General features: G+C 40.2%; 3 protein-coding genes and 2 long non-coding RNA genes across 5 annotated transcripts; 3 read left to right on the forward strand and 2 right to left on the reverse strand.

The window, feature by feature from the left end:
* Nucleotides 1-10,120: 10,120 nt before the first annotated feature.
* LOC128376792 (gamma-aminobutyric acid receptor subunit rho-1-like) lies at nt 10,121-17,935 on the forward strand. Its single transcript, XM_053336645.1, has 8 exons — nt 10,121-10,217; nt 12,003-12,070; nt 12,159-12,382; nt 15,130-15,212; nt 15,324-15,464; nt 15,557-15,709; nt 16,779-16,979; nt 17,613-17,935. Exons 1-8 carry the CDS (start codon nt 10,199-10,201, stop codon nt 17,933-17,935), a joined length of 1,212 nt encoding a protein of 403 aa, XP_053192620.1. The 5' UTR covers nt 10,121-10,198.
* A 2,744-nt stretch (nt 17,936-20,679) lies between these two features.
* Nucleotides 20,680-25,827, reverse strand: LOC128377093 (xaa-Arg dipeptidase-like). Its single transcript, XM_053336984.1, has 7 exons — nt 25,292-25,827; nt 23,485-23,633; nt 22,476-22,618; nt 22,233-22,387; nt 22,013-22,148; nt 21,827-21,934; nt 20,680-20,905 (listed from the first exon to the last, which is right to left on the reverse strand). The coding sequence occupies exons 1-7, from the start codon at nt 25,715-25,717 to the stop codon at nt 20,724-20,726; spliced, it is 1,299 nt and encodes a 432-aa protein (XP_053192959.1). The 5' UTR covers nt 25,718-25,827; the 3' UTR covers nt 20,680-20,723.
* A 1,299-nt stretch (nt 25,828-27,126) lies between these two features.
* LOC128377430 (uncharacterized) lies at nt 27,127-27,737 on the forward strand. The gene is made up of 3 exons (XR_008323318.1): nt 27,127-27,234; nt 27,317-27,350; nt 27,629-27,737. It is a non-coding gene; the product is annotated as an uncharacterized LOC128377430 (long non-coding RNA).
* A 4,115-nt stretch (nt 27,738-31,852) lies between these two features.
* On the forward strand, nt 31,853-39,925 carry LOC128377281 (NLR family CARD domain-containing protein 3-like). Its single transcript, XM_053337207.1, has 10 exons — nt 31,853-31,946; nt 33,296-33,397; nt 34,147-34,225; nt 34,336-34,564; nt 34,614-34,620; nt 34,711-36,501; nt 36,610-36,783; nt 37,961-38,134; nt 38,798-38,844; nt 38,931-39,925. The coding sequence occupies exons 1-10, from the start codon at nt 31,900-31,902 to the stop codon at nt 39,470-39,472; spliced, it is 3,192 nt and encodes a 1,063-aa protein (XP_053193182.1). The 5' UTR covers nt 31,853-31,899; the 3' UTR covers nt 39,473-39,925.
* An 11,922-nt stretch (nt 39,926-51,847) lies between these two features.
* Nucleotides 51,848-68,938, reverse strand: LOC128377244 (uncharacterized). Its single transcript, XR_008323303.1, has 3 exons — nt 68,927-68,938; nt 68,587-68,730; nt 51,848-51,966 (listed from the first exon to the last, which is right to left on the reverse strand). It is a non-coding gene; the product is annotated as an uncharacterized LOC128377244 (long non-coding RNA).
* Between the last annotated feature and the right edge of the window lie 3,151 nt (nt 68,939-72,089).

Genomic DNA, 72,089 nt, shown 5'->3' on the forward strand with positions numbered 1-72,089 from the left:
TGCTACAACACTACTGAGTTTGTCTTTGGTCCAATAAAAGCTAATAAAAGTTATATGAAGTTGTACCAAAATGTTTTCCATTATTTAGAAGCATTGTTAGAAAAAAAGGCCCAGCTTTGAGAACAGCTGACAAAAACACCAGAACTGTAGAAGGAAAACACACACACTAATTGTAACATATTGTATTTTATTTGTTGAGTCTGTACACAAAGAGAAATGTAACAATGACTTAGTGTGTCTGACCAGCTTCAGAAAAGCAATTACAGCTCTTTCTTTATTTTTATTTTTAGTAGTGGGATCTCCTGTGCAGTTGTGTCTGGATGGATGATAGATAGAACTCCAGCTGTTCCTGTCATTTATCTTCTTTATTGTTACATTATTGGATGTACTGATACCGTTGGTGTAAACATTATTCTATTCATTATTAGATTTAGTGTTGTGCTGATGTGGACACAGACACAGTATAGGTCTCATAGATTGTCATAATAGTACTGATATATAGTATTAGAAGTATGCCATTGTGCAAAAACATCCAGGTTATATGAATTAATGGCATGGGCCACATCACAGCTTATTCTAGTATAAGGATTTAAATATGATGAATGGACTGATTTAATGGCATAAATGAAGACAGTGAATGGACTGCTTCCTGTATGTGGCTCATAGAGATATTCACTGTTATTCTGACACGTTTCATGAGGAAGCCAGAGCCAATGCTATATTGATGCAGATGATCTGTCCCACAAACACAAAACTTTCAGAACAGAAACCCTTCAACATAATAACATTATGAAACACACACACTACTCAAAGTACACAACTGAAACCTGTAGATCATTATTTGTGTAACATGACTGAATAACATTATATATGTGTGTATGTATGTATGTATAGGTATACATATGTACCTTATACCTTCTTTTTTCCTTTTACTTTGTTATGTTGTATTTTTATATCATATTATGCTAATGGTCTGACCCTAGGAAGAATAGCTTCAGCAAGGCTGCAGGTAAGAGGCATCTTAATAAAAACTAAATACAAGCATTGGACTGGAACACACACACACACACACACACACACACACACACACACACACACACACTTCCTCCAGCACCACTCTCAGGACAAAATGTGAACTCTGCACACAAGAAATTTTGTTTCTCACATCAAACCACCGTGAAATTCACTGCTCAGATTCATACTACAATGGGGCAAAAACACTGAACTTTTCTGGCCCCATGACCTTTTCTATAACGCCACCCTCAGGACAAACTTTACAGTTTCAGCCTCATTACTGATAAGACCCGGCACTACTGCAACACCTCTCAAAACTTTCATTTTCAAATAGAGATGAACATTAGAGGCTCTAGGTTCTGGTAGAAGGTTTTTGTCATTTACACTGCTTAAATAAACAGACCCAGGCTTTGCTGTGTTGCTACACACGCAGGCAGAAGCTACCTTTCAAACTATGACTACACGTATTGTCTGCAGACACATGAGAGCCCTGCTGCCATTCATTTACCGTCACCACGTCATATATGAAAACAATATAAAAGGATCAAAAATAATCTTATGCTGCAAAGGCAAATGAAAGCTTGTATAATCCTATAGACAGCAGATCTGACAACAAAGCAGAACTCATCAACTCCTACTGTACTGACGTTAATGCTGCACAGGCTCCAGAACAACACCATACTCACAGGTTTACTGAAGAGGATGACATGTGAGCTTTGGAAGGCTGTATATGGAGCAGAATTGAGCACAGGACTCATGGGAGTACAGAGTGAGAGGAACACATCAAGAGTTAGTCTAGCTCATCATAAAGACCAGAGGCAATGAGGAAAAGCTAGTCTAGTTAAGCCCAAAGGGGAAAAGTTTATTTTCAAGTTGTATCTAACTTTTTTAACCTGTACATTGTGTAAATGTAAAAGTATTGAGTTTCGTGCTGAAGAAGAATAAACTATTATTCATTAAAAGTAGTGATAAAGGTATGGATGGTGAGCACGGTCAATTCATGTTGTCTTCAATGGAGTTAATGGTGACTGAACATGGACCGAGACAGATTGATGTCTTGTGGCAAACATCACCATAAACTCCACAGAAAACAACCGGGATTGGCCGCCCTCTTTATCACTTCCACATCACTTCCGGTATTTGGTATACATTCCCTTTCCGTAGGATTGTGTCATTTGTAAATGTGTCTCAGGTGAAAGTGTTCTGCCGTTTGCAGATTTGTCTCAGCACTCATAAAAGTGTTTCACATCTTGTGCGTTTGTTTCCTGAAGTGTTTTTCTCATGTCATTTTGTTGTATGATATGTACAAATCTTTTCCAGAATGTGAATTTGTCTCAAGAGTTTCACACTTTGTAATATTGTTTGGCACTTCCCAGCCACCGTATGTAACAGCCACAATGACAATAATCTTTATAAACAAAGTGAACAGAGGGAAGTCCCAAAATGTTGATCTATTCTATTAATCTGTCTCATGAGCCCACACACTTTAGAGACTTACTACAGTATCTAAATACTAAATGTGGCTTAAACACTGAAAGTCTGTCACATATTGAAAGTTTATTATTATACTAGTAAAATAAAATGTCATCAACGGCCTGATTTATACAATCCATCTATCTATCTATCTATCTATCTATCTATCTATCTATCTAGTCACATGTCTGCACTCAGGCACAAACAAGCAGCCATGGTCTGTACTGTACATGTACATGGACGCTCACCCTGGATTAACAGAGGGTTACACACAGCACATACATATTGGTAATTGGAAATGTGCTTTAAAAATCTACTGTATATCCTATATTGCATGATTCAGATGGAAAAAATCAATACTTCAAATTCATTAAGAAAATATGAAAGGGATACAATTATTAATAGTCTGCATATTGTTCAGATTGACAGTGATGCATCAGATTGATACACCTGTGAAAAAAGGATCTTAACTCATCCAATGTAGTTTTCTTTTAACATTCTGTACACAGATATAAAAGTGGACATGCAGACTCCCTGTGACCTGCAGCCTGCTTTATACCACCTTGAACCTGTGCAAGTGGGAGTGAATTTCGTGGGGGGAAAAAACGTGCTCTGCTCTGTGTTCCTACTCACACTCCACCGAGCGTACGGAGAGCAAATCCGAGCCATCTGACGCGGAGGATTTGTAGGTTAAGGCTAAATTGCTTCCGCCTCCTCTGTCAGATTAAATACCGTGGGATTCATGTATACAATCTCACTATGTTTACGGCGTGCGTGGAATGCGGTCCCTGTGAGCCAAAACTTTTGGCAGCAACCTGCAGTTTGGAGACTTTTGGAGAGGCCCGGGACTCAGCTGGACACCATGCACACAGATGTTGCGCTGCTACACCTGCTGGTTTGGATGGTGGGGGTGTCAGGGCAGACCCATATGAGAGGACAAATGCTGCAGCCATACAGACACTTCAGGTCAGTTTATAATGATCCAAATGCAGCAGCAGCTTGGTTGGCTTCCAATTTTGCCGTGCGTAAATAAGAGAGTTGAACATTTGTCATTTAAAACAACTTGAAATCCTGTTTTTTTTAAAAGAGAGAGAAAAAAAAGTGTAATATCTTCTTTCAGTTGTATTAAAACATGGGAAATGTCATATCTTAAGACTGTAGCCATGTATTTCCAATGTTCTTACACTGATTATACAAACTTTGAATATTTTGGAAGGCAGCTTTCTTGCAGCTTCAAGAAAATTCGCCCTGTCATTCAAGAATGTTCTTAAAGCAAGTTGATCTCCGTTTGGACAAAATAAATATAGCTAATAGAGTCTAATACAACATTAAAGCATTGATTTTGTCAGTTCCTTCTTGGCCTTGCAAGCTGCAGTTGACAATCTCAACTCAAAGTCCGGTTTCAAGCTTTTTCAGGGGATTTTCTTCACAGTCATTTTCTTTCTTGCAGTTCAAAAGTTCAAACCTCTCATGATGAGTTGTTAAAATTAATATTCCCCTTCTTGTACTAATGATTTTGCACTTAGAGTAATCTACTCGTGATTGCTTTCATGCATTAGCCCTTGAGTTTAGAGTTAAGATGATTTTCTCGAATGTTGTTTCTAGTTTTCCAGGAGTGTGTGCTTGTTTCACTGAAAACATGACATCATGGAGCCCACGAGTTATGAATTTAACACATGATATATTTTTTAATGTATTTATTTATTTTTTGCATTTGGTTGTAAGGAATCAAAAGGATTTGCTCTCTTCTGTGGCCGGCTTCTGACCTGATGATGTAATGTTATTTATTCCGATTTGGGGATTGCATCAGTCTGGTAGCAGTTACAGCAGATACTCTCTTTTAAAATCATGTCGCCTAAAGCTTCTATTTGGAGCTCTGCAAGAAATGACAACTGGCAAAAATATCTACTAATGGAGCTTTTTCGCGGAAGACATTTGGACACGTGACAGCAGTAAAAGCAGAGGTGTAAATGATGGCTGAATTCCATTTAGCTCCCTCAGTTTTTCAGGGTCCTGCTGGCTCACTGTCACACACATGACTTATGGGGACACTTGAATAGAACAGGAACCACCATTAATGTTATTAGTAACACCTGTGCTTCTCCTGCTATGTTTATTTTTCTGATGTAAAAAAGATTATAAAGGCAGAGGTACAGCGGTTGTTTTTTATCAACAGTACTTCTAAACAGCTGCAGGGCTGGATTAACAGGGAGCTGTCAGCCCCCTTTCAGTGTTCCAAAAGTTAGTTTCATAATAAGTTAATACAATGCAAATACATTTAAGAATATGTATTATATAAGCCTAAAATCATAAGCAAGCATAATCCATAATATTATTATACATATACACACTATACATTAAAAATCAATAAATTAAAAATGTAGAAGTTATGGGTTGATATAGCACTATGACACAATGCTGGGTCACTATATTGACCACACTGGATCAGTGTTTTTAGATCATTCATTATATTGCTGTCAAATATTAAATTTGCTATGACAACATTTTGACTCTTCTAGAAGGCTGAGCCAAGTTTTGTAATAATTTGTAAATTCTTATGGGGTCTGTGGTGTGAAAGAGGATGCCCGATTTGAGTTCAGACATATTCTGCTCTCCTTAAAAGTGACGTGAGTGCATTTTAAAGTGTGTACCAGTGAGATCATTTCCAGTACAAGAACAATGACACCAGTATATCCAATGAACTCTGTCTTGAACTGACAGCGACAGAAGGTGACATGGGCCTGGTTAGAAAAATCACTCACTCTGATTACGTAACCTGTAATCTGAGTGTGTTAATGTGCTTTCTGAATTATTGCTATTGTTGTTGCTTTGAGAAAGGTTAGCCGGGCGGAAAGAAGTCCAGAAATGAAATGTTATTTTTAGTAAACCACAAATGTAAGTTTTTTTTTTAACGTTCAAAGCCAATGGTTATCTGTCTCTCTGTTGTGGATTTGAGTTGTTTAGTTGATTTGACTGCTTACTACAGGAGATTTATTTCTGTTGCCTTTGATGTTGAAGCTACAGCTTGCTTCACTGAGATAAGATGGGTGATTTGGCAGGTGTTCTTGTTATTAAACAATCTAATGCAAGTTCATATAATACAGAACATTATCGTTTCAGTCGCAGCTATGAATGATGAACGACAACAGTGACTCAACCTAACCTTTGCTGTTCTATATTGACATATATTAACTAATTCATCTAATGACACCACATGTCTAAATCAGGTTCATGGACAGCTGTGGTAATCCAAGCAGAACAACCGGACAAGTACAGAAATTTGAAGTCACAGTGCAAATAATTCATATCAATAAAAGTGCTCTGATCGCAATGGTGCTGGCGCTCACCTGCATGATGTCATTTGCATCAACCAATGATCTAAAAGCTGATTCCATGTAACTACCTGAAATTCTGATTTTAGCAGACTGCTAAAAGTAAAAACAAACCATATATAAGTACATATATATATATCAATTTTAATCTATCTTTAAAAATAAAAACGAAAAAATAATTCTTACTTCACAACCTTGAGCTGTTCAGTACACTCTGGGCTTTGGCTGCTACAGTCTTACTTGCTCTGGTTTGGTGCTTCCTGTTTGGGAACCGAACTCACTCATGGATGTATAGAGAGAACTGGATATAGCATCAAAGGCACAGTCCCATTCATAAAGCCAAAAACAATCCACTTCCTTCTGTAAAGAAATGGCCTGGATGAAAACATACTGCTCAAGCTTTGTGAATCCCAGACTTTTATTGGCAGCTAACATCCTGTTTAATTCCCCGATTGTTCTGATGTTCTAAATAGGATCAGACCGAATGGATCAAATTCTGACCATCATTCCCCGGCTGCTCCTTTTCCCATGCTTCTTCAGCCTCTGTTCGACCTGATAGTTGTAATTATGTAATTTGGCCACTATGTCAAACAGTGCTGTTCCTAAGAGCTTGATTCCATTTGCTCTCAATCAAGTCAGCCAGTGATGATCTCTTTAAGTTCACTGAAAAGCATCTTAGAAAATATAGGAAGATATAGTTTGCCATTGTCGTGTAAAGACCCCAAAAAGTAAAGAAGCAAAACAAAAGAGCAGCAATGCAACAAGCTGTTGACTTTATCTCTCTGTTCCCACATTGGCCTCCTGTTTCAGTGTTTTTATCCTGACTTTTAACAGTTTGCTGCAGCTCCAGTGTCCTGTGTTATATGATCAAAGCAGCCATTAATAGTTATTCATTATGCAGTCAGTTATATTGGGCTTTTGTTTTAATCTGTTTACAGCAATAATCATGTCAAAAGTTGAAAGGTTTTACCAAAATCCCCTCACTGATTTTTCATATCACATTCAATCACTAATCATTTGGTTGAGCTGTCAACGTTGAGCTGTTTAACTAATCAGTATTTAAAGATCAGCAGCAGAAAACTGTCTAGACATGTGTAACGTGTCAAAACACCAACCTCAAAAATCCGAGATGTTCCACCCAGAGCATCAAAAGTGTAGTAATATCCAGTTTATTAGCAGTTTTGTCTTATTTGTGTCTCATTAAATCAGTCTGTGGATATGTTGCTATGCTGTTTGAATGTGAAAAATACAGCGAAATGACCTTTGTTAACAGTTTATGTAATGTTGAAAATGATAGTCATGTCTAAAATCTATATTGTGTTTTAAAGTCTCCCTTTTTTCGTGTTACTTTTAACATTCATCTACTGAAGGAGGAAATTTTGTCTGAGCTCATTTTTATTCTCATTTCCCAATCTCAACACCTGCACATAAAGGCAACATTTTGTGACATCACAAGTAAATTGGAAGGCAGTCATGGTCCAGATTGCAACAGTGAACTTTTTCAGTGAAGTAGAAGTCATCTCATGTCCAGTAGTTAAATCAGTTTCCCAAGAAGGACCAAGAACCTTTTGAGGAACTGAGAAACTAAACATTTCAATCAGAGGCACCAGGGACTATATTTAGTCCTGGAGGATCGTCCCAGGTGCTACAAAAGCCATGTTTCCACTGCAGGAACTTTCCCCAGGGACTAAAACACTTTTGAGGAACTCAAATTGCGTTTCCACCATTTAAACCAGGATCTAAACAATGTTTCAGACAGTAAGACAGAATGTTTAACCCTCCTGAAATCCCCTGCTTAGGGAATAGTACTTAGTGCAAAAGTACAATGACTTTAAGGGCAGGGTTTGCAGGGATGAAACAAGCACAGACACCACAGCTGCTTGAGTTTGTGATGCACTTCATTCAAGCGTGTGTGTGTGTATACTCTTACACGTTTTTTTTTTTGTTTGTTGTTTTTTTGCGAAGTAACTATAGCTCGCTTGCACCAGAGGGCGGCAGTATAACTCCAAACACAAAGCAGCTAATTTATGCTTGTGAGATTGGATACAAACTTTTTTTGATCAGTTACTCAAAGCTACTAAAAGGTTTACATGGCAGTAACAGTCCTGCAGTTGAGTAACAGCACACAGGCAGTATAAGTTAATATTGTCCTTGTGTTATAAGCAGCCAAGCCTCCAAATAGACATTTAACTTAAAAAAAAACCTTTACTTTCTGCTTCACTTTTGCAAATGATCAACATGCCATACTGTTGTGAAATTGTCATTCATAACCTCTGTACCCTAAATTAACTTTGAGAGCACCTCAGTTGCTTTTACTCAAAAAGAGAGTGCCCGATCATTTCTATGTGATATCATGAATTTATCAAATGAACTTTTAAATTGTGTGAACTGACTGTCTCATTGGCTGCCTGTTCTGAATAGGTTTGGCATATGGGCATAATCATCTAATGGAGAAACAACAATATTCTGTTAACATTTGAAATGACAGCTGAACAAATATTGATTTAATCTGGCTTTTAATTTGTCATTTTGACTTATTTTTACTAAATGTCAAATTTTTTACAAATGTTTTAAAATGTGTTTATTTGCTGTTGTTTATTATATTATATTTATATGTTTTTCTGTAAAGCAGTTTGAGCAACATCCCTTGTATGATAGGTGCTCTATAAAGTTATATATATTATAAAGTTATTGTTATTATGGATCCAATCTGCATAATAATCCTCACAGTTCTTCAGATGTGCTAGAAATGGAAACATGATGCACAACGGGGACTTTTAGTTCCTACTTAAGTTCCTTAGATTAGTTCCTCTTGTTCCATAGTTCTTTTTGGAAGAAAAAAAAGGGGCTTTTGGTTATTAACCCAACTTACCATCAGTGCTGTGTCACATTGCGTAATGCTTGTATAAATCACAAAATGTTTTTTCCCTTTCAGGTCAAAACGAGAAATGCCTCTAACAGAAGGAACCGGTCGCAAGATTGGCAGGTACCATGTGTGTGTGTGTGTGTGTGTGTGTGTGTGTGTGTGTGTGTGTGTGTGTGGTGTTTTATTTTCTTAGTCCAATTAGATCTATAGCAGAGACTAGACCGAAGAATCTTATAGTAGAGATTAAACCAGCATGACTTGACTTTAGAGAGCTATGCTAAACATTTTAATCACAGTATTGTTTGTTGTTTCTAGAGAGGAGGATGGGCTGCTTCCGTTCTAAGCCCAGTATAATCCATCCTTATCCCTCTGAATTAGAAAGTTCATTTGATTATTTCTCACACAAAGTGAGTAAGATGTCAACAAGCTACAATGTGGGTGAGATGCAAGCAGCCGGAAATGCTGTTCAAGCGAGTGGGGCAAATCTATCTGTCTATCTATCTATCTATCTATCTATCTATCTATCTATCTATCTATCTATCTATCTATCTATCTATATTTGTATAGTGCCACTTTATAGGTCCACCTGCATAATTCAATTCAGAAACTTTCACCAATGAATGATTAAATTGGTACCTTAGCATCCACAATACAGGAGAATATACTGTATTGTATACTGCCAAATGCAACATTTTATAAAGACTAGATCAGCTTGAGAGAAATAGCTTAAAAGTTTCACATAGGTTTCAGTTATTGTACTAAAGGATTGATAGAACAAACTTAGTGCACATTTGGAAGCGTTTAAATGAACATGATGTTGCAACCTCTGCTGTCAGCAGAATAGTAGAATTTCAGACTCTTTTTTTTAGACTGTAAACTCATCAGAAAACGGGTTTATTACTAAGTAGGTTGGCACTCAGAAGAAATGTTGTGGTGCATTAAAAAGCAAAAAATAGAAGGTCAAAAAACATCATATAAATATATATAAAAGAGAAAATGCACTTACCACAAAAAACAAGTGTTCATATATACTATGAATTAAATTTAATAAGAAAAATATTTCAAGAATATATTTTAAGTGAGAGAAAAGCATTGTCAAGTCAAAGTTCATTTCTATAGCACATTTAAAACAACCTCGGTTGACCAAAGTGTTGTACAAGCCAAAGCTAAATAACATAATAGATAAAATAAATAAAAACGCAACAATAAAGACACAATAGATACACAATAGATAAAAGCAAATATAGTTAGCAGTAAAAATTCAGAATGTCACACTCAACTAGGATTAAAAGCCAGTGCAAAGAGGTGAGCCTTGAGCTGCGATCGAAAATTGTGAGTTTAAAACATATTATACAAGAACAAAGAAGTGTTGGAAGTTCATTGTGTGATATGTGGAAATACTTTTTTTTCAACTATTTCCATTAGCCCTATCTACAAAAGGAGTCCAGACATTACCAAAGCCTTGGGTACAAAGTCAGAGCAGCTGCTGAGGATAGATGACCACGACTTTACTATGCGACCAGGATTTGGAGGTAAGGCGATTCATCTCTTAAAATGGAGCAGTGGTGTTCTCTGTTCAAAGACGCTTCAGTTTCTAATTCGCTGTCCAGACAGATTACTAACCAAGTGTTGTTTTAGCCTTTAGATGCTAAAACCCAACCCACATCGCCTGATCTATACACTCATTTAAATGTGGGAAGGGGGAGTGTTTGATGCTGGCTTGAAGAGATGACATAACAGAGCAGGATTATGACTGAGCCACGCTGCTGTGGGCCAGTGATTAATGTGATTAATTCAATAACTCCTATCTTAATCTGTCACATTAGCAGGGCTCAAAGCCTGATTCTATGTGCTTTTTCAATTCTCACACTTGCATTTCCACTATAAATTCACAATCTCACATGAATTCCCAGTACAGTTCCTAGAGAGGCTTTACTCAGTTACTGACACCCTGTATTGCTCTTAATCACATACTGTAAGGGAGAGTGAACTGGATTGGTTCTCATTAGTTACTACAGGTTTTTTATTCTAAATCTTAGTGTAAATATTTCAACAGTGCCAGTCTATCAGAACCTTTTCAGCAATTTGAGCTACAGTAGCTCTTCTGAGGTATTGGACCAGATGGGCTTCATACGTACATCAATAAGCCATCACCAGGGTTGGGAAGGTTACTTTGGAAATGTAATAGGTTACAGATGACTAGTTACTCTATTTAAAATGTAATAAGTAATCAAAGTAATGTAACTTATTACATTTGATGACTTTTCTGATTTCTAACCAATGTTTTCAGCTGATAGGGTAAGTGTTCCCATTGATAAGAGAGATTATTTCACATATACACTCTCATTATCTCTCATTGTAAAATGTATTCATTAGTTCATGTAGATTTTAGAATATAAAATAAAGATATTTGATGAAAAAAGTCAAAAGTCTGTCATGAGCTTAATTGGTACTGTGACTCCATTTAAGCCCATGTGTGTTCCAAATAAGCCCACATTACTAAATATAAAAAATATTGATTTCAAAGAATAAAATACAGCAATATATGTATTTAGTAACATGTTAAATATTAAAACATGAGTAAAATCTCAAAGGTGTGACTTCAGATGTAACCTCCTTTGTAATCATCAACATTTTCAGTTACTCCCCAACACTGTCCATGATCCTGTCACAGGTTCATCAGTTGTCCCTCCTCTGACCGCTTTTGATAGGCAATTCATACTGAGAAGACCCCACAGGACCTGATGTTTTGAGGATGCTGTGACTCACTATAACAATTCGGCCCTTGTCAAAGTCTGTCAGATTCTTACACTGTTGTTTACTTGCTGCTTAATATATTCCCTAAACATTTGCCATTTTAATGAGATAATCAATATTATAATTCACCTCGCCTGTCAGTGGTTTAACGTTTTGGCTTACCAGTGTTATTTGTGTCATTATGTACTTGTTCACCCCACCTACATAATTGTATTAAAATGAAGACAATCTGAAGCCCTGCTAAAAAAATATATACCTGCATTGTTATGTCAAGTAGAATTAGAGTACTCACTCCACTGGCTCTGTGCCTGTGTGTGTTTTTGGGAAATCTACACCCAACTGCTTTTATGGGGATTTGGATGAACACGAGCAGAAGTCATTGTTTGAAGCAAAAGCATCGGCATAAAAAGCAGTCATGACCTCAAATTACACAGATAATCCAGATATAGCAGGATGATGGGGATACATCTGCACTGCTGTTTTTATCAGTACAGTAGACAATAACATTACTGTAAATGACAGATTAGTACATCTTTGTAAACTGTTCTGTGTTTTTTTAGGGCCTGCAGTCCCAGTTGGAGTGGACGTTCAGGTTGAAAGCCTGGATGCTATTTCAGAGGTTGATATGGTATGTGTGGAACAATCAGTTTCAAACTTTTAAATGTATGTTGTTAGTTAAGACAGTGCTGTAACACACATATCTATTCTTGTTGAAGGACTTTACCATGACCTTATACCTGAGGCACTACTGGAAAGATGAACGTCTGTCCTTTAGAAGCAACAAGAACCAGAGTATGACATTTGACGGCCGCCTGGTGAAGAAGATCTGGGTACCTGACATGTTTTTTGTCCACTCTAAGAAGTCCTTCACACATGACACCACCACTGACAACGTTATGCTTCGGGTCTACCCAGATGGCAAAGTCCTCTACAGCCTCAGGTAATGCTCCCCAAACTGTGTGAGACAATTAAAAGGGATTAATCAACACAAATAATGTTATAGTCAAGTCTTAATTCATTCAAAACCCAAGTCCTTCAAATGCGACGAAATTCAATTATTGAATAGAGCATTACATTTGGACAGACAGAGTTAGCTACTTCATTCTTCGTTAATCAACAGCTGCTTGGTTAACGATCAATCGATTAGTCAGTCAGTAGAAATCATCAATTTCGATTGAGTCTTCTTAATTGGATTAGTGTCTCTGATTAAACTGTAAAAATGACACAACTGCAATTCCAGATCAGAGTAACACAAAGTGAATAACTCACCAAAATACCAGTTACTATGTAATTGTGTAAAGTTATTGATTATACAGGGGCAACATGTAGTTAATGTGGGATAACGCCAATTTTATATATTAAATTAAATATACTTGTCATGGGTGGCAAGTGACATCACACCTGTATAAGTGTGCAGGCTTGAAGACTACAAATTGACAACTGATTTACAACCTGTGGTATTGAGTTTGAAAGATGTGACCATTTATCAAAAAGTGACAGTTGCTGCTACTGAGGTGCATTATGCACAATGTAGGATCCAGTATTTTTGAAACGTATTCTTAAACTTGAGTCAAAGAAGAAAAGTAAGGGATATCTAAGCCTCTGCTGCTTCGATTCTATTTTAAATCTATCTCTTGCATATGCTCCAGCTCTACGGAAGAATCACGTTAAAATTGTTGGATAAGGTGTAAAGATTTTAAAGGTTATGAGAACATACTTTACACCCTTTGCACCAAAAGGTACACTAAACCTGTAATCAGTCCTGCAAATTAAGGCATGCTTATTATTATTATTATTATTACTGACTGAATCACAACAATAGAGTTGCAGGCTATCCAGAAACAATGAGGCAATGCTCCAAAGAGCTTAGTAGAAGTGCAGAGTTGGTACATTCATTTGATCCATTGTTATTATAAAAATATGATTAGTGCAGCTTTAATACATTTCACTTAATTCTTTAATAGCAGACACTGGGGCAGTACATACATGTAATATGTTTGAGGTGGGACAGGTTATGATGTTAGTGGGTGTTCAGGGAAATAATTGCCGTTGGCTGTCCTGCAGATACAAAGTGGTACCAGCTGCCGCAGTACAAGATGTGTATTTAAGGGGATAATGTTCTGCCAATTATGACTGCTAATACTGCTCAGCGTGCCCTCCTAATTTTAGCAAGGCCCTGAGCCAAGATAGCTGATTTTATAATCCACATTACAGAGCCTGGCAAATGATAACAGCTGGCCATCTGCCCTCCTGTTGTTATCATTCCTAGCACTGCCTCGCTGATGGACTGGCACAAACAAAATTCAACAGCGTCATCTGCAAATCTGCATTTAGGTTTAGATGGAAAATATCACACTCTTAGCAAAGATTTTGCTACTACAAAATAAATCCACAGATTATTTAATAAAATCAAATAAAAGTCTGTGATGTGTTTTTTTTAGATCCTGATCTTAGATTGTGGTACTTTGCTACCTAGTGAATGTATACTAAGACAGACTACAATAGAGGTTGATAAATACGCATACTCATCACATCATGGCATGGGTTAATCTGTCTGGGGTTGGTGCTGGTTGGAGATTTCCGTGACTAAGGCAGATTGGCAAGTGAGGATGAGTTTGTAGACCTCGCCTGGTGAACATATAGCCTTCTCTTGTCCTGTGAGCTGGATTATGTATTTTAATTCATCATCTCCGTGCTGGAACCCCTGGCCCTAACAAGTATTTGCCTGCGAGTATGGATGGATAATGCATTACTAAAGGTTATATGTATATTAAAGGGCAGTGGGCATTATACGATATTTACCAGCAAATCAAAAGTACCATAAGCTTGGTAGGTCTCTCATTTATCAACATCTGCTTAACCTCAACACTCCCAAAGAAAGATTTAAATGTGTATGCTCCTGTATGACTGCACATAGGAATAAGGAATGATAAGGTATAAGGTATAGATGATCCTGTTTACTACAAACCACATACAGTGTACTGATATGTACATTACAGCCAATCTCCAAATTATCTTTCTGGCATCTTCAAGGTTTTGGCCCATTTCTGCCATAAACACATTTCCATTGGACACAAGAACCATGCCAGGCTCTCAAGAACCTTACTTATGTTTCAACCAATGGAGTAGAACTATTGGAAAGGGTGTAGGTTTGGATTCAGAAGTGAGGAGACACAATAGTCAAATATTCTTTATCTCTTTCAAACTGAAACTTAAAGTGAGGAGGACATTTAGCTCCCATAAATGATTGAGTTTAATTGCTGTGGCTCCTTAGTTCCTGGAACTTGCTGGTCAAAAAGGGTCTTTACTTGGTGGATAGTGTGACATACAATATGTAGGAGCCAAATTCATACTGTATTTTGAATGTCAGGGACCAAAACTCCAAAGCAATTTAAGTTTCTTAGTTTCTGAAAAGGCTTCTGGGGAAAAAAATGCTGCAGATGAAAAGCGCTATGAGTTTGCTTATTAAATTTCTATACAACAGCACAGTTTGTCAGATATTCCCAGGTATTCCCACATTAACCTTATTAGCTCATCTTAGCTTCCTCTTTGTGCTCTGGAGCAGTTTTAAACTTTATTCCCTGCATTTTTAAATATAAATATTAAGCTCACATCTCTCACATGGTGTTTTCTCTGATCATTTTTCATTATACTATGACAGCTAATTGTTTTTTTTTTGTAATGCAGAGTGACAGTCACATCTATGTGCAGCATGGACCTGAGTCGCTTTCCTCTTGACACACAGACATGCTCTTTGGAGATAGAGAGCTGTAAGTTTCATTGCCATTTTACTTATCTCCCATACTGTTGCGCTGTAGAGTCTTCACTTATTGTGTTATTTTTGTGCCATTGATATTTCATTATGCCCTTTGTCCTTCCAGATGCGTACACAGATGATGACCTAATGCTGTACTGGAAGGAAGGGAACCGCTCATTAAACACAGACGAAAGAATCTCTCTCTCTCAGTTCCTCATTCAGGAGTTCCACACCACCACCAAGCTGGCATTCTACAGCAGCACAGGTACTGACAGAGTTATGAGGACAGATATATGTGCAATGTAATCCTACGCTCTCTCAATTATATTGTAACTTCTAACTTAATCTCCTCTCCAGGCTGGTACAACCGTCTGTACATCAACTTCACTCTACGGCGTCACATCTTCTTTTTCCTGCTGCAGACCTATTTTCCTGCCACCCTGATGGTCATGTTGTCCTGGGTGTCCTTCTGGATTGACCGCAGGGCCGTGCCCGCTAGAGTACCATTAGGTGAGAGTCCTTGACCATTGTTTATTTGGTGGCTTAGTTCTAAGGTAAGTGTTGGATGCACTGACTGTGTGGGTGTCTCCAAGCTCACCTGCACTTTTGGTGTGCAAAACAGCTGGATGAAGGTGATATATAGATCAGATAATATAGATCAGAGAGACCATAAACCTGCAACCAGAGGCAGATGGTGTGGGTCTATTTTTTCATTAGTCCAATAATCATAGAAATGAATAACTATAGGTTACATTAGTTTAGTATAATTTGAACATGTGGACACCATGGTGCATTTCAAGAATAAAACATGAGATGCCAATTTTTCTTAAAATAAATTTGGGAAGGAGGCAACGATGCCTCAGAAATCTGATGTCTCCCATGAAATCTGGCAGAATGTTCAGTTACTAAACTAACTACTCTGATGTGTGGTTATTCTGTAGCAGCCTGGTGTTGTTTTCAGGTTATTAATTGAAAGTAAACACGTGGACAGCCATGTGTACTACCACTGTGTCTGGTGCAGCACTTCTCAAATCAGAGGCTGCAGATGTTATCAACATATTAGTCCTGCTGCCTTCTGATTCTGCGGATTTGAATTAACTGAATCACTCGTATTAATTTTTATATAAATTCCAAATAAATGAGGTTGACATTTTTTGATTGAAGTAATCTTGCTGCAAGTATTTCGTGGATTGTCATAAAATTTAAACAGATGTTTATGTTCCTCTGAGGAAGAACTGTGGTGACTTTGGTGATCATCTTCTAGCGCTATCATCAGGTCAAAATGTAATTTGCTCCAATACTTATTTGCAAAACTAATGGCGTTTATATCAGCCTCACCTACTGTCAAAATGCATACACAGTGAACTAATACATTAGCAGCTAAATATCAGCCAATACCTACCAGCAGAACTTTATTTTTACCACATAAAGAAGTTAGTTTCTTTGAGATTGTATAGTCAACTCAGACAAATATTTCCTCTCCTCTTATCTTCACTTTTCTTTCATTATAACCTGAACATCATATATGAGTCTGCTTTCACCTGCTCTGACCTGGTGTTCTGTACTTTCTATGCTTCAGGTATAACCACAGTGCTCACCATGTCTACCATCATCACTGGAGTCAACGCCTCCATGCCCAGGGTCTCCTACATCAAAGCTGTGGATATTTACCTCTGGGTTAGTTTTGTCTTTGTCTTCCTGTCTGTGATCGAGTATGCTGCCGTCAACTACCTGTCCACACTGCAAGAACGTAAGGAGAGGAAACTCAGAGATAGGGTGAGTGAGTCAATGATCTCTAAGCTTACAGACACCAAGATGATGTACATGTGCTCGAGTTCATATTTTAAACTAAATACATATTGATGTTTGAGTTTTAAAGTCACTATGAATTTAAAAACGTCAAGTTTTGATGCCCCCCAGTGGTGGTATTAAAAATGGACTTTAGAAGACAGCAAATCACATTTTAATAAAACTTTTAAGACATGAAATTCTTCAGATTTAAGGTCAATTTAGTGTCGAGAATGAAAAACAACAAAAGCAAACACCGAACAAGAAGGTTAGAGTTGCATTAGAAGTCTTCAGGTAGGCTTAACCCTCCCAAAACAGGCTCATGTCAGATTCAGATCTAAAAGAGCGAGCTCTAGGTTCCACACTTTCTAGTTTAACTCAGTTTTACGGTCTGTGCAAAAGTCTGACTGGGTAAACCCTCAGAAGACACAAGGACAGTCTCACAGGATACAGGGGCGGTTACAATTTCAATAAAGCCTCAAGGGATGTAAGAGGGTTAATCTGAATGACTTGTTGAATCACATCAAGTAAAACTGCTTACACCAAACTGACTGGATGGTCTTATTCCAGTTTGTGTATTAGTAGGCATATCAAAACTTTTAAGACATAAAAAAACTCCAGATAGCGGCGTTACCTTTAGACCTTTTTGTCTACTTGCAGCTTCCGTGTACCTGTGGTATGTCCCATCCTGGTACGATGTCAGCCAGCTACAGTGAGGTAGATGTCAACAACACAGGGAACTACGGCCTACCGGAAGAGAACGGGGTGAAACGGGAGAGGATACTGGTGCAGCTAGCGATGGAGAGCGACCCGATTACCGGCCACGTCGGCTCTGGCGCTTACAGCAGCGTCTGGATCGACACTCATGCTATAGACAAGTACTCACGGGTCATCTTTCCTGGATCTTATGTCCTCTTCAACATCATCTACTGGTCAATCTACTGCTAACTTAGATGGGATTCAAACACACCTATGGGTATTGGAGGTTGCTGAGGTTCTGACTCACCTAAGTGGTTAAGAGATGCACTTGTAGTAAAGTGGAAACTTGTGCATTGAACTTGGAAGTTTCAGGGTTTTGTGTTTTCTGAGAGATTGAAAGTGGAACAGACAGTTCCAAAGAAAGACTGGTGTGCAGTAGAGGTCTTCAGGTTGACCCAACCGTCCAAAAACAGGCTCATGTCAGATTCTGATCTAATAGAACTAGTTCTATGTTCCACATGTTCTAGTTCGACTTAGTTTTAAGGTCTGTGCTAAAGTCTGCATGGGTAGAACCTCAGAGGACACAAGGACAGTCTCACAGGAGCAAATACAAATGTATCTTTACTCAGCTCACCGAAACACAACATATTACCCAATGTTTCTTCATCAAAGCACAGTTTGTGCCTGGTACATTAAGGCCATTGAATGTTTGCCAGGAGGCAGCTAGGCCCGTACATTTTGAATTTTAACAGGTTAACTGCCAAATTCATATTTAAGGATTTTCCCAACAGGCCCTTCAAAAAAGGGCTTAAAAAGCATTGTAACAAACACATCGAAACAAGCACTTTGGTAAATATTGAGTGTAAACTACTTTTCTGGCCTCAGGTTCATTTGGCTGTGTTTTGGTTTGGTTCAGTTACTGTGTATGTTTGAGGGGTAAGCTCCATCTTAATGCGTCTCCAAACCTATTGTTCATTTGCTCTGGAATCTCAGCTGTGTCTGGGTCAGGAGCAAGAACGTAAACACAGGAAGAGGGTCCTGAAGAAGGTCCATTGGCCAAATACAATGTTCTGTCACAGTAGTTGGATTGGATCAAGGTCAGATCAAATGCCCATCACAAACAACTGCTCCAGAGCTTGTTGGAAACTGGAGCAAGACCACCCCCTCTCAAGGGTCTCAGTCTGGTTGTTGTGGTGTGCACATCAGTATGATTTATGTTTAAATCCTCAAATGAATTGCTCCAGGGGGGGAAATTAACAACTTTTTATTATCATCAGTCATTGCATACAACACGCATATTAATACAGTTTTGTTGTGCAAAGAAAGATTATTAGAATAATAATAAACTGGACTAAAAGGTTGTTTGTGTGGCTCATCCATGCAGTGATAAATACATAGCAGTCTATGTATTGATAAGTGTAGTGTAATAACTATTTTTGCACTGCAAACCATTTTTCAGTTGACAATGGAGTCTGTTTGTGGGTTAACATGCATGTGCTTGTGAGTGTTGTTTCTTGCTCTATTTACCCTCCACATCAGAAAATGATAGACAGGTACAGAGAAAAGAGAGCATGTGAGCACGCTTGTGGGTGAGCATGAAAACAAAACTAAACAGAGTTTGTAACTTTGCTTTATTTGTTGTGTATTTCATTGTGGTTACTTACTAAATTTAAAGTCCCCTTCCACTCAATACTGTGTTTTTATTTGTGTTCCTACAGTTGGATGTCTGAGCTTCACTGTGCAGAATGATGTGTGTGCAGAGTTGAATGCAAACTGGTTACCTCAAGTACAGAAGTACGGATGAACATTTTAAACAGGAAAAAGTTGTTTTGCAAAAAAAAAAAAAAAAAACAAGAAAAGAAATTGCAGGTACAGTTGCAAATGTTCCAAGGCACAGTAGCAGCCAGGGGATTGTGGATGTCTGCTGTAAATCAAGTCTTGTTTTTTGCTATAGAACTTTGGGGGTCATGTATTAAGGTGTTTCTTGACATGCATGAACTAACATTTGCGATTGTGTCAATCTCTAGAATTGGAGTTTTTTCTACTTTTACATTCTCTATGTCTTGTAACTCGTCTCATCTACACAGTGGCATATCAGAGCATGTATGGTCCCCATGGTACATCACTCTACACATTTCTTGATTAAAATGTCTTTTGCATAACACGTTTTTCTCAGACTGTTTTGTGCACAAACACTGTTGACTTAGTTTGGGAAATGTGAGATCCAGCCACTGGATTGCAGGTCAGCAGAACATGACATGTGACTCCAAATGAAGTCTGTTTGATCAGTGGATAAAAGAGGGCTGCTCTGAAGATCATCAAAAACTTCGACTCTGCTATTGAAATGCGTTTGTCTGTTGCTTTTATCTTACGTAATAGCGCTGTAACATCTGTTGTTGTTTATGACACATATCTAATGAAGCCAAGCTGGCAGACGTGGCTTAGCAGAATCTCATATTTCATTGTAAACAAACTCCAGATCTTCTATCCTCTGATAATTAATAACGTGACTATGAAATCAAGTCTTCCCTTCATGTGTGAAGATGGTGTGAGGGAAGACCATCTACCATTGACTCGTGGCTTTCTTAGGGCCAAATCACAACTTTATATGATAACAGCACTTTGTAAACCTGCAATAACTAATGTTTTCCCCACTTGACCAAGAAAACCCCATGTGGATATTGTAGGTGGTAAAACAAAAGATATGTTGGAAATTACAATTTCAATGGAGCTACAAGTGAAATCTGAATGGCTTATTGAATCACATTGAGCAGGAAAGCCTAAACCAAACTGGTCTTATTCAATAGTTTGGGTGTTGGGAGGCACATCAGAGACACACATACATGCAAAAGGCCTGAAAAAGTGAGTTTTCTATAATATGGCCCCTTCAAGGCCTTCTATAGATTTGACTTGTTATAGCATGTGAGTCGTCAAACAAATACTAGCATTCTGTCCTCAAAAATGTTTCTTCAATCACATTTTTGGTTGGTTGTCGTGCGTCAAGTGTGCAGGAAGTTCAGCAGCTCCTCCACCTGCATTAACAGCTGTTAGCAGACTGCTCCGTGTGCGCTCCTGTCAGCTTCCTGTCCTGCTTCAGTTTGGCCTCAGTGAACTCCTGCTTCACCCTCTGCAGCAGCTCTGGACACAGCAGCACATCCAGAGCCGTCATGACCAGAGCCTTGGCTGTCCGCAGTGTGTAGAACTGAGCTCTGTCATCACCTGCAGCAGACACGCAGCAGACACACACACACACACACACACACACACACAAAAATGTGTTTTGATAAGGCATATTGACTTATTTCAGATACATCAGTATCGGTGTATATGTTGTACAATATGTGCTGATATTTTTTAAAGTTCTATAGGCAGCATTAAATACTTATTTGATCATTTTTCTTATTCAAGTTTAATATATAGGTATATCTTTTGTTAGTTAATTATTTAGTTATAGTTATTTATAATGATTAAATTCCCAGTGAGGTTTACTGTTTCAGTGCACTGATGTCAATTTATACAATAAAGTTTATTGTCAAATGGTAAAATATCATGTCTTCATTATATATCTTTGTCACAAGTGTTTTTAAGGGATCATTGCAAAAAAATGTATGTTTATGTATATATTCTTTAAATATAAAATTATCAGGTGATGTATGGATATCACCTTTAACACCTTAATATCGGTGTCAGCATTGGCCCCAAAAATCAAGTATTGGTCTGGCCCTAATAAACATCAGGTTTGCACTTCACTACACAAGATTGGCAGGATAGAAACAGTCTATTATAATTAAAATCAGGGTTTCTCAATATAATAATGGATTATTTTACCCCCATAAGTGTGTCACATGAGTATTGTGTGTGCATCACTCATAAAGGATTATATGACAATTATTTGAAAACATTCTACCTTCTATAAAAGCAAAATCATGAATATATCAATCATATTTAAAGTGGCAGCGTTTAGGTTCTGTTGGAGAACCATGCTGGTGCAACACAATCAGTAAAACTCCACCTCTTCTTTACTATTTGTTTCATTGACAGGTGTGCACAACTCCACAATGACTGAGGTTTATAAAACAGAGGCTTTGTGCATGTACATAGTCTTATGCATTTGGTCCCTGGTGTATGTACTTGACATACCAGAGGCCACAGTGTATTCTTCAGTGTGGTTCAGAGCCTTGGAGCCGATGTAGAAGTACGGATGGATCCCAGGAACTACAAATGTCACGTTGCCGAAGTCAGTGGAGCCTGTAAAGACAAAAGTGTTTTATTCTTCTTCCTCACAGAGTGGTCAGTGTGTGTTATATATATTTACTGAACTCTCACCTGAAGCATTGGTGAGGACTTCTTCATCTGTGGTGAATTCCATCCCCAAAGCCTTGCCGTTCTTCTCGTACAAATCTTCCAGAGTTCTATTTCGTAATATGTTGTCAAAGGCATTTTTTGCATACTCCACTTCCACCTGAGGATGACATCATGATGATAAACTGACCAACTAGATAATTAATCCTTTATAACTTCATGCTATTTTTTTTTTTTTTTTTACCTTGCAGCCAGTTGCCATAGCAGCTGATCTGAAACACATCTCAGCTTTGGTCTTGAGGATGGACAGTTCATCTCGTGAGGGGGTTCTCAGATAGTACTCCAGCTCAGTGTAGGCAGGGATGATGTTTGGTTTGTCTCCACCGTGCTTTATGATACCTGCACCAACACAGTGTGGGTTTAATTACAGCTTACTAAAACTCCTCAGAGCAACATGTTGAGTATAGAGGTGCATCAGTGGTTTCACCATGAACTCTCCAGTCTGGCTTCATCTGTTGTCTGAGCACAGACAGGTTGTTGTAGCACAGCACGGCTGCATCCAACGCATTGATTCCCTCCCAGGGGTAGGCTGAGGCATGAGACGTCTTACCGTGGTACTTTATAGTTACACTGGAAAAACACATGACACACTATATTTCAGTCTCTGCCCTTCGCTTTACTCAGGAAATATGTGAAGCATCAAAGTTGTGAGATAAGTTATTGTAGTTATCTGAAAAGCAGCAAGTTTACTAGCTTTTAATGTTTTATCCAAACCCTTCCCAACAGAAGAACTCATTTTATTAGCTGTACATCTTCCTATATGCTGTTATTTTGAAAAATCATAGAAGAAATTAGATGTCCTACAACTTTACAAGGAAATTGATCAAACTTTATTTCAACAACTGTTGGTAAAGATAGTCTATCAATAAAAGCATGTTGCTAAAAGTGTTTTCTTTAAAGATTATTCAACTAATTTAAAACTGCACTTTTTTGTTATTGTCAGACTCACAATGGACAGTTTAAAAAAAAGGATCAAAATCGATGCAGCAGAACCAGAACTATCATCTTTTTTGTATTTCACTCATTCTTTGGGGCCTACATTACCCACAATGCAACTCTACTGCCAACAGTTTGGTTGGAGATTTGGATGGTTGGTGCAGGGATGATTTGTGAATATTGCTCCATCACAGATATATCAGTATCAGTATATACATTCTCCAATATGTATTATTTGTAATGTTATACAGGCTGCATTCAATGTATATTTGATCCTTTTTCTTAATTCAAGTTTAATATATACACACGTTTTTTGTTATGTGTTTTTTGTTATTTAGTTAGATATAGTTAGTTTAGCTAGTTATAGTTATTCATAATGATTAAATTATTGGGTGATATCTTGATATCAGAATTTATGTTTTGATACTTAAAATAGCACTTAAATGCAAAATAATGTACCGTACATGCAGAGATGAAAGTGCAGTGTGTTTAAAACTTACTCATGCTCGGCCACAAGCGGCAGATATGGAGCGTCATCCTGCAGAGGATGAGCCATGAACACCACATCCATATTATCAAAGGCTCCCTCATTCATCAAGTCTATTTTACCTCCACCATCCTCCTCAGCTGGAGTCCCCAGCACCGTCACCTGTGGAAACACTCATTGATATTATTATCATATGTCATTTTACAGTGAGCAGTGGGGGTCCAGAACTGTTGTCACTCAAACTAAACATCCAAAATCAATATATTTATCATTACAACATTATGCAAAGCTGCAGACTATAGAAAGTGTGCAGAAAGTATTCATAAAGTCAACCAGGGAACCGTTAAACACTTTCCAGATTTCACAGTGGAACTGATCTAAACCCAACAGAAGCATGTGAAAGTGTGAAAGTGAGTGTGTAGCTGGGGGACACTTCAAGTGGAACAGATACACACAATAAATTCACACTCACTGGGTGGAAACTGGAGCAACCTCACAGAACTATCAGTCTATTTCCTATAGCAGCAATGTAGTGTAAGTGCATGGAGAAGGACAACAAATCACTTGGTCCAGTGAATAAGACAAGGACATAAATGGATCCTCTCTAATAGTGTGGGCTTATCTGCATGTATATGGCAGAGGAAAGATGAATAAATGGGTCAAATGAGGTAATGCATTTTATCATCACATTATTATAATCGAAAAAACTAGTATCTCAAAAGCAGAGTGCTCATTTCCTTATGTTTACAGTACTCAAACTTGGAAAAGCTAAATGTTTTCAAGCCGAGTGTGCCTTGAACACAATCATCCCCCAACAGCTGATAGCAAAGCTGGATCTGCTAGTCCTGAACACTTCAGTATGTAACTGCATCTTGGACTTTCTAACCATCAGACCACATGTCGGTGAGTCTTCCTCTGTGTGCATATAACTGAGGACCTCTCCTGGACAAAAAACCTCACAGCACTGACCAAGAAGGCACAGCAGAGATTATGCTTGTGTCAGAGCCCCAATATCCATCATAGTGTTTTAACTACATGCATCACAGTGTGGTCTGGCAACTGCACTGCTGCAAACCGGAAGTCCCTGCTGCGCATTGTGAACACTGCTGGGGAGATCATTGGTGCACCCCTCCCCTCACTTGTGGACATTGCCAACATTGCGAACTATCCCTCCCCCTCCTTAAGAAGTCCCTTTCAGCCCCGCTCCTCCAGACTGGGCAACTGTTTTATGCACCAGGCTGTTAGAGTGCTGAATCACTGAATCATTCATATCATTCTACTGACCTCAACTTATGCATTTGCACAAGAGATACACACACATGCTCTCTCTCTGTAACCTCCATTTCTGCATTATTGCACAAAATACAATCTGCTGCTACTGCTGTAAGAACCTACATGTATTGCACAGGTATTTTATACACTTTTAATATGTGATTATGTAATGTAATGTGTAATATGTCTTATATGTTTATTATATGTTTCAATATGTTTAAGGTAGGAGTGTAGTATAAACGGTATTTCGTCTAGTACATGCTGTGGCAATGCAAATAAAGCTTCCTTGAATCCTTAAATGATGGATATGAAGTCATGAAAGGGTTAAGGTTAGGGCACTTGGAAAAATATTTAGGCTATATATATACACACACACAACATTGTCAGTAACAGATCACAGGCCTCACAATATTGCTGTCATATACAATCTAATAAGATGAAACAACTTCAGTCATATATGAGAAAACTGCAGTGCTGAGTGAGTGTGACAACCGGCCCAGGCCTCCCCTACTGCACCCTGTAACAGTACACAGAGGTGTGATGTGTACCTGCACCCTAACAGGGAGTCTGCACATGTTCTCCAGCACAGCCTTGAGTCCCAGAGCAGCAGCAGCTCCAACCTCAGCTATCAGGTTGTGTCCACATGCGTGTCCAATACCAGGCAGGGCGTCGTACTCGCACAGGAAACCCACGTTGACCACATCTCCTCCTCTTCCTCCTCCACCTCCTCCTCCTCCTTCAGCTCTCCAAGTGGCTCGAAACGCAGTGTCAAGTTTGAAGTGAGCGTCCACCTTCCAGCCTTCCTCCTGCCTGAAGAAGTCTACCAGTCTGTCATGAGACTTCCTCTCCTCATAAGCCAGCTCGGGACAGCTCCATATGTCCTTACTGAGGCTGTGCAGCTTTGCTTTGGCTTCATCTATACAGCACACAGCTCTCTGTTTCAGCTCCACCAGCACCTCTGCTCCGCCCGACATCTCTACGACTAAAAGCTGATATGTTGTGCCGCTCTCTGAGTGAATAAAGAGAGAAGTGACCACACTGAAAAAGCGCTATCATTCATTTAACTAATCATGTGACTAAGCTTGTTTTTGTTTTTTTAATGTTTTTTTTTCGTAAAACTTTATTCATATAGGCTAGTTAAAGCCGATCTGGACAGGTGAGTTTAGTAGCCTAAACATACCAGCCCAACATTACTGTATAATAATGTAAGATTAGATTTATTTTTCGTTTAAAAAATGTATGATTTTGGTATTGGTTGGATGTTTTAAATTATTTGAATTATAGTTCATGATTTGATTAATATAGTCTTAATATTGTTATTTAGATTGGGAACTACTTCTTCCTATGTAGTTTGTCCATAGTATTTACCGTAGTTTAGGTTGGGCGGAGTGATATGACGCACACTAAAGTCATATCAAGTATTGTTGCCACTTACCATAAACTGTAAGAAACTTGCCGCCGCTTGTCTTTTTCTTGAGCGGAGATTAAAAGTGCACAAGTTGCTCTGAAGAAACTGTCCTCTTGTTGTTTCTTACCCACGACCCGAAAGGTTCGTGTAAACGAACCTACACTAAGCGTTACAATAACTGTATGTATGGTTTAAAATCTGTCTTTTTTTTATATATTTAAATCTACACTCACTGGTCTCTTTATTAGGTACACCTGTGCAATCTAATAGATATTTTACACTGCATTGTTATTGTGTTTTATCTCTTATAGGTGAGGTTTTAAGATAAGTCCATAGCGGGTTTTCACATACACGTGTTTTATTAGGCCCTATTTTTCTCACACTTTTATTTTACAAATGTGCAAATAACAATCATAAATAATAATGGAGGCAAAATATTAGGAACACCATTCAATATAATGCACCCTTGTACACCACCACTACTATGACCCTAATAATAAACACAAGTGAAATTATCACTTTTTGACAATGTTTACAAAAACTGAAAATGAAAAGTAGAATTTATGGAGGGTTTGTTGTGATTGAATTATAGTGCACAGGTGAACCTAATAAAGTGGTTGGTGAGTGTACTTTTTTTTTATTGTTCCATTGCTTAGCCTGTCTATTATTTCTTTGTATTTATTTATTTATAAAAGAGTGCATGTTGTAGGTTTCTTGTATAGAGCTGTGAGTTGTGCAGTTTGTTGCAGTTGGACACTGACTACAGGCTGTTATGTAATTTTTTTGTTTGTGCTGCCATCATGTGGGCAAATAGGAGTCATGCATCTCAGGTTGATCTCAAACAGAGCAAATAAAGAACCCTCTGCAAGTTTTCACTGAATTGTAGAGCATCCATCCAGCATACCATCAGCAGCTAGTATTGTTTGCCACTGTGGAGAGATTCAGGTTGGGTGGGTTTAAAAAGAACCCAGATAACAGATATTTAGACCCAACTTTCATGGATTTCATCATCCCTTCACCACATACTTCTTTCCTCATACAATTCACCTGAGCAACATGTAACTACTCAATGCAAACACAAATGTAAGTAATGTGGACAACAACCAAGCTATTTTAATTGTGGGACATTAAACTGAAATTATAAATAATATGATTCATCTTACAGAGGGTGAACAATCTGGCTGGTCTTACAGGTACAAGTAAGTACATTGCTTATTGCTTGTTCCTTTTATTCCATGTGTGTATTCACCCCACAGGACTTCGTCATGTTTTGTTTGAAAATGCTGTTTCATTAATTATAACCCTAGGCCTATAGCAGCATCACACCACGGTGATGCACAACACATGTTAAGCAAACAGCATATGAAATAAATTCATTATCTGGTCACACACAACAAATTATACAACTAAATGCACACACAATAGGCCTAATAGTTCTTCCATCAGAGGTTCTTCTTTCTTGCCTTATTCTTTGCAGAGTCAGAGATCGGGTGCTCAAAGTCGAGCTCCTTTACAAACTCAGACTGAAGCCATCAAAGACAGTGCTGTAGAGATGATCTGATTGGTCGCTGTTACTGGGAAACGGATGGAAAGGAAGAGGTAATATAAAAGTGAGTTGCAGAGGAATCAACAGGAAAGGAGACAGTGCTGAGTACCGCTTTGGAAAGAATGATCACCCCCCCCTTCTGACTCTAACAGAGTAGCAGTGTATGTGGACTATCCTGCTGGCACTCTGTCCATCCATCCATTTTCTGCTGCTTATCCTGGGCCGGGTCGCGGTGACATTAGGCCAAGCAAGACACCCAGACATCCATCTCCCCAGCAACACTCATCTGGTTGTTCTTTCTAACTGCCCAAACCACCTCAGCTAGCTCCTTTTGAAGTGAAGGAGCAACAAGTCTACTCCTAGCCAGGGACGTGCACATGATTATAGAGGGGCAGGAGCTCAAAGTCAAGGGCTGCATGTGCACCCCCAAAGCGGGTGCCGAATTTTCTTTTTTTTCCGGTCCTTTACACATTATGGAAATTAATGTAAAATTAAAAAATAAAGTCCTAATAGAAAGCTAACTACTTGCTGTGTGTCCTGTGTAGATGAAAGTGATATGCAATTGCCATTTCTTTTGTCTCAACAAATTATTGTCCACATGAGTTAATTCACATTATCATAGGCTTGGAAGACATGCAAAGCAATAAAACACTTGTTTATTATTAGGCTATTTATTGTTGAAGATAAACACTTTAATATTGAACACTGAACAGTGAAACATGAACTTTGAAAAATACAAAAATAAAACTTAAAATGTGAAAATCAGTTCTTCCTCCCTTAAAGCAGTAGCCTAACCTTCTGGGGGCCTTAAAGCAGTAACCTTCTGGGGGCCATGTCCCTGTAGATAATAATCACGTCATTGTGATTTATGGCTATGTCTTTTATTTAGAAAATTAACCCAGTGTTTTATTTTGTATTTTGTACACCATTTCCTGACCCGCACGATCTGCTCTGTGCTTAATTGATGCGCCGTGCTCCGGCGTCTGGCAAAAATAGAAGCTGACACATTGACTAAAATAGAGCGTTTTTCTGAAATATTACTCATATTTAAGTATGTTGAATAAGTTGCTCCACTGTCACGACTCCTCAGTTATCCATGGGGCAGCTGCTTCTCTCTCTCTCTCTCTCTCTCTCTCTCTCTCTCTCTCTCTCTCTCTCTCTCTCTCTCTCTCTGGCGGCTCTGTGAACGAGCGGAGCCGCAACGGACAGAGGAGCAGCAGGCTCAATTACAAGAAAATGGGTACGGTAGAATACCGTGGAGTTTTTGTACCGTCGGTTTTTTTACATCCCTAACAGGAATTTATTAATGTTATTTAAAAAAAAACAAAAAATAACACACACACACACACACACACACACAGAGGGCACTTTTTAATATGAGGCAAAAAGGGCAGGGGCTCAAGCACCCCTAGGGTCCTATGTGTGCACGTGCCTGCTCCTAGCCTCACCTGGATGTCTGAACTCCTGACCCTACCTCTAAGGCTGAACACAGACACTCTCCAGAGGAAACTCATTTTGGCCGCTTGTATCCACAATCTCATTCTTTGGGTCACTACCCAAAGCTGGTGACTGTAGGTGAAGGTTGGAGACTGACTGGTAAACTGAAAGGCTCACCTTCAGGCTCAGAACACATAGAAAATGTGTGGACTTTTTTTTTTTTTTTTAAATTAATGTAAAATATAAGGTAAAAAAAACGTGAGGTGTGACCTGTTGGTCCCACATAGCAGAACCATTGTGCATTGATCTGGGGACCATTAACATTTAACCCACAGGAAACTACTGGATTTTCTTTAAAAAATTATATAAAATATAAAGTGCAGGAAAACCCATTAACTTAAAGTATGTATGAACTGGATAGAACTAGAGAAGGATGCAGAGCAGAAAGTAAATTAACCAGACGGCATGACCGATGCTACTGAACTGTGTACCTCATTTCATTAATACAGATAGTCACAACAGAACCCACAACGAATATCCGAATATTCAACCTGAAACTAACTTCAACACTGTACTCAACCATGACTGTGCACCATTAATAGTGTCAGCACTGACAGCTGATCAGCTGATAAACTGATGAAATGACGTCTCAAGTCTCCAAAAATATATTTCCTCTTTTGTTCTTTTGTTGGTAGGAGGGGCACAAGTGAGTGATAAATCATGATGCAACATGAAGACGTTTGGGGTGTTACTGTTTACTTTCATATCCTCTGACATGGTGACACACATAACTCCATCTGAAGGCCATGTAATCGACAGTTTCTTTGTTTTTACACTTGTTCATCCAGCTAAGCTCCTCTGAAACAGCAGACATCTGCAGTTTGGTTGTTAGAAGTGAACTCAAACCAACAGCTGGGACATTTCCGCATTTTTTTGGTTTCGGAGCAATCGTGGAGGAGTAGCTGAGGTGAGTTGGTGGTCAGTTGAACAGTGGTGTTATTATTGTGTTCATCCACTTAGCCTACTGACGGTAGTTCTGCTTCTGTCAGCCTGTGGAGGAGGCGGAGATGAGCCGCTGTTCTCCCCGCTGTCTGACACACTAAATGCGGCTCCGCTCGGCCGGACAGCCGCTGGAGAACAGCTGTGACTCTTGTGTGTCTACAGCTGAATCTGATTATACAGCTGATAGACCTACAGTAGGACTGATGTGGAAACAGCAGGAGGGTGAGGGGATTCACTTCTTTTATTCCAAGAATATGCTACTGTAGTAATCAGAAAGACAGCACTCATCTTATTGACACTCATCCAACATAAACTAGAGTCGCTTTTATTGAGACTCACTCATTTAGTTTGAAACTTTTTGGAAGGATCATCAGACGAGACTGGACGAAATATGTTAATCGACGACGGTTTTTCATGACTAAAACGAGACGATGACGAGACGTCACCTATGTCTTCAAACACTGACTGTGACTAGACTACATTAACACGCGTTTTTGTTGACGTAAAAAGACGAGACGAGATCTACTTCAGTAAATACAAACTTAAAATATCTTTCTTTTTTCGTCTAAAAACGAGGAGACAAAAATATATAGGGTTTTATAAACGTTTATTTAGTTTGTTGATCAGTAACATTATAACACAACATAAAAGGAATAAACAAGTAAAACAATACAAGCAAAACAAGCTCAAACAACAAAAACAAAACAATTAAAGTAATTTTTGTTTGAACATTGAATAACAACACAATCACAAACTGTGAAATTAAAACCACAAATAGTTTCTCTCCTTCTAAATTACTATCCTAAAAGTGAATTCATGATGCGCGTTAGTTTTGCTTCCTGTGCTCATGCAGGGTGACGTGTGTGACATGTGAGGAACAACGTTACTCGGGCAACGCTCCGTCCTCTGCCCTGTGTCCTCCTACCCGCAATCCACCTTTTAAATTAATTTGCACTCTTAATATAGAAATTACGGCAGCCCAATCAAATCCGAACCGCAACCGTAGGCTACCGTAAGTACAACAGTAGCAGCACAGCTAAACAGGCCAATTTTGTTAACTTGTTCAAATTTAGTTGATGTGGTCGTTTTCTTTGATGTTGTTTTACAGAGATAGCCTATTTGACTGTTTACTACACTACATTATTCCACAGCTTTGAAATAAATGTGAAATTAGTGTCTTCAGTAGACTAAAACATCACAGCAGCAATAAAAACAGATCCATCAATCAAATGCACGTGATCATCTACATTATAAAAGTGACACATTTACTGTTATTGATGAAACTACACAAAAGTCACTCACTGAGCACTTTATTAGGAACACCTGTACAATGTAATGCAATCCAACACAACAGCTCTGCTCTAAAGTCTACTTTTACAGCTGATATTTAGGATGTGGCAGGAGAACTGATGTGAAGGATGATCTGTGTTTCCTCTCCAGTTGAAGGTAGAAAGTGTGTGTGACTGATGTGGATGTGACTTCAGCAGCATGGATCAGTGTGAGGACAGAGAGGAGGGAGTCCCTCCCTCTAAACGCTCTGTGTGTGGGGAAGATGACAGCCTGACCAAATCTAAGAGGTGAGATGAGGATCTCTAACTGTCCATCACTGTTCTCCACCATCATTATTCACACTCAACGCTCTGTGTGTGTTGTGTTAAAGAACAAGGAGGGAGCACAGACCACACTCTGCTGGACCTCAACCTGAACCTGAACCTGAACCCGAACCTGAACCCAGCTGTGTGTCCTTGAAGAGCGATGAATCGATGCATCCACCATTACTCTTCAAAAATGAACTTTCTTCACAGACACAGTAAGTAAAGATCAGGACCTTGTATTTAACACATGTGGTTTAATTAATACAGGCTAACATGCTGCCATCAGGTTAAAATAATCCTGTTAACTCTCATCCAGATCATTTATGTCTTTGAGACTGTTTGAGGAATGATTAATAATCTGGATGAAGTTATCTTGAATAATGAAGGCAGAATGTCAAGAGAGCTGAAGCCATGACCAGTGACTTGGCTGAGTGCTGATCATGTGATGGCTGTTAAATAACGAAGGTGTGTTGTGAACCTTCCCAGCATGCACAGGGGCATCAGATTCCACACTTTCATCACACATACTGAAACCATTTAAAACAATGTGTTTAATGAATTCATGCATGCATTCAGCAGAGTGAGTTCTACAGTTAATCATTTAAAGCAGACGCATTATGCTTTAAGGTAAATATATATAGCAGTAATCTCTCTGAATGAACCAAAAAAGAAGAAACCTACAACCAAAGACAACATCATATTTCTTTCATATTGGTCATTTTTTGTCTTGGACAGCCCAAAATCACACAGTGTATACCCAGCCTTAGAGAATACGAATCCCAACACTAATTTACCATGAGCTGACACTTAAGGGTTCATGCATCTTTGCCCCCAGCTGAGCATCAACTTCACCCCTCCAGGTAACGCACTGAATATCGACTGATCAGCCATAGCATTAAAACCGCCTGACCAATATTATGTAGGCCCAACTCATGCTAACAAAATAGCTCAGACCTCTGGTATCTGGCGCCAATACATTAGGAGCAGATCCTTTAAGTCCTGTAAGTTGCGAGATGGGCGGTCCATGGATCAGGTGCTCAATCTGATTGAGATCTGGAGAATTGGATGTCATGTTCCTCAATCCATTCCTGAACAATTTAGTGCAGCAGGGTGCATTATTCTACTGAAAGAGGCTACTGCCACAGGTTGATAGGTTATGCTTTTTTTTGCACCACTTTTGGTAGACCCCACAAGACCTGACATTTTGGAGTTGCTTTGACCCAGTCATCTAGTCATCACAATTTTGTCCTCTTTAATGACATTCAGAAACGTACACTTGCCCATTTCCCTGCTTCAAATAAACATCACTTGACTGTTCACTTGTTGCTTAATAAATCTTGCTCCTTAACAGGTGCCAACAAGATCATCAATGTTATTCACTTTTCTTGTTTTTGCTAATCAATGTTGCTCTGCTCATGCAGTTAATCATGTTTAAGTTTAACAGTGAATTCATATAAACTACCTGGATACTCCTGTGTTATGTTCAGCAGGTGTATTCAATCACTGACAGATTTATAGTCAGTGTGTTCTGGCCTGAGCAGAATTTATCTTGTGTTTCTATCAGGAGGAAGCTGGACCAACCTGAATCCAGCTGTGTGTCTATGAAGAGCAACAGTTCGATAGAGCCACCGTTAGGCTTCAATAATCAACATTCTTCACAGACAGAGTAAGTGAGCATCAGGGTACTGGTTGTACTGGGTTGTACTGTACACACTGTCTCTAGCTGCCTTGCTCCAGGGCAATTCAGTAGTGTGCAGTGAGGAAGGGAGAGCTCCATGGAGGGTTGGTGAGAGCCGTTGGGACTAAACCAAACTGGCTACAAACAGACTGAGCTGTTGATTCTCAGTGGGATCAGCAGGACTAGTAAAGCTTTACCACGACAGGGAGTCATCTGATTCTCTGTTCACATCCAAATATCACTTGATGGACCTTATAGCTTGTGTAGGAGCCATTTCTATGTGAATGTGTGTCAAGGTACCAAATTGGGCCAGTAGGTGTCCTGATGGTGTTGGGTGTACATTTCTATATAGGTGGGAACTTTCTGTCAGGTGTCAGGTGTTGCTGGACGGATGAGCACACAGTTTTTCGACCGGTCCGGGCTCCGTCACGTTTGTTTGTTGTATGTGACACAGCTGAATGGACTTTATATGCACTGGCAATGAATACTTGCATAATATTGAAGATCATTGAAACGGTGAGAAATAAAGAACGCATGAAATGAAGAAGCAAATCCGGAAGCTGTTTGTTTCACTAGACACAAGTTATAATAGTGCAGTAGCCAGCGCGTCGATTCGTTTTTAGCCTGTCTATGCAGCCCCTCAGTGGCTTTAAGTGTTAGGCACAGCTTGTGTTTGTCTCTGTGTGGATAGAGTGGATAGACATAATGTGAGCTCATTTTTCATGATTCCTCCACAGAGTAGACCAGGAGAGCTCAGAGGTTCCCAGTGGTCAGTGTGCCCAGCAGCATCAAACACACCTGGACTCCATATTTATGGTCTGTACATGTACAACATCTACTTTGATTGTCAGTGTGTCCAACATGGATCTGATGTTTGCTTCATGATTTTAGTTTGATTGTGTCATTCATATATTATTCTGTTCCAGCTGCTGGAGGAGAACATCGTCACTTTTGTGAAGAACGAACTGAAGAAGATGCAGAAGAGTCTGAGTCCAGATTACCCAGAATGCTTAGAGAATCAGAGGGAGGATGAGGAGGTGTTGGACGGTGAGGAGGAAGAGCAGAAGAGGAGCAGCAGAGAGGCATTTCTGAAGATCACACTGCACTTCCTGAGGAGAATGAAGCAGGAGGAGCTGGCTGAGCATCTGCAGAGCAGTAAGAGGATTTCTATAAAGATTTAACATGATAGATAAATGAGATGGAGGAAATGTGTTTATATATACATTCTTTAGGGGAATTAAACTGACATTTTCATTATGAATCAATTGTTGATCTTATTTCTTGTGTGTTCATTCAGGAAGTCCTGCTTGTTGTCGGTCTAAACTCAAGTCTAACCTGCAGAAGAAGTTCCAGTGTGTGTTTGAGGGGATCGCTAAAGCAGGAAACCCAACCCTTCTGAATCAGATCTACACACCTCTCTACATCACTGAGGGAGGGACTGCAGAGGTCAATGATGAACATGAGGTCAGACAGATTGAAACAGCATCCAGGAAACCAGTCAGACCAGAAACAACAATCAGACATGAAGACATCTTTAAAGCCTCACCTGGAAGAGATGAACCAATCAGAACAGTGATGACAAAGGGAGTGGCTGGCATTGGGAAAACAGTCTTAACACAGAAGTTCACTCTGGACTGGGCTGAAGACAAATCCAACCAGGACACACACTTCACATTTCCATTCACTTTCAGACAGCTGAATGTGCTGAAAGAGAAAAAGTACAGCTTGGTGGAACTTGTTCATCACTTCTTTACTGAAACCAAAGAAGCAGGAATCTGCAGGTTTGAAGAGTTCCAGGTTGTGTTCATCTTTGATGGTCTGGATGAGTGTCGACTTCCTCTGGACTTCCACAACAATGAGATCCTGACTGATGTTACAGAGTCCACCTCAGTGGATGTGCTGCTGACAAACCTCATCAGGGGGAAACTGCTTCCCTCTGCTCGCCTCTGGATAACCACACGACCTGCAGCAGCCAATCAGATCCCTCCTGAATGTGTCAGCATGGTGACAGAGGTCAGAGGGTTCACTAACCCACAGAAGGAGGAGTACTTCAGGAAGAGATTCACACTTGAGAAGCAGGCCAGAACCATCATCTCCCACATCAAGACATCACGAAGCCTCCACATCATGTGCCACATCCCAGTCTTCTGCTGGATCACTGCTACAGTTCTGGAGGATGTGTTGAAAAGCAGAGAGGGAGGAGAGCTGCCCAAGACCCTGACTGAGATGTACATCCACTTCCTGGTGGTTCAGACCAAACTGAGGAACATCAAGTATGATGGAGGACGAGAGACAGATCTACACTGGGGTCCAGAAAGCAGGAAGATGATTGAGTCTCTGGGAAAACTGGCTTTTGAGCAGGTGCAGAAAGGCAACCTGATCTTCTATGAATCAGACCTGATAGAGTGTGGCATCGATATCAGAGCAGCCTCAGTGTACTCAGGAGTGTTCACACAGGTCTTTAAAGAGGAGAAAGGGCTGTACCAGGACAAGGTGTTCTGTTTCGTCCATCTGAGCGTTCAGGAGTTTCTGGCTGCTCTTCATGTCCATCTGACATTCATCAAGTCTGGAGTCAATCTGCTGGCAGAAGAACAAACATTACAGAAGTCTGAAACTCAACAAGAATCTGCAGGGACACATCTCTACCAGAGCGCTGTGGACAAGGCCTTACAGAGTCCAAATGGTCACCTGGACTTGTTCCTCCGCTTCCTCTTGGGTCTTTCACTGCAGATCAATCAGACTCTTCTACAAGGTCTGCTGACACAGACAGAAAGTCCCTCAAGGACCAATCAGGAAACAGTCGAGTACATCAAGAAGAAGATCAGTGAGAATGTGTCTGTAGAGAGAACCATCAATCTGTTCCACTGTCTGAATGAACTGAATGATCGTTCTCTAGTGGAGGAGATCCAACAGTCCCTGAGATCTGGAAGTCTCTCCACAGAAAAACTGTCTCCTGCTCAGTGGTCAGCTCTGGTCTTCATCTTACTGTCATCAGAAAAAGATCTGGATGTGTTTGACCTGAAGAAATACTCTGCTTCAGAGGAGGCTCTTCTGAGGCTGCTGCCAGTGGTCAAAGCCTCCAACAAAGCTGTGTAAGTACAGAGATAGTTAAATTTGTTCATTATTATTTATATATGCTGCTATCTTTTCAACAAAATGAATAACTTCTTACTTGTTTTTTCATTTTGTTTCCTCTCCAGCCTGTCTGACTGTAACCTCTTAGAGAGAAGCTGTGCGGCTCTGTCCTCAGTTCTCAGTTCCCAGTCCTCTAATCTGAGAGAGCTGGACCTGAGTAACAACAACCTGCAGGATTCAGGAGTGAAGCGGCTGTGTGCTGGACTGAAGAACCCACACTGTACACTGAAAACTCTCAGGTCAGGATTCATCAACCGGTTCAAGAGATGACCATTTAAAATCTGAATGATATTATAGGATAAACATTAAACCTGTGTAGGATTGACTCTTCTAATGTGTATTGCCAAACCAGTTTTGAACCTAAGTGCAGCAGTGGAGAATTGCTTTCCATACAGATTTTTTTGTTTTCCTTTGTGTTTGCCTTTATTGCTGAATTGTTACCACAGATGATTTTTAAGATTTCTTCTAACTAAACATCGTTGTACCTGGACGGCCAAATATTCACAGGAGGTTCCTCGAGCTCCACTTTCAGGCTAAAGAGCAGGTGGATATTTGATGAATCATTGTGAAGTCACATCTTATGGCAGGAGGCTCCATCAAACATGAAATATATATCTGATTGAATACTGTCCGGAACTATTCCAGGAATAATCTTTAATAATGTCCCACAGGAGTAAAGACAGATGGGACATCGTACTTATCCAATAAGAATAATCAGCCAATTATGACTTTTTGAAGTTGTGGTTATCTGAAGGACATTAAACAACAACAGAATATATAATCAGTTGTAATGGTCTGAATAAAGAAAGAAATAATGACAATAATAGCACTGCTGCTGTAAACAGTCAAGTTCACAGTAGTACAAGTAATGCTCCAAATGTCCACAAGAGCTCTGGACTGCAACCAAAGATAGACAGCACATACCATGTATACAGGCAACAATAATAGCATGAAAACTATGAACAAATAAATGAGGTTTCCACTATTAGCTAGTCATATCAAATAGTTTATGACTAATCTATTCAACATTATATTCAAAATAAAGAACATAAGTGCTGCTAATTAACAAGTGGTCAAGCTAACAACAGAAGCATTACACCTACTGCAAATAATATAATAATGAACTGTACATGTAGGCTATTCCTTACCAGCATGTACTAATGCAGTTATCAACAACTCGTAATAATGCATAAATTAAAACTTACAGTTGCATTTACGCACAACAGTCTTTGGGTCTGTTTGTTTAACACACCTAGGCTGCCCAACAGCGAGACAGCGCAGGGAATTTTGCACAGGGCTGATTCAGTTCATCTTTTAGTTAGTGAGTTGTTTTGGAGAGAGTTTGTTGTTTCATCTGACTGCACACAGCAGTACTTTCAGAATATCTGACATGTGTGTTGTTTTGTGTGTTTGCAGCCTGTCAGGATGTCTGATCACAGAGGAAGGCTGTGCTTCTCTGGCCTCAGCTCTGAGCTTCAACCCCTCCCATCTGAGAGAGCTGGACCTGAGCTACAATCATCCAGGAGACTCAGGAGAGAAGATCCTGTCTGCTGGACTGGAGGATCCACACTGCAGTCTGGACACTCTCAGGTATTGAGAGACTATGGCTGTGTCCGAAATCACTCACTCATTCCCTACTCCCTAGTCACTACATAGGGAGTCCAACATAGTGGACTGTATAGGGAGCTCATCGGCAGAAAGAAAAAAGCACTTTCAGACACTACTCAGGTGCCTTTAATTACATCAGCGCAATGCATGATGGTAAATATTACTTGGTTAATGACCACTGGTTGTACACTACTTTTCAAGATGCATTGTGGGATACTTTGAGACCACTATATAGGGTATAATAATTCCCACTAGATATTCGGACAGCTCTACAAAACGGCGTACTCACTATGTAGTGCACTATGTAGGGAGTAGTGAGTGATTTCGGATGCAGCCAATGTCTGATTGAGGACGAAGAGCTGGAAACATTTTCTCTGTCAGAACTTATCACAGATCTCAACTGAATCTTTGAGTTTTTGTTATTTCTAACTGAAGTTGCCTGTAAATGTTGAAAGTTAAACATTATTAGATTCAATCAGGGTTTCAGAAGGATTGGGATAGTGGATTCAGATTAGATAAAAGTCTACCAAATCCCAACCTTATATTTGAACAGAATAATAAAAACAGTAGACTAGAGCCATGTCACATCCATGTTAGCATGCTTAAAGACAACGTGCTGCTCTGATCCCCCCCTCCTCCTTTCAGCCTGCAGCCTGCTGGAGTCCGATGGTTGACACCAGGTCTCAGGAAGTGTAAGTGTGTTTTTCATTTGATTTGATTTGAAAACAAAGCAAACTTCAATAACTGCAGCTGTATTGTGTCTAATTCTCTTAATCAGATTTCTGTGAACTCACACTGGATCCAAACACAGCACACAGAAACCTCAAACTGTCTGACAACAACAGGAAGGTGACCTATGTGAAGGAGGACCAGTCATATCCTGATCATCCAGACAGATTCGACAGCATGCCTCAGCTGCTGTGTAGAAACGTTCTGACTGGTCGCTGTTACTGGGAGGTGGAGTGGGAAGGAAGCGGTCTGATAGCGGTGACTTATGGAGACATCAGCAGAAAAGGAGGCAGACCCGACTCCTGGTTTGGAGGGAACGATCAGTCTTGGAGTCTCGAGTGCTCTGAGGGCGGTTACTGTGTCTGGCACGATAAGAGAGGAACAGACCCCTCTTCCCCATCTTCCTCTGTGTCTAACAGAGTAGCAGTGTACGTGGACAGTCCTGCTGGCACTCTATCCTTCTACAGAGTCTCTCCTGACACACCCATCCACCTCCACACCTTCAACACCACATTCACTCAGCCTCTGTATGCTGGGTTTGTGTTCTGGTCAGCCAGGTTTGGTCACACAGTGTCTCTATGTTCTCTGTAGGAGAGAGAGTCACCACTTCCTCGTGTTTAATACCAGCCTGATCTCTCACTGGGTATAAATGCAGTTTCTAAACCAGCAGTGTCAAACATACCCACTGGATAACTTTGTAAAGTAAAAAAATTGAAGAAAACTAATTCAAAATGTTCAATAAAATGCAGTTATTCTTACTTATTTTCACTCGTAATTCACATTCAAGGTTTCTTATCTTCCTGTGGTTGCCAGTTTGACATTGACATTCTTAAAACTGACAACTGGTTAGTACTTCACACCTAATATTGCTGCACTTGTGAAGGTTTTTCCACCCTGACCTGAATACAATCCTCTGAAGAAAACATTGAATACATATTATATTGTCAGTGGAGGATTTAGATATTGGCGATATGGGAAGCCAACCAGGGCATCACATCACATCAATGATATGTCACCATGAGGGTCAATTTACCTTGTTGGAGTGGGCACCTTACTTCTAGTTTTCTAGAATAGAAACTATTAAATAACATGACCAGTTAATTTCTGTTTTTTATCGGCTTCTATTCTTCATACTTTATTTTTGGTATTTGTGATTGTATATAATTTAGGTAGTTTTGGTTGTTATTTATATCTATCTATTTATCTATCTATCTGTATATCTATATATAAGCATAGCACAAAAAGTAAGGAAATGTGTACTTCTTTGTTGTAACTATACTTCTTGGCAATACATCTTATACCTTTTAAACAGTTTGTAAGGAACTTTGTGGGATGACACAAAAGGGCCGTTTCCACCGCAGGAACTTCGGGGTACTTTTACGGGGCCGTGGCCGTTGGTTCGTGTCTCCACCGCAGGAACCGTCTCCAAAGGACAGGGTTCCGGAACTTTTACAGGAACCAAGCGAGTCCCTGCCTCGGAGTAGGTACTCAGAACGGCCCCGAAAAACTCTTGCGTGCTGATTGGATAATACTCAAGGCGGGAAGTGACGTCAATGAAAGCTCCAAAATAGCCGGCATTTTTAAAAACCCAAATAGCCGACGTTTTAAAACAATAATACATACACAAAAAAATGGCAGATAAATGGACAGACGAGGAGGTCCAGGCGTTGCTGGCCTTTTATGGCAACGAAGAGGTACAGCGGGGGTTTGAGTCCTCTCGGAGGAATGAAAAAATGTATTTGGCTATTTCGGAACATTTAGATTTATTGGGCATCCACCACACAGCTAAACAGTGTAGAGAAAAATTAAAAAAAACTTAAACAAGATTATAAAAAACTTAAGGACCACAATAATAAAAGCGGTGCCAACAGGAAGGTTAATAAGTGGTACACGCTGCTGGACAACATACTTGGACATCGGCCAGCTTATACATGTAACCCGGGGACGAAAGACTCTGCTCCACCGCCGCAGCCGTCGACGTCGAGCCAGTACCAGACCCTAGCTCTGGAGGACATCACGGCTTGTCCCGACGAGCTTTTTTCTTCAGGTAATAATTTCATAACTACACTTACTTTAACAGTTTGGATAAAAATCTTCTTTCTTCTTTCTTCTGTCTTCTTTCTTCTTCTTACTTCTGCTTATTCTATCTTCTTTCATCTGCTTCTTCTATCTTCTTACTTCTGCTTCTTGGCCGTGACGTAATCGAATAATGATTACGTCACGGCCATTGGGCGGGAACTTCCTCTCACTCGGCCCTCTCAGTGGAGACACGGCGGTTGACAGGGCCGAGTGAGAGGAAGGTTCCTGAAGAAGTTCCTGTCCCTCTAATAGTTCCAGGAACTTCTTCAGTGGAAACGGCCCTATACTGTTCATATTCAGGTATTTCATAGTATCCTCTCATAATTAGTCTATACATCATTTCAGATATTTCACATTCATGAATATCTCATCAGTATTTAATAAATTGCTGATTCATCCTAAATAAAGCTTTCAGTGAGCACAGAGTGTATTCTGTAGTTTGTATGCTTTTTGGTAATGGAGAAGAAATATTTACAATCACTATACTATATTATACACTATATAATCACCACATTAATAATAGCCCAACATTACATAACACTAGAGAACATAACACTTTTAATACAATCAATGTGAACAAACTGTATTTTTGAACGGTGTTTTTTAAATTTTTGATAAATGTAAAATATGTTTATTTTTCTATATTGTGGGTCACGTGAGGAAAAGTAATTACATTTAAGGCTAAATGAAAAGTTTTTAAGGTGTTAAGTTTTCCTTCTCTCCAAAGTAACAGTGGGTAACATTAGATTAATAATAATGCTAGGCCTGTACCGCACTTTTCACTGATCGTGAAACTCGAGGTGCTACAGTATTAATAACGAACACAACATGAACAACAAGAACAGCAATGATTTTAAATACTCTTCACTTTGCTGGATTTATTTTCTTTTATTTATTTTTATATTGTCTAGGTTTTCTTTTAATGGACCGTTTTCTGATGAACTTCTTGACGCTATTTGGGAAGAAAAAGCGACGTTTCACAGTATTATGTGAAGAAAAGTGACACCAGGACATAAAAAGTCACATGAAATAAAAATGTTATGAAATTAAAAAATAATGATAAAAACCATGACTGCAGGAGAATATAACATATTATCTGATATAACATCCGCTTTTTAAAGAGTTTTCTGCCAGCAAAGCATTTCCTAAAGCTCTCGTTTTTAATAACTTCACATAATCAGAATGACGTCAAAGTCGTGAAAATAGAAGGATGACGTCACAGGCCCTAAAAAAATCCACCAATTTATAACTTTGAAATAGGACTGGACTGGACCTGTTATAAACCCTGAACGTGTTGGAAGAAAAAACCTTGTTGGAAAACTACAACCCGGATCATATCTGCGCTACCTGATCTATCGCTAGAAAATCTATCTACTGGAAAAATGTCTTTCTGGGAAGAACACCTGCGCTTTAGAGGCCAACATTACCGTCATCTGAAAAGTAAGAAAACTCAATTCATGCTTTTTTTCTTATAATTTTCTTATAATATTGAAAAACTCTCTCAGTCCTAAAATGAACATAATTTGTTCATGTGTTTAGATGGACAAGACGTGTTAGATTGTTAGAATGTGTTTGACACAGATTGGGTGATGCGGGACGTTTTCTTGGTATAACGTAATTATTAACCTATGCCTGAAAAGTGATGGGAAAGTTGTGAAATGTGTTAACAGTGGTGTAGTGATTTAAAAACAATGTTATTTTGGTTTGAGAGTATCAATTTCATGGAGTGAGTGTCGAAAATTAAAAAAAACAACATTTTTCGTACATGCATAGAATAGAATAGAATAGTTTGTAACCATGGAGATGATGGAACCGTTTAGAGGTCAGCACATCAGAACATGTGGGTGTAAAGCTGTGCTATGTAACATGGATTTGATATAAATATGTCTTCAGCATATACTATACATAGGTTTTAATTCACATAAGTATTGGTACTAAATGCATATTGATTAGTATATGCTGGTACTGAATGCATATTGATTAGTATATGCTGCTACTAAATGCATATTGATTAGTATATGCTGGTACTAAATGCATATTGATTAGTATATGCTGCTACTAAATGCATATTGATTAGTATATGCTGGTACTGAATGCATATTGATTAGTATATGCTGGTACTGAATGCATATTGATTAGTAATGGTAAAAGATATAAAAGTTTGATTTAAAAAACAAGATTTCTTGTTGATATGTTTTGATGCTAACCATTTAATCATCTTAACCATTAACATGTTATTTTCTGTCAAAATAGATATCAGAGAAGAGGACGAGAATGAGGATCGTTGGAGCACGGTCTCAGAGGACTCTGAGGAAGATGCCTGCACTTCCTGCAGAAAGAGGGGCAGAGAGGACAGCACTGAAGAGAGGCCTGCCAAGAGGAGGAGAGGAAGGTGGGATGGTCCAGAAGAGGCGCCTGTCTTCACATCTGGCTCTGTCTCAAGAAAGAGGGGCAGAGAGGACAGCTCGGAGGAGAGTCCTGCTAAAAGGCACAGGTGTGATGACAACGATGACAGTTGGAGCACCTGCTCAGAGGATGAGGAAGAAGGCTGCGATCGTGATGGTGAGGAGGAAGAAAACAGTAAACATTAAGAAGTCGGCCCTCCTATACCTATAGAAGAGGTTATTTGCCTTGAACAGCCTTTTTTGTTCTTCATTATAGTATTGTTGATACATAATGTAATACACCAGCCTTGGTATGTGGATCCTCTCCATCCCATACCACTTGGTGATGATGATGAAGGATTGAGCACAGACTCTAGCAGTGTGGAAGAGGACTGGAGCACGGTCTCCGATGACTCTGAAGAAGATGCCTGCACTTCCTGCAGAAAGAGGGGCAGAGAGGACAGCCCTGAAGAGAGGCCTGCCAAGAGGAGGAGAGGAAGGTGGGATGGTCCAGAAGAGGCGCCTGTCTTCACATCTGGCTCTGTCTCAAGAAAGAGGGGCAGAGAGGACAGCTCGGAGGATTGTCCTGCTAAGAGGCACAGGTGTGATGATGACGATGACAGTTGGAGCACCTGCTCAGCGTATGAGGAGAAGGCTGTGATGGCGAGGAGGAAGAAGTCACTACACATTATGACGTCGGCCCTCCTATACCTATAGGAAATGTTATTCGCCTTGAACAGCCTTTTTTGTTCTTCATTATATTATTGTTGATACATAATGTAATACACCAGCCTTGGTATGTGGATCCTCTCCATCCCATACCACTTGGTGATGATGATGAAGGATGGAGCACAGACTCTAGCAGTGTGGAAGAGGACTGGAGCACGGTCTCAGAGGACTCTGAGGAAGATGCCTGCACTTCCTGCAGAAAGAGGGGCAGAGAGGACAGCTCGGAGGAGAGTCCTGCTAAAAGGCACAGGTGTAATGATGACGATGACCATTGGAGCACCTGCTCAGGACCTCCGTATAAGGGCCAATTATAGTCCAAATGTGGTCGTTGTGGACATCTTTTCAACGTCTAATTTAAACTCGTTTTAGACATTGTTTTTATACAGCTACTATAGGCTCTGTGCATAACTGTAGTCCCATTTCAGAAGGTGGCATACTGTTCCAGATCATTTTCCAATAACTTCATTTGATTGTCTAAGCAGCAGATAACTGGAAACGCATACACAGGTGTAATCAAAAATACAGGGCTGCTGGTTGTGATATACATTTTCAAAAATCATCTCAAATTCTGGTTCAAAGTCCTGTTCTCCACAATGGGCTAATTAGTCCGTAGTAACAGTGAATCCTCCACCTCCATGTCTTTGAGGTGCATGCTTGAGGTGCTCTGAAGCGTGCATCCTGATGCGGCCTCATCAAATTTCATGACTCCATCTGCACAAGCAGAGAAAGACAAATTATTTAGATGCAAAGGCAATCTGCACCCCATATTTGTAAGCAAAAATATGTTGCCTGTGCATCCACTACCAATACTGGATAAATACAAAACCATCTCAGCAACTGTTATGATAGCCATGATAGACCTTTTTTTTTTTTTTTTTTTTTTAAATGTCAGCAAGGAAGGAAATGTTTTGTCCAAAGTCATTATTTACAGATTGGTCAACATGAAAAAAGGGCTTTTTGCCCATTTTCCCCTTCCCTTTCATATTAAATCTCGCTATCAGGCCGTTCGTGAAGAGCCTAAAGAAAAATAAATTTCAATAAATTAAAGTAAATGATATATGTAGGGATAACATTACACATGTCATAAACCATTACTAGTTGATCAGTGTCCCCTAGGGTGGTCCTCCTTTTATCCCTCTACTAATCTCCTTGTCAAGAACAGCTGAGGAATATTCCAGAAAGCAGGTTATGTGGAAAAAAGAGTAAGTTAACCCTGAGATGAGTTTCCCTCATCTCAGGGTTAACTTACTCCCTAATTATTGTGTTTTGGAACACAATAATTGTAAAATAAAGTTTATATTATATAGAGCTTTTTTTTATAAAAAATGTTTCATTGGCCAAAATTGTAGTTTGTAAATTGAGTAGTTAAACTACAAAAAATGATCCAAAAAGTAGTTGAAATACTTGATGCAGCACAAAATATGAATGTAGTTTAACTACCAGCAAGTTACAGTAAATTGTAGTTATGTAGTTAGTAGATGAAGTCTCCCCAACACTGCATCTGACATGATGGACACCAAGCCACGGCTATAATTGAAAAGCAGTTTCTGTGGACAGAGAGAACAATGTAGGAAGAGAGAGGGTGGTACTATTAAAAAAGTGTCTCTCTCTTGCCCAGTGTCTCTTCTCACACTGCCAATAGGTCAATACTTACCATCCCAAGGCAATGGGAAGGCCCATCTCTCAGTCTTGGTCACCACATCTGCACCACAGAAAATCTGTTTTAGTTACCAGATGACGAAACTTTGAACAGATTTATTAGAAGAGAAATAATAAATCTGCAATATTGTAACGATTAGAGGTACATCTATTAAACTCACTGAATTGCAAAGTGCTTTGATGAAAATTGCAGTGTTTAGTCTGCGTTCACACTGTCACTGCAATTAGGAATTGTATCCTATCATGATAGGATGTAGTGGCATTGTGAACGCAAAGTAATCCTATTTCCCCGTGATAGGAACCAATTCCTCGATTAGGACTAATTAATTAGATAACTCACCATTGCAAGGTCTGTCATGGGGGGGTTGCTGAGATCACTGTGTCTTGATCTTTCATCGTGTCTGGACCTGGCTGGGAGCCTGGAGGCATCACTACGGGAGCGGTCATGTCTGTACCTGATTGTACAAGATACAAATATATTTATTTGTCACATATAATTATACAAAGTAATACGGCAGTGATATGAAGACTGTGTGCCTCGCACCATCACTGTGCTGTGACCCGTCATGTCTGGACCTGACGGTGAGCCTTGAACCATCACTGTGCCAGGACTTGGACCTGGACCTGTGGGTGATTCTCATGAACATGGTACAACTCATAGCAAAAATCTAAAACCATTGTATACGCACATAAACACACCCTTTTTATAAAATAGGATCTAATTTTAATTTTCAATGTGAAATTATAACCTATATGCACATTTTTTAGGTATTTTCAGACATTTTTATTCTCACTTTGAGGAAATAAATTCATTACCGTAACACATTTTTAATTAAGAAATATGAAACCACAAAACTTTTTTTTCACCTTTTTTTGGACACCAAGGACTTCAATGTGCACAAAGAAACAGGTATCACCAAAAATAAGCATTATTAACAAAAAATATGATTTTAATGCAAACAATTATTTCATCACCGTAACATTTTGACAATTTTTTACATCAATTTTGATTGTGTTTTTGTGTCAAATCATTAAATCGAAAAAACAACACAACCACAGTATAAAGGATTTGACACATTTTATGAAGGGATTAAAAATTAAGAGTAATTAGTTCATCTTATTTCAATAAATCATCAAATAATCAACATAGCGGTAATGAAAAAAGTATATCGGTAATGAATAACAATATTTCGGTAATGAACACTTCATAACTACACTATATTTAACTACACAAACAATAAAATGCCACCTACTCCTTAACTAACAAACCATATACGAAATGGGGAAATGCGGACCCAAACAATCTTAGTAAACAAGAACAGACAGTTTTGACACTGCCAGGTGACAATTCATTTAGATTTCTTTTTGTACTTGGCCCAGATCTCTGGCACCACACAGAAGTGTCTCGCAGTCGAAGAGGAAGGCAGTGGTTCGGGGATAATTACTTTGATGTCCTCCAAATAGTACCAAACCTTTTCGCCAGCAAATCTAATCGATGGAATATAGAAGCGGTTGTCACCAGCACAGCTCATGGTATCAACCTCGTACTGACCACTGGCAATCTGGATTAATGAATAAAAAAGATACATTAAAACAGCAGAAAGTTGAACATCAACAGTATTAAGTGTAACAACTTGTCCAACACTATTATTATGTGATTATGACTTCCACCTTTCTTATTACATGTTGACAATCTGAATTCAATATTTACACACTTGACTTCTCTGCTTTCAACTCGGAGTCTTAAACCTACCTGTGTTACAGTGCCAGGATAGAGGTCTCCGTCGTAGTCCACAAGGACCCATGTTCCGACTTTGATGGTCTCTGCAGACTCCTCTGGATCCCTGTCGGCAAAAACAAACTCCTTTGGGGAGAAGCAGTCACACGATTGGCTACAGAAGCACGAGACCTCTCGAAACCTGATTCTCCCTGGCTCAGTAGCAACAACCTGTGGAGACATTAGTTAAGTTTAGTTTTATTTGCAAAAACACTAAAATAGATGGTCTTATCTATATAATTTGCACTGAAATAAATAATGCAAATTTACAAAAAATGTTGGAAAAGAAAGGAAAAGCACCAAACTGAAAACAGCAGAATGATAAGTGAGCGTGAATTTGTTTAGGTGCACATGTAGGAACAGGGTGCTCACCTGATGTATTTTCATAGTCCCTGGGACTGATTTAAGGGATGGTGGAAGCAGTTCCCCACATTTCTCAATGTTCTCCTCTGTCACCTCAAAAAGCTTCACAGATGATTGCTTTGTTAGATTCTCCAACAAAGCAGAAGCATTTGGGATGTCTGTGCCATAGGCCACCAAACGATCTGCCAAGTTTTTAAGAGCCCCTCCTACTCCGTCAGGAGCTCCCTTCCCATGAGAGGCTTCAGTGAAGTTCCATGTCACAGTCTTAAAGCCTTTCATAAAAGGCACTGTGGACGCTAGGTAGAACGCCAATTTATTTCGGTACTGTGATGTTGGTCCATCCGATAAAAAGTGGATATTTTTTGCCAGGGGATGGCTTGATCTAATATGCTCCAAGACTGGCTCCAAATGTGCCCATGTGGCGACAGCATTGTGCTGTAGGCTACCAGATACAGTTGCAAATGATTCAGCTTGTCCACCAGTGAAGTACATCACCCCTGTATGGAGTGTGACTTGCTGGTGGGATCCACCAAAGTGAGTGTCTTTGATTTCCTTACTCCATTTGCATGTGTAATTTTCACTATAATCTACATGGACTACAACATCATGCTCAGTCAAGGTTTCTTTCAATTTTTTAATACATGTGAACTGGTGCCCAATATTATATAAATGAGTACAGACACGGGGCAGGTCTGTCTTTGTTAGCTCTACAAGCTTCTCAATGTTAGCAACTTTCTTGTCCAGGGTTGTGGTTTTCATGTCGATCTCATTCATAGTGCCATCCTGCAGTTTTTTGGTCACTGGTGTTGACCTTGTCACCCACTCACTCCATGACACAATGTTGTTTTTTGTTGTGGGATCTAAGACCACAGGGAATGTAAGATCCTTGCAGGCTTCACATCTGCCATACATGCAATCAGTGTTTTCTATATCACAGACAGATGAAGCCACCAGATTAGTAATGGATGCTGTATTTATTATCCCAAGCTGGTGCAATTTTTTTACTTTACTTGAAAAATTCTCATGAATTTTACAGGCACATGTTTCTCTGTCTGAGACCTTTGGTCTCACTATCCAGAAGGGCTTCAGCTTAAAAAACTGGGAGCGGGACACATTCAGGTCTGGGTTCTCTCTGAGGAATCTCTTGTGGAGATTTTCCATAGTATCTGAGAGGAACCTCTTCCTGTAAATTTGTCCACCCTTCCTGACCTCCCCAGCTTTACCATTTATTACTGTGGACACATCATCTCTGTTTAGGAAGAGTCTGACGTTGTCACCCATCCTTCTTCTTTTGCTTCTTTCACACTGTTTCTTGTGGTTCTCTCTCCTCTTTTTGGCTTGACTTGCAAGCAGCACTGTGGATCTGTGTTTCTCCATCCGTTTCAATTTTTTCCTCAGACAGTCTAGTTCCTTATTTTTTTTACTGAGTATCTTTTGTGCCTTCCTTAGTTTGTCTCTCAGTTTGTGTGGTTGTTTTCGTTTTGGTGTTGATGTTGCGGGTGGCTGATAATGGTTGATGTCCAATGATTGGGCAATCTTTTTAGATGGTCGGGGTTGAGGTTGAAGGTTGGGGTTTGCATCCACATTGTCATCTGAGGGAGGGGTTTCATTTAATATATTTTGGACTGTGCGTTTCTTTTGGTTGTATCTGTTGGAATTTCCCCTCCATTTTTGTCTTTGTTTCTGCAGCTGCCTGGGTGTCAGGTCTGCAGCTGCCTTTAGCAACCCCTTTTCCTTGCGCTTCTGATACCTGTTAAAATATGAGATGTATCAGTAGGAACACTGCTATGAAATTACTTCTACAACTGAATTACTTCTGAGACAGCAACTTCTTCAGCTTACTACATACTTTACTGGCGCTGGAAGGACCTTTCCTGACCTAATACTGTAATAGTTACAGTATTATGCCTCTTGCTTTCACAAAAATGTAACATCTGTGTGTGTGAGTATAGTGTGTGTGTGTGTGTGAGTGAGTATAGTGTGTGTGTGAGTGAGTATAGTGTGAGTATAGTGTGTGTGTGAGTGTAGTGTGAGTATAGTGTGTGTGTGAGTGTAGTGTGAGTATAGTGTGTGTGTGTGTGAGTGTAGTGAGTATAGTTTGTGTGAGTGTAGTGTGTGTGTGAGTATAGGGTGTGAGTGTAGTGAGTATAGTTTGTGTGAGTGTAGTGTGTGTGTGTGTGTAGTGTGTGTGTGAGTGAGTGTAGTGTGTGTGTGTGTGTAGTGTGAGTATAGTGTGTGTGTGTGTGTGTGTGTGTGTGTGCGCATGTGTGTAGTGTGAGTATAGTGTGTGTGAGAGTGAGTATAGTGTGTGTGTGTGTGTGTGTGTGTGTGAGTGAGTGTAGTGTGAGTATTAAGTGTGTGTGTTCCGTAATAGAAACTGCTATTCTCTTTCCTTCTTTAGGCCTACCTTTCTCTTTCCTTTCTCCTATACTCCTCTAGAAGTTCTGGTTGGCTATAAATCTTCTGCCTATGTTTCTCCACCCTAGCTCTTGATGCAGCCCTCTTCTGTTCACTTCCTTTTGCCCTTCATATTAAGGAATATTAGTTAGCACAAATTAGCATAGCAATTTAGTAAGAAAAAAACGATATAAAAAACTGTTTAATTAAGGTATAATAAACAATAAAATACAGTAATAAAGTTTGTATGTACTATAAATGTATGTTATTTTTAAAAAAAAGAAACTATTCATCACCGTAATATTATCTTTCATTACTGTAACAGGCCTCACATTACGTGGTAATGAAAGCTGCGCATTACGGTAATGAATGACTTCCTCCTAAGCTAGCTTAAAATGCTAGCATGCTATGATGACTCAGCTAAAAAATTTTCGCCAACAGTTTGAGTTCCCTAATATCTTCTTTAAAGTAAACTATCTAATTGATAACTTTTTAAGAACATGATATATTACACATTACGGTAATGATCACCTATGGTGTGGAAATAGGCATATGCAAGGAGAAACATAACAATTATTATGATCAAAACATGTCAAACAATCTTACCTTGTAGCCATCTTTTGTCTTCTCTTCTTTGTGGTGCATTGTGGGTCAAAATAACTTTATTATAAAAAATTCTGTGATTATGAGAGGACTGTGAACACAGTGCAACGGTAATGAAAGCGGCACATTCGGACACTCCATTTTCTTCAAATATTTGTAATTGCATAATAGGAAATCATTATATATTATCAAAATCTGTTAAATTATATCGTTTCAAACTAATTTATATGTATTTTCATGAACTTGCTTGAATGTTTATAATCCTAAATTGAGGTGAAAGCATAATATTTTTCTTTGGAAGCATTACGGTAATGAATTTATGACTCCGAAATCAGGTAAAAAACATAAAAAATACTATTTTGGTAACCAACAATGAACTGCGCCACATAATACACATAATGATTGTTCAAATAAAAGCAAATTATTTCTAGTTTTCACGAGTATGGCCCTAAAATCTTCTAAGACATACCAAAGGTTGGGTTCATGAGAATCACCCCTGTATCTGGAGACATCGCTGTGTCTGGACCTGATGCTGGATCTAGTGTCATTTAAATTTAATCACTTGGCCATACATTTATAAATGACAATAAAATGCCATGTTTTAACACTGAAAAAGACTAACCCCTTCTGGTTGGAGACCAACCAGTAGAAGCCAGCCGCTACTGGCGCTGTGCCTTGTCCTGCTTCTTTACCTGGAGAAATAGCCATCCCTTGCACGACCTTGCAATTCCTTTTTTAGTGCGCTTCTTCGTCAATCTAATCACCTCCTCATCGTCCTCCTCCTCTGCCTGAATGGTCAAGTTGTAGGTCTCACATTCACAATGCATATCTAGAAGTTAGACAATTCAACTTAAGACAAACAAACAAAAAATCTTCAACAATATTTTCACTTGGAATTGCATTTAATTTTCTATTTGTCTAAGCAAAACTTGCCTGAAATAATTTTTATCTTGATTAATTGGAATGTCATCCTGGGGATTAATTTTGTCCTTCATAGCTTTTTGTGGCGCTCATTTTACGTGCCCATCCGACGGTTTTCTTTTTCCTGACGATCCAAATGTCAGGAACTACATCCTCCTCCTCTCGTACATGACCTGGAAAGGACAGCATATGCATGTTACTTTAAGTTTTTAACAGAAAGGTGACAGAAATGAATATGCGATGTGAGTCACTAATGACTACATTAGAGAGTCAGCCCAGGTTAAGTTAGTGGATAAAGCAAAAGAGGAGAGGTTGAGAATATTTGGATGTGCGGAAGAGCGATGAGGGTTACACTGGGAGTAGGATTGTGGCAAGAGGAGAGAGGGAGGCCAGGGGATGTTTATGAATGCAGTGGGAAGGGACATGCAGGAGTCACAGAGGAAGATACAGAAAGAAACAGGTGATCAGCTGTGATGACCCCTGAATCTAGCTAAAAGAATAAGAAAATTCAACCTTAATATGTATGTTTCAGACCATGGTGAAGGGGTATGAGGACAAAGCCACCAGTTTCTTGCGGGAGGAAGGCCACCTTCCAGAACAGATCTCGCAGTAGTCCATTTTTCATCCTGACATGACCGTTTCCTATGCACACTATATTCAGAAGTCCAGAGCTACATGGTTGGTGAAAAAATGGTGAAGTGTGACGCTGGCGCAGGATTTCACAAGCAAAAGTACCATCTGCATTTTTTTGTCGAACAAAAGCAAAGCTGTCTTCTTTCAAAATAAAACAACAGTCCATTTCTCTGACAGAAGCAAACACTTTAGGGTGTATTTGGCTCTCGTTCACTTCTGAATGTTCGATTTCTGGTAACGCCTGGTTACTTTTTCCAGGGCACTTCTCCTGCTCCTCACGTCTTTCTTGATTTGTTGTAGGTAGTTTTCAAATGGAAAACAGGAAATGTCATTTAAGGAAACAGTTGAAGTGGCTGGCATCTTCATGGAGATGAAGTAGTCCTTGTACATTGTATACAGGAAAGGTCTTGCCATACAGGTCAGCACAGCACATGGTAAAATGTTTGGCGCGCGCACGCACAGAGAGATCCATTCATTATTTCCCAACTCGTTTGTTTTATTTTTATACCCAAAACGAGGTTACTTTGTCTAGTGACAAAGCTAGTCATTGATTGTTGATCTGTGGACGGTCCCACGCCTTCTGCTGGGTGCCTCGATCTCAAATGGCTGTGCATAGTTGTTGTAGACGTGTGATATGATAGCTTTACTGCACAGAGTTTACACTGCACCTCATTTTCGTTTTTTTTTTTTTTCAAGTTGTTCCACACGGAACTTTTTGATGGCTGTACTAGTCTCTGCATGTTTCTCCGTTTGTAGAAGAGCATTTAGCTAACGTTAGCCCTATGACGTTAGCCCATCCACACCACTATAGCTAATCTTATACTACCCTTGTGCGGATAGGAGCCAAACTGTACGCCAAAAAAGGAGGAGATAAAAAGACGATAGTTCATATATTTATTTATGCTTTAGGTTCAATAGGCTTTATTTTGTCACTATACAGAAGTACAGCGAAATAACAGCAATCACCCCGTCTGTACATATACAACATACAATACATAATAAGACAGACATAACCGGATGACTGAGCACAATAGAGAGGAGAGAAAAGGAAAGAAACAAGAGCAGAGAGGAGGAGAGAACTTTAGTTGCATTAACTATTCGATTTTTTACAATGGAACGAATATTCGAATATTCGAAAATCGTGACCCATCCCTACTAGGCTGTATTTCAAATAAAATACAACTAAAAAAATGAACTGCAAAATAATAGGCTAGTATAACCTCACATCTAAAATAAGACTCCCTTTGATAAACACTTGTGATATGTCAGACAGATGTTACCCGCTGTGATTCCTCCTGACAGCTTCTTATCCTGCACAAATTTCATGATGAGGGCCTTAATTTTTTGCAGGCACGTCTGGTTCATTGTGCATCTTTTGGGGGTGCAGGCACATCATATTTCGGACAGAGGGGTACTTCAGGGGGCACTTCGATAGAATGTTCTGACAAATTGGCACTCTGGCTGTCTTGCATGAACAGCAATACATCATGCTCAAGTCACATGTCACCTGAAACATCAAATAAACTCTCCCTACGTGTAACTTACACTACACAACATTTGACAGATCCAGTTAATATGTTGTTACGGATAGGTTTGAATTTCTTTCCTTTTGGTTTATTGGTAGAGCAGAGCTGGGTGGGAAAACCTGAGAGGTGGCAGCTATGCAGGTTATTGGTTGTCTGTGGTGACGGGTCACTTCCTGCTCATCTGTTTGGAATTAGGAATCAGATGGGAGCCTGCAACCACCCATCTCTCTCGCTCTCCACGACTACACACACATAAACTGAACTATCCTTGCCACCACAAGCGGGCTGGCGGCTCACGGGAGCTGCGCTGGGACTCTTCAGACCACTGAGGGGAGACGTACTCACGGGGGGTCCGGAACGTCACACGGCTGCAATAACCGTAAGCATAAGCATAGCTGCCAGGTAGTTGCCACAAGGGTCAGCTCTGACTTACCAAGGTCTCCCTTTCATTCTCTAACTCTTAAAGGGGAATACTACGGAGTGACCGGTCTGGCATAGGGCTTGTTGAGGGTAGCAGTAACAATGTCAACTGCTTGATGTCAAAACAAGTAATCTGATCTCTTCATTTTTCAACATAAATACTTCACTAGTCAAGTGACTTTGCAGCTGATAGTCAGGGTTCTTGCACCATTTTAAAAGTAAAATTTAATGCTTTTTAAGACCTTTTTAAGACCTCAACAAATATAATTTAAGACCCAAAAATGTCATAATTTCTTTGGAATATTCAATTTATTGCCTCCTACAATGGAAATCAAAACTTAACGTTTTCCATTTGTTATCAATTATGTACACTGTGTAAACTCTGCAAAAACACTTTTTCATGAGACCTTTTATAGTATAATAACTAACAATAACACTTCCAACACTGTTTGGCCAATATAGATGTAAACACAATCAGATGCAGAACAGACGCAACATAACATACATAAATTAGATTACATTAAACAACACAATGCATTGCATGAAGGAACCATATAGAATAATGAAAATAATAACACTTAAGGCAGACTCCATCATGGCTCAGTGGGAGACAGAATAATAATACTTCCAACACTTAATCTTCGTGTCATCCTCCTGGGTCAAATTGACCCCGTCTGTTTTAACTGCTCCTTCTTTCCGCCCTTCCTTCCGTCTGTTCTTCCTTCCTCACTCCTTCTTTCCTCCCCCCTACCTTCCGCCCTTCTTCTTTCTTTCCTCCCTTCCTTCATCCCTCCTTTCCTTCCTTCCCCCCTCCTTTCCTCCCTTGACTTGAGGACAACAGGAGGGTTAAAGCAGTCTCCATCATAATAAGTCCTTAAAACAGCCTGTCCCAAGCCAAAAATTTGACAAATAATGTACATAACTGTTTGAAAAACAACACAAATGTTATCACATGACTCTTCATGAGAGAAACCAATGAATAGAGAGGTCCATTGTTTTGTAACATCCCAAATTCTTCTCAAGACGTGGCGTAGCTCTGCCGCTCTCTTCTCAATTTCACGGTCTAGGTCCACCAACTCCCCTCTCTTTTCCTTGCATCTTTTTCTCATGGAATTGGATTTAGTGATAAGTTCTGCCATCTTGGTCCCTGCTGTATTCTCAGCCTTCTCTGCAAGGCTATCTGCGTCCTTCTCTAGAGTTTCACACACAGTTGAGATTGTTCTTCTTTTCTTGCGTAGCTCTTCAAGCTCATCTTCAACCTCTTTTCTCTTGTTCGTCTGGTTTGTCTTTTCCTTTTTCTTCCTCTCATCTTCCAAGAAGATCCTGTACCGGTTGCGTGCAGATGCACACTCATTTAGCAGTTCTTTAGTTAGTGGAACTTTGACCACTCCACCACACATCCTCACACAGTCGCAGATTAGTCTCTGTAAGACTATAGTGTCTTCGTTCATATTGCACATCTCCACCTCCTTGTTTATGGAGAACCCACGCTCCACAGTAGCTTGTCCATGGGACAGAAGCAGCAGCTTTTCCACAAAGCTCCAAAGTTCCACATATCCGTTCATGGCCTTATGCAGGAAGCTGTCAACACGCGATTTTCCATCCAATGCACTGAAGGCCATGAATTCCTCTCCTCTGGCCTCACTGAAGAGGAACTTGTGGAATTGTTGTGCAATCTTATCACTTGCATTTAGATAAAGATGTTGTTTTGTTCATGCTTTCATCAAACATGACAACATATGGCTTCTCGGTAATGCTGCGCGATAGCTCCTTCTTTATGAATGAAGCAATGCCATATCTGGCAACATATGCAGTTTTATTTTCACCACAGGTGAATGACTTCGCTAGCTGCGAATCTGGGAACATAGCAGCAAAGACGCCACGTATGTCCTCGTTGGATTTAAATGAATTATGCCTCGTCACGGTATGGAGAACCCACAGTACCTCTGCCTTTTGGACGTCTGGCGGTGAAATGAAATTTGTCATAGCCGACTGAGAGGTGGCGTCTGAATGTGTAACCTCCTTAGGTCTTGATGAAAACATTGCAGGGATTAGCCTGGCCCCGCTATGGCTAGCTGCTGTCACATACCGCTGGTGCTTTCCTCCTCTCATATGCGACTCGACGGCTTTGAGCCCCATGGTCCCTAATGAAAAGGTCTTTTTGTATAATTTGCACATTGCCTCATTTCTGTTTTCAGCCGGTGCCAACCACCTCCTAAATGTATCCTCTTCCAGCCACTTGTCGTTGAATTTACACTTTCCCATCTTGTTACTCTGTTGAACCGTTGAACCTCATCTCTACAACCGCACCACTCAGCCCGACGTCAACGTCTGTAGCCGACGTACCGTAAAACAGCTATTAATCACGGAGACTCTCATTCCACACCATACTAAATCTACAGTCTACGTACTACATTAATCAACTATTAGATGTTTTACGGTGGGACACTGTACTTTCCCATCATCTTTAAACCCACGGGCTAAAAATGTAATACCTACAGCAGGGGTCACCAACTATATTCGTCAGAGGGCCAGAATTTTACCGGACAGTCACCTTGGGGGCCGGACCCTCAAATGAAAATTAAATAAAAATCTAATTTTGGCATAACATTATTATTTGATGTTTATTGTTTATATTTTTTCCATTTCATTACAAAACTGAAGGCATGTTTAGCCTTTATGAGTCAGGCTCCTATCACCTATACCACAGTCAACCACCAGGAGTGATAGAGATATTTTGCCTCAACTCAATTAAGTCAACTTTATTTATAGAGTATGGTGGCCGAGAAGGGTCATAACACATCAGGGTTTCCCACAGCACTTTACAGCTAAGGTGGCCGCCTAAGCAACACACGCCTGCCGCCTTAACTAACGTCTTCAAAAAATATATATAAATAAATAAATAAAATAAATAAATCCAACCAACGTCTGCAGCGGCCCGGAACCGCTGTGTACTTCGACCCTGAACGCACCTGTAGCTCTCTGTACCTCCCGCTAGCATAACACAGACAAGCTAACAGTGATATTAAGTTTAAGGAAACAAACACAGACCGCTGGTTAAAACATAAATCTACATCATCTGATCCGGGAACCTGCTCAGAAAGAAACAGAGGAGCCTGAAAAACTAATGAAAACAGCGACATGTGATGTCAACATTAACAACGTTAATCCTCAGACAGGTAACTGTGACGTTACTATAGTAACAAGTTTCAGGCTAACTGTGACGGCTAACTGTGACGTTACTATAGCAACAAGTTTCAGGCTAACCGGCTCAGAGTAAATGAACGGCTCCAACTAAACAGGTGATATTAGCGGCATAATGTGTAAAATGCTGCGATGTTTTGATGTTTTATCAGCTGATGTTACAAAACGTCAACTTTATTTCCACCACCTTAACTAACACATTTTCTGCGGGAAACCCTGCACATGCAAATGCCAAAACACCTGCAAACTCAGAAAACACCTTCATCAATGTTAAAAATATTCACAACACGAGCAAATAGGGAAACGAACTGCAAACTAGATGAAAACAGAAATGTTTCCAGGGGGACCATAATCAGCAACGGACCCACACGGGGGCAACAGCGCCCCCTATAAATTAAAAACGAATATAGTCATATAACACACCGCTTTGAACGTTTAACAATTACTGAGTACTTAATATGTTGGAATTACACATTACACTTACCTCTTTGGAAACAACTCTGTGTTTCTTTGTTTTCGGAAACAGGATGTGGGTCCGTCATTTGTTTTTGCATTTGCATGTGTTATGACCCTTCTCGGCCACTGTAATAGAGCACTTGAAAAACAAACACCACGGAAGTGATAGGAAAAGGCCTCTTAACACAGGTAAAATGGCACTCTCAAGGGTTGAAAGTTGATGTGGAAAACAGATCCTTCAATGATGACTGGACTGAAAAGTACACATTTATCATGCCAACCTTCCAAAATGCGTCACCTGTATGCCTTATTTGCAACGAAACCGTTGCTGTTGCAAAAGAATATAATCTGCGCCATCACCACCACACTAAACATACAAATTTCAAGGATTCATATCCTGAGCAGTCAGAGGCCCGTCAGAGAAAAATCGCCACATTGAAATCTGCCTACTCCCGTGCAAGTGGCATTATTACTCGAACTTTAACTGATCAAGAGAGAGTAACGTGTGCATCTCTGCAGGCTGCCTGGGTGCTTTGCAAACATAACCGCCCTTTCACGGAAAGTGAGGTTTTAAAGGAGTGCATGGTCACCGTTCTGGAGGAACTTGTTATTATATACGAGTTATTGCATCTGTGAAACAAATACCTCTCTCTGCTTCAACTGCTGCACGTCGTGTACACGTCTTGGCAGAGCATGTCCAGCAAGCTGTCATTGACGGGATCAAGGAAGCCAAATACATTTCACTGGCTATTGATGAGTCCACTGACAACACGGATATTTCACAGTTGTGCGTTTTTGTCAGATACTTTGATGGCAAAGATTTCCGAGAGGAGCTGCTGACATTGCTTCCTCTGGAGGACAACACCACTGCTGACATCATCTTCGGAAAACTGGAGGATTTTTTTAAAAGCCATGGATTGTCCCTGGATAAAATCAACCCGACAGTGACAGATGGTGCACCTGCCATGATTGGCAAAAACAAGGGTCTGGTGAGCAGAATAAAGACTGTCGCTCCTAAAACTAACGCACTTCACTGTATTATCCATCAAAGCGTGCTGTGCGCAAAGCTAAGCGGTGAGCTCAAAGAGGTGATTGAGAAAACAATGAAAATTATTAACCACATCAGAGGAAATTCAAGCACGCAGCACCGCCTGTTCCGCAAATTTGTGCTCGAATCCCAGGCTTCTCATGATGACCTGTTACTCCACAATGATGTGCGCTGGCTCAGTAAGGGCAAAGCACTGGAGCGCTTCGTTGAACTCCGTGCCCAAGTAGTGGATTACCGTAAATTCCGGACTACAGAGCGCACCTGATTAAAAGCCGCATGCTCTAATTTTAGAAAGAAAATCAATTTTGTACTTGTACAAGCCGCACCGGATTTTAAGCCGCAGGTGTCCCACGTTGTAATATGAGATATTAGCTAGGGTTGGTCCGATCGGCGATGCCTGACAGCCATCACGCAACCATCCCCCCCTCTGACTACACACATTTAGGGCGCACTAGGCAATTGTACCATCCGTGTCCAAGCACGTTTGCCCCCTAAAGTCCGGATTATTTGGCTTGTGCGTTGTGAGTGCAAGTGTACCCTGCTTGAGGGAGGCAATTTTCCCGGGAATCCCAGGAAATCGACGTTGTTTTAAAAGGCAACATTAGCTGAGCCCTGGTCATTTCAAGCAACACTAAATGCGAGTGAGGAGACATTATGCATATGGGTTCCCAATCCGACCATTTATTGTGTATTATTTTGTCATTATTAAGGCAAAAGAACTCAATTTATGTCCATGGACATTATAATGAATAGGCTATAGGCTTAATATTAGTTTACATCCAGCGTGCTGCGTGGACTTCATTACACCCGCTGCTACCACAATTTTCACATGGTAAGTTTATTGTCTGTGACTGTGACCCTCATAAAAGTAATATTTTACAAATCTGCATTATATAAATTAACGAAATTCGTTAAAGTAAGTCATTTGGTCTTACTTTTACTGGAGTAATCTACCGCGTTCGCACCTGTCATTATAGCCTACATCTTGTATTGGAAAACTTTCAATTAAAACTTACCTACTGAGCAAACTCTCCCGTTCTCTCTCTATGAACGAGTCGGACAACAATGTGTATCAAACATGAAGCAAAGTGAAAAAATAATAAAGTACGTAACAACATCACCCACAAACAAAAAAAACAAACATGCATTAGCCGCACCGTAGTAAAAGCCGCAGTGTTCAAAGTGTGGGAAAAAAGTAGCGGCTTATAGTCCAGAAAATACGGTATTTGAAACAAAGTAAATCAAAAGCGGCAGCTGACCATCTCCGCATCATGCAAGACAGAGAATACATGTGCAACGTTGCGTTTTTAACAGACATTTTCTCCCATTTGAATACACTTAATCTCCAGCTGCAAGGAAAAGAAAAATCAGTGGTGGATTTGGTGGAAAAACTTGATGCCTTTGGGAACAAACTTGATGTGTTCCACGCAGATTTGTTGTCAGGGAGGCTGCTGCACTTCAACACACTGAAGACGGTGGGAGAAAGCAACGTAACACACAAGATGAAGACATTCATCACACAATTAAAAGACAACTTCTCCGCTAGATTCAATGACTTTTTCATTTCCAGGGATGTCATTGGATTTGTGCGTGACCCATTCACCATAAGCCCAAGCGGAGAATTCTCCACAAACGCGGTGAAAATTATGCTGTTGGACGAGGTGGCCATTCAGAGCGAGCTGGCTGAAATCCAGGCCGCAGGTGACATGAAGGCTGCTCTCCTTGGTGCTGAAAGGCTGAGCGCATTTTGGGTGTCTTGTCCCGAGGACTATGGCACATTGAAGATGCTGGCTATGTATGTGCTCACCATGTTTGGGTCAACCTACACCTGCGAGGCTGCGTTCTCCAAGATGAACTCGATAAAAACATACGAGAGGAACCGACTGTCAAACCAGTCTTTGTAGGACTGTTTGCGCATAAGTCTGACAGCGGCCAAACCTGATGTGAAAAAGTTGGTGTCAGAGGGGAAATGTAACTTCAGCCATTAACACTAGGACCGCCAACATTCGAACACTCCCTTTAACCGCCGCTAGCGGTCCGCCAGACCGCTATATGTAATTTCATTGTTTGTGTTGTTTTAACCCTTCAGGTGTATGGGGACATGGGAAACAACTTACTGTCACATAGTCAGGCAATCAATACCAGTCATTGTTTAGTGTACAAGCTACTCGTTCAACAGTTAAACACAAGATTACTAGGAAAAGGAGAGAAATGAGACAAGGATCAAAGAGAATGCGGCTGCGGGGGAGGAGGGGGTATCAGTCAAAGCACAAAGCAAAATTAAAATTATAATATATATATTATAATAATAAATAATAATAAGTGCACCTGATGCCGTTATGGATATATATATATATATATATATTATATATTTATTTATTTGCTGCTCCGTGTTTCGCGTCCAAATGGACGAATTTGCCGCACAATGCTAAAATACAATAAGCCTACACTTATTTAAAATGTGTAACTTACCTCATTGCAGGCAGTAGTTTGTATTTTAATAAACATATGCACAATAAAAGAGAAACTCAGAAACAATGGGGGAATAGTAATAATAATAACCATATTTTTAATATAACAACAACTTAATATTGTTATTAATAATACAATTATATACAATGTAATACAATAAAATATCAGGCCATATAATAATAATGATAATAACAACAACAATGATAATAATAATAATAATACAAATCTATATGTACATAAACGTATGAACGTTACAAACAAGACAACAAATCTAAGTCTGTGGTACACAGCTGGCGCAAAAGAATAGAATAGAATAGAATGCCTTTATTGTCATTATACAAAGTACAATGAGATTTGAAGCTTCGCCATGAAGTGCACACATTAAATAGACATAAAATAGTCATTAAATAGACATAAAATGGACATTAAAATAGACATAAAATAAAATAGACATTAAAGAAAATTATGTACAGTAAAGGTGAAATAAGTGACTGTAGAGGTTAGCAGCACGTGGTTGAGGTAGCCATGACATTTTTAGTGCAAGTATGCTGTAATAATAGTGCAAAGGAATATGTCTGAGAGCATATTGATATGCAAATGGCGGTGTTTAAGACATATTGTAGTGCAGTGACAGATCTTGATTGGGTCTGGATCAGTTTCTTAGTGCAGGCTTGAGTTGAGTATGGTGACGGCTCTTGGGAAGAAACTGTCTCTGAGTCTGTTTGTTTTGGCTGATATGGTCCTGTAGCGCCTGCCAGAGGGCAGCAGGTTGAAGAGGTGGTAGCCGGGATGTGTATGGTCTTTTATGATGCTCATTGCCCTTCCTAGGCACCGGGAGTTGTAGATGGTGGACAGGGGAGATAGGGGGCAGCCGATGATCTTTTGTGCTGTGTTGGTCACCCTCTGTAGTCTTTTCCTGTCCGCTTGTGTGCAGCTTGAGTGCCACACTGACACAGCATAGGTCAGCAGGCTCTCAATGGCTGACCGGTAGAAGGTCACCAGCAGGTTGGTGCTGAGTTGCTCTTTCCTGAGCACTCTCAGGAAGTGTAGCCTCTGCTGCGCCTTTTTGACCAGTGCGGTGGTGTTGGCTGCCCAGGACAGGTCAGCAGAGATGTGGACCCCAAGGAATTTGAAGGTCTCCACTCGCTCCACACATCCGTCGTTGATGTACAGGGGGGCAGGAGCGGCTTTGTTCCGTCGGAAGTCCAGGATGAGTTCCTTAGTTTTGGAGATGTTCAGTGCCAGGTTGTTGAGGGCGCACCACTCACTGAGTCTAAGGACCTCATCTCTGTAGGCCGTCTCGTTCCCCTCTGTGATCATCCCCACCACCGTTGTGTCATCCGCGAATTTCACAATGATGTTCTCAGGGTGGGTGGGTCTGCAGTCGTGCGTGTAGAGTGAGTAGAGTAGTGGGCTCAGCACACAGCCCTGGGGCGAGCCGGTGCTGAGCGTTCGGGTGGATGAGAGGTGAAGACCCAGCTTCACGTGCTGGGGTCGGTTGACCAGAAAGTCCTTGATCCAGGAGCAGGTGGAGGATGGGAGCCCCAGGTTGGCCAACTTGGGGATAAGAATGTCCGGTATTATTGTGTTAAAGGCTGAGCTGTAGTCGATGAAGAGCATTCTGACATAGCTCCCCCTTTTCTCGAGGTGGCTCAGTGCAGCATGGAGAGCGGTGGTTATTGCATCCTCAGTGGATCTATTTGTCCGGTATGCAAACTGGTGTGGGTCAAGGGTGGGGGGGAGACAGGCTTTGATGTGTCTCAGTACCAGTTTTTCAAAGCACTTTGTGATGATTGGGGTGAGTGCTACTGGGCGGAAGTCGTTGAGATTGTTTGTGGGTGACTTCTTGGGCACTGGGATGATCGTGGCCGATTTTAGGCAGGCTGGGATGGTGGCTTGTCTCAGTGACAGGTTGAAAATGACAGTGAAGACTGGTGCAAGTTGGTCAGCACATGCCTTGAGTACTTTCCCTGGTACTCCATCCGGTCCTGTGGCCTTCCTAGGGTTGACAGCACGGAGCACACGTCTCACGTCCACTACCTCCACGGTGAGTGGGGTGGTGTCAGAGGTTGGTGTGGGATGTAGTGAAGGTTGGGGTGGTGTGGCTGAGTACTGGGCTTGGGACTCAAAGCGGGCAAAGAAGCTGTTTAGCTCCTCTGCCAGTGCTACGTCTGAGTCCCCAGGAATCGCAGCGGAGCCCTTGTAGTTGGTGAGGGACTGTATGCTCTGCCACATCTGTCGGGGGTTGTTGAGTTGCCCTTCTATCTTCCCCTTGTAGTCTGCTTTTGCAGCCTTGATGCCTCTCCTCAGGTTGGCGCGAGCTGTGCTGTAGAGTGCTCTGTCGCCGGATCTGAAGGCTGCATCGCGGGCCCGGAGAAGTGATCGGACCTGGCTGGTCATCCACGGTTTCCGGTTTGGGTACACCTGGATGGTCTTCTCCACAGTGACCATACCCATGCAGTACTTGATGTAGGATAGTACTGTGTCTGTGAATGTGGTCAGGTCCTCATGTTGGAAAGTCTCCCACTGTGTCTGTTCAAAGCAGTCCTGGAGTCGGGGGAGGGCGTCGTCAGGCCAGGTGATAATGGTCTGTCTTTTGGGCTTTGTTTTCCGGCTGAGGGGGGTGTATGCAGGGGCCAGGAACAATGAGAGGTGATCAGACTGGCCTAGGTGTGGAAGGGGTATGGCTCTGTACGCACTCTTGATGTTAGAGTACACGTGATCCAAAGTTTTATCCTCCCTTGTTGGAAATTTCACGTGCTGGTGAAATTTGGGCAAAACAGTTTTGAGATTTGCCTGATTAAAATCTCCTGCGATAATGTGCGCGCCGCATGGGTAGGCACGCTGGTGATTGTTTATGGCGTCAAGTAGTAGAGAGAGAGCGGTTCTTACATTTGCATCCGGTGGTATGTAGACGGTGGTGATGATAATGGCGGCCAGCTCTCTAGGCAGAAAGAAGGGTCTGCATCTCACCGACATGAATTCTAGGTCCGGGGAACAGTGTCTGTCCAGTACAGTGCTATTGTTACACCACCCTTCATTCACGTAGATGCAAAGCCCACCGCTGCATGCTCATGCGCCGCCAAAGCTCTCCACCCTTACGGTGCACTTCCCACACACAGGTCGCGCGCATCCTTTACAGGACACCTTTGTTTTGTTCTGCTGGCAGTGGCTGTTCACCTGACACTGCCGTCTTTGGTGACTCTGTTGCGGCTCTGCCAGTGGAGCTACTACTGGACCGGCCTTGGCGCACATGTGTTCCGCCCGCAGTTCTTTTGCCAGCTGCAAGATAAAGGCTCGTCTTGCTATGTTCACCGACAAGCACTTCTGGTAGAGAATGTGGGCGTTTATTGCAGCCATGTCCAGGAGATTGTAAAACACTGCTACTGGCCATCTTCTTGTTGCCCCTTTCACAGAATAAAGCCGTGCCATTTGATCCAGCACGTCAACCCCGAACTGTAATGATGGAAATTAGTGCAATGTAAATACGTTTGTAATAATAGTATAACAACAACAATTGTCACAGCCTACATACAACAAATATTAATTATTCCTTTATATGATAAAACCATCACATATGTTACCTTTGTGCTGTTATAATAGCTGACTGTCTCCGGCTTTTTCTTGGGATCACTCCCGATGGACACACTCTGGTGCATGGAGCTGAGGAGTGCCACGTTCTTTGAAGCTTTCCCCTGATATATAGTGAGAGTGGTGCGTTCGTTCTTCAGCACTTTAGTTGAAAACAGCTCTCCTCTCTGTTGCTGGACCGAAGGAGGAAGTTCCCGTCTGGCCTTATTGACTGTGCCAACCAGGCTGGTGTTCTTCCTCAGCAGATTTTTGGCGAGGCTGAGGGACGTGAAAAAGTTGTCCGTCGTGACATTTCTTCCCTTCCCCATGAAGGGCTCCACCAGCTTCATAACAACATTTTCACCCACACTTTGTTTTGCTGGTCTGGTTGGATGTCTGCCCAGGTATGGGAAGGCATTTAGCATGTACTTGGTTTCCACATCTGCAGCAATCCAAAATTTTATGCCAAATTTATCGGGCTTGTTTGCCATGTACTGGGTGAAGCGGCACCGTGCTTTTGTTGGGAACAGCTGCTCATCGACTGTTAAGTTAGCCCCAGGTTTGTAGCATGCAACGCAGTTCTCCACAAATCTCCCCCACACCTCTGACACCAATGTAAACTTGTCTGTGGAGAGACGAGCACGCCTGCTCTCCTTCTTATCAAAGCGCAGGTATCGCATGATCTCCCGGTACCTGCTCCTTGGCATCGTGGAATTGAAAAAAGACAACCCCCACTCCTCAGACCAAAGGCTCTCCATTTCAATATTTTTGTTAAACACTCCTCTAACAAAAAGAAGAGCGAGGAATGCCTTCAACTCTCCAACCGAGAGATCCCATTCAGAGCTCTCCTCAACACGATGTGCCTCTGCTACAGTGCACTGACAAATATTTTGTAGCATCTGCCTGTCAAGCAAGCACAAAAACGCGCTCTGAGCGTCTTCTATGTTGCGCTTAGCAAACGCTGTAGGACCGGCAGATTCTGTGAGGACATTTTGGGCTTGTTGTCTCCCTGAGTGTCCTCCAGGGGCGATGGCACTCCAGATTGTCCCATCTTTCCCCAGCTCACATGGGCTCGGGACTGCAAAACATAAATAGGTATTAATAGGTGTGCGTGTGTGTGTATATATATTACATTATTCCACTATGCAAATTGGGTTATACATAGCCTATTTATTTTGTAGAAACATTTTCGTTTTCAAATAAATATTTTCGTTTCCAGAAATTGTTTTATACATGTTTGTGTAGTTTAACATTTGTTTTTTAACATTTTGGTACACTTTAGCAGTATTTTGTAAGTCTTACCCGCATCCGGAGATGGTGTGCGCGCTCTGGTGTCAGTACCTGCTGGTGTTAGCACATTTGAGATTTATCACTTTGTTATTTATTTATTTATTTCTTATATGCATTTGACAAAAGATGAACACAGCCATAAATGTTTTACAATAACCACTTTACCTGGAGATGACGCATGAGCGCTGGTCGAGATGAGTGCAGCTTGTGCGCTGGACTGAACAGCCGCAGGCAGCACTTGGACTGGTGGTTGCACTGTTGAGATTTATTAGGGTTGCATTAGAATTCCCTTTTTTAATTTGTTGTGATAATTTTAGATGTTCCTTGGTGTTAATTGTCTATACTATTTACAAAATCAGTATCCAGTTTGTAACCAATTAGTAAATGACCCAAAATATATAGCTGCGCTGGAAAGATCGAGAAAGAGCCAAGATTTCCAGGGCATCGGCTCCATAAAACAAATACATTTATAAAAACGAATAAAACGAATGAACGAAATAGATAAATGATAATAATGATAACGATAATAAAAATAGATAAATGATAATAATGATAACGATAATAAAAATAGATAAATGATAATAATGATAACGATAATAATAGCTAGACTAGGCTAAGAATAATAATAGGCCTAATAGCTAACAACAATAATAATAGCTATTAGCTAACAATAACAACAACAATAATAATATTAATATTATTATTAATAATAATAATAATAATAATAATGACCTGGAGTGGATACACCAACAGATGGGGTGGCTGGCACAATTTTTCTTTTTTTTTGCCTGGTTCAGGCTCCGAGTTGGTGTCGGAGCTCTCCTCCTCACTCCAATCAATGTCGCTGAGGTCCAGCTCTCCTCCATCAGACTCTTCCTCACTCAGTTGATGTAATAACACCAAAGCCTCCTCAACAGTATATCTCTGTCGTTTTCTTCCCCTCTCCATCTTCAGATCGTTGCTACTACTAGGCTAGGTCTATCTATCCGTCCTGTCCGTCCGTTGGTCCTGTCCTGTCCGTCAGTCTGTCGTCTATCTGTCTATGTATGTATGTATGTATCTATCTATCTATCTATCAATCTATTTATCTATCTGTTCTTCTTTATCTTCTTCTGTCTTCTCTCTCTTCTCTCTCTCAAATGGAAACAATAGACCGGCGAATCAGCGCGAAAACAAACGCCGCGAAATGTATATAATATGTAACAAATCAGCTGCGTTACGTGTGGCCGCAGGGCGGAGAGAGGTATAAATGCTCATAAATCATTTGTTTTTTATTGTAGCACCTTATGGACTTCAGGACATATTAAAAACACATATTTAGGAAAAGTCATGGGCTGAAAGGCTTGTAGTCTTTATTTAAACAGAATTATGTACATTTTAATAACCCAAACGGTCTGTCAGACCGTCACGGCGGTTCTAGTGTTAAGCAGTATGAGTAGCCCATTTCAGCCTTGTGATTTAACTTTTTATTTGATGTGCGAACATTATTTGTGACCTGTTTTGTTCTGGTACCAGGTTATTTACCATGCTATTTTAAGTTATGCCAGTTGGTTTTTCCTGCTTTTTTGTCCTCAGAAGTCTACTAGTTTGAACCTTTTAGTTGAAATTTGAAATAAAAACCATATGTTAAGTAAGGGCATGAGGGTACAGTTATGTTTAAAAAAAAAAAAAGAACTGTGTGAAACAATAAATGTTAGGCTAAACAGTGCAGCAAGTCTGTCCTCATTTCGGAATATATAGTCATAAATGGTGTGGATTAATGATAGTTAAGAGTCTCAGTTGTTGCTGTTTTCAGTTGCTTTAATAGTGTGGACCGCATGATATTTTCTCTTTGATCCTCATAATTATGGAATCCAGTCGCGGGCTGGACTGGACGGTTCGGCGGGCCGGATTCGGCCCGCGGGCCGCCAGTTGATGATCAATGACCTACAGCAACTTTAAGGTAAATTTAAGACAGTCTATGTACTAAATTAATCAACTATTAGATGTTTTACGGTGGGCCACTGTACTTTCCCATCATCATTAAGCGCACCGGCTAAAAATGTAATACCTACAGCAACTTTATGGTGAATTTAAGACAATTTAAGACCTTAATTACCCAGATTTTAATTTAAGACATTTTAAGACTTTTTAAGGACCCGCGGGAACCCAGGAAGTAATCTAATAAATATTACCTTGAGGGCAGCTGTGGCTCCCATGCCAATGTCCACTTGCTTTGGACTGACCCAAAGCTTTTGGTCTGTCACATCAAGTTTGACCAGCTTTACTGGGGAAACATCAACCTGGACGTCTCGCTTTATGAAGCATCTGAGAAGGCTCTGAAAATAGAATAGCACAAGCATAATAATTATGATTATACTCAAAATTGGGAAAAGTATTACAGTATTTACAATACTACTACAAACATCATCATGCTGAAAACTCATTACTTTGTTTTATTGTTCATATCCTGTGTAAATGACGGTGCTTGAATGATTAAACCATTAATATACTTTTAGTAGTCATTAGGCCTACCCTGATTAGATCCTCCAAATCTCTTCTTGAGACCCTCATGAAGAAGTGCAACTTTGCCAAGATGAAGGGATCCATCCAGGCTTCTGTGATGGTGTCATATGACGATGACCTTGGATTGGGGAGCTTCTTGGCTTTGACCTGATCTACATAGGTGACAATATATGGCCAAATTTCAATAGCTCTCTCCAGTGCTGGAAGGTTTTCCAGCAATCGATGTCCACAAAATGGATCACGCTTGGTCACTAACACAAAGTCTTCTCACCTTGCAGGTCCACAATGAAACAGGTAGTGCAGGGCTTTCAGGACTTTCTCAACTTGCCACACCACAAAGTCCTTCTTGAACGAGTTGTGCATCGTTTGAAGGCCACAACTCCCAATTATTTGTAATTGGGCTCCACCACACTGCTCTCTGTGTTCCTCTTGTAAGAGTTCAACAAACTTCCAATTCGCAGCGGGCCCATCCATCGACAGTGAGAGCATGTTGTTCAGATTCAGCTCCTTTTTACCTTCCTGCACATTTGGAAAAAAAGAATTAATATTCAATGTGCCAAGTAATCCACATTAGGATGTGTAATTATGATGACTATAATAATAATAATAATATTAATATTACACCTACCACTAATATTACAACTAATGCTTATATAGCAGAGAGAGAGAGAGAGAGAGATCTCAAATTGATAGTGATAATTGCAATTATTCTGCTATTATTATTTATTTTAATTACTTCTTGCTTATATACACACATACAAATACAACATCACACACACACACACACACACACACACACACACACACAAATACATACATCTAAACAACAATAAAATGCAAACAAACACATGCAATAATTAATGTTAATAATTATATAATTGGTATATGGAACACTGAATTTAATTCAGTGTTCAGTGAATTCAATTCAGGTTTGTTTTATTACAAGCGGCAATCATGTAGTTATGATACAGGATGCCTTCGTACATTAAAAATGTAGGCTTTGATATTAAAATACTTTATGCAGATAGTAACAGTACTGGTTATGTGCTCTATCCAAGTGGTCACTGTGGTCTTTCTGTGTGTGTGTGGCCTATAAATGTAATGGTACATTTTGCAAATTAAACTAATTATTTTCTATAGGTTTACTAACTGGTAAAATCATGTATTTTGTGATAAAAATACAACATATCTAATGTGTATTTACAACATAGCCATAGACCTATGACCTGACTGGAGCACATAACCAGTCCTCTGCCGACTCTGCCCGGAGTGCGAGCACTGAGCACCGGGAGAGTGTTGATGTTTACACCGCTAGCATATGAGCTTTGGACCGCACTAACGTTACTCAATTTTACACCACACTTAGAATGAATCGTAACGTTACTTACACTGAAATGAGCCAACATGTCCTCGGCTCTGGAGTGACAACAGAGCAACATAGAGATAATATTGTAATCTCATTGTAATCTAATATAACAAGTTACACCTTTACTAACATACAAAACAGTGACTCAGGGCATCAGCTAATCAGATGGTCTGCATTTATAACTACTACAGTCATTGGTTACCCACACAGCACTGTCTTCCCACACAACTATCAACCATTGACTTATTATGAATTAATTTATTATTTTAAGAGTCTCAGGTCCTTATGCCTACAGGAAAATAATATGCTACCAAAAGCAGTCCTCCACCTCCCTCTCTTCCAAAACAGAGCCACATACAGTGTCGTCACCTGGTAATCTCATGCTAACGTTAACGTTACAGCTTCACTAATGACAGATATGAAAACAGCGTCATAATGTTAACGTTCATACACTGACTTTTATAACGTTTCGTTAGGTCTTCAGTTCAGATAAACAATCATACTTACTTTAACGTTACATCACTTAACACACACAGCCAAGTCTACTGCCAGTTCACACAAAATAATAATAAATTCATACACAACATACCATTTATCGCTGCCGTTGGTCTTTTTTTCTCTCCTTTTTGCCGCCTCTAGATTGTAGCAGTTGACGCTGCTGCATCTGGTCGTACGTCCTGACAACGTCTGTACGTCATACGACGTCTGCTCTGGCGATGCGTTTAATGTCTACCGTAATAACTGGTATTTGAGTCTGTGTGCATTTTCCCCCATTCAGTATCAAAATCAGGCGGGGAGTACCTATCCCAAAGTCCTTCTAAAGGCAAGTCATCTCACTCGGCGGCAAAATTGGCCACGCCTCCGGGCAGCTATTTGGCCATAGGAAGACCAACCGGCTATCTAAATGAATAGGGAGAGAGCTGTATCTCCATTTTCCGAGGTCTAAGGGACATAAAAAACATATGTTTTGAAATCACGATGAAAATCAAACTATAATCGCTGAAAGGGTTTGATGGTTTGGTATCAAATTAACGTTTTAAAAGCCGTTTTCCTTATAGGTATCTTGGACTGCGCATGCGCAATACAGTCTTCATTTACGGCAGGCACTGACAGCAAGACGTCATCTTACGCTCACAGCAGAGACAGGAGTTTGCTCACAGTCAACTTTCCCAGATCATGCCACAATTTTGGATAAAGCATTACAAAATATATGTACACAAAGTAGTATAAACTGCTGATCATGTGTTTTAAAATGTCGCTGTTGAAAATGACTTCCAAGTGTCGCAAAAACGTGACCGCGTAGGACCAGCAAAATGATTGGAGCAACGGCACCAGAAGAGGCGGGACATGTGCAAACACCGGCCATCTTGGCGTTACGTAGTTTCCCTATGCATTTCAATGGGAGTGATATGTCTCCTCTTATTATAATGTCTCTGCCTATCCTCTGAAAAGAAGCCAATGCGGAAGTAACTTAGAGCTGCATTCTATCAAAAGGCCACCAGGGGGCGACCGTTTTGTGTTCAAAAAGACTTCCGGCTCTATACAAGTCAATGGAGAATTCACCAACTTCTCACTTGATTTCTAACCTCAGTAAACGTTTTCAAAATGTGTTTATGGTCTCAAACGCTAGTTTAAAGCCTTCTTCAATGCAGTCTGGTGTTCATTTGTGAAATTTTGGCCTCCCTGATTTTATATTTGACGATAAAGCAGGCTACGTGGCTACGTTGTGATTGACAGGGTGATTGACCAATGTCCTTGAGATCCAGCCCTCGCAACCAATCGCAGCCTCCCCGCTCCGCCGTTAGT

Source organism: Scomber japonicus, chromosome 17 (genome assembly GCF_027409825.1).
Source record: "Scomber japonicus isolate fScoJap1 chromosome 17, fScoJap1.pri, whole genome shotgun sequence".
Taxonomy (NCBI): Eukaryota; Metazoa; Chordata; class Actinopteri; order Scombriformes; family Scombridae; genus Scomber; species Scomber japonicus.

Excerpts from the sequence above, each read along its gene's own strand:
- LOC128376792 (XM_053336645.1), top strand. Across the intron at positions 15,710-16,778 it reads GCCCGCTAGAGTACCATTAG|GTATAACCACAGTGCTCACC; the intron begins GTGAGAGTCCTT and ends TCTATGCTTCAG. Across the intron at positions 16,980-17,612 it reads GAAACTCAGAGATAGGGTGA|CGGCGTTACCTTTAGACCTT; the intron begins GTGAGTCAATGA and ends AACTCCAGATAG.
- LOC128377093 (XM_053336984.1), bottom strand. The coding sequence starts at position 25,717 with ATGTCGGGCGGAGCAGAGGTGCTGGTGGAGCTGAAACAGAGAGCTGTG. Across the intron at positions 22,388-22,475 it reads GCCAGACTGGAGAGTTCATG|GTATCATAAAGCACGGTGGA; the intron begins GTGAAACCACTG and ends GTGTTGGTGCAG. Across the intron at positions 21,935-22,012 it reads AGTCCTCACCAATGCTTCAG|GCTCCACTGACTTCGGCAAC; the intron begins GTGAGAGTTCAG and ends TTGTCTTTACAG.
- LOC128377281 (XM_053337207.1), top strand. The coding sequence starts at position 31,900 with ATGCATCCACCATTACTCTTCAAAAATGAACTTTCTTCACAGACACA. Across the intron at positions 33,398-34,146 it reads CAACATTCTTCACAGACAGA|AGTAGACCAGGAGAGCTCAG; the intron begins GTAAGTGAGCAT and ends ATTCCTCCACAG. Across the intron at positions 38,845-38,930 it reads GACACCAGGTCTCAGGAAGT|ATTTCTGTGAACTCACACTG; the intron begins GTAAGTGTGTTT and ends TCTCTTAATCAG.